Source organism: Mesoplodon bidens (assembly GCF_964165515.1).
Source record: "Mesoplodon bidens genome assembly, chromosome: 9".
Taxonomy (NCBI): Eukaryota; Metazoa; Chordata; class Mammalia; order Artiodactyla; family Ziphiidae; genus Mesoplodon; species Mesoplodon bidens.
The window spans coordinates 88413148-88485236 of NC_138166.1; the positions used below are offsets into that span (position 1 = coordinate 88413148).

At 41.4% G+C, this 72089-nt stretch overlaps 1 protein-coding gene across 1 annotated transcript; it reads right to left on the reverse strand.

Annotated features, from left to right (window-relative positions):
- Positions 1-5003: 5003 nt before the first annotated feature.
- Positions 5004-42623, reverse strand: SLC35B4 (solute carrier family 35 member B4). The gene is made up of 10 exons (XM_081243796.1): positions 42251-42623; positions 20870-20983; positions 17199-17301; positions 15966-16015; positions 13282-13363; positions 13007-13067; positions 11382-11491; positions 9951-10026; positions 6806-6881; positions 5004-5970 (listed from the first exon to the last, which is right to left on the reverse strand). Exons 1-10 carry the CDS (start codon positions 42325-42327, stop codon positions 5724-5726), a joined length of 996 nt encoding a protein of 331 aa, XP_081099922.1. The 5' UTR covers positions 42328-42623; the 3' UTR covers positions 5004-5723.
- Between the last annotated feature and the right edge of the window lie 29466 nt (positions 42624-72089).

Here is a 72089-nt window from a genome sequence, read left to right on the forward strand (position 1 = left end):
GTAATAACCATAAATGGAGTATTATCTATAAAACTTTTGAGTTCACTATGTTGTACACCCGAAACTTATTATTGTAAATCAACTATACAGCAAAAAAAAAAAAAAAAAAAAAGATTGGGTGTGGTAAACTGCTTTGAAAGTTGCTTTTGCATTAAGATTCATTTAGAAACTAACACACCATTGTAAAGCAATTATACTCCAATAAAGATGTTTTAAAAAAAAAAAGATTCATTTAAAGGCACCAGATGGAAGAGAGCCGGCCATTGTGACATTACAAAAATACGTTTCTATTAAGGCAAAGAGGATTTGAGAGATTTGCTACAGAAACTTACTGCCATGAACCTCTAAAATCTCCCAAAGTAAGCCAATCCTCTTTAAATTTCTTAAATAGAAACTGACCTGTAGCCTGAGAAGTGGTTTGTGATTGATCCAGCTGCCAGGCATTAGAAGACACGTTGCTTACCATCGTTTGTAGTAAAATGTCCCACCACTATACAAGGCAAAAATTGTAGAGCTTTTGAAACTGCACACAAGCACTTGAAAGGTAATGGTGACTGGAAACACCTGCAAGAAATTTATCACTTTTATTAAAAAGCAATGATTGTACAATTCCAGATAAAAAACCAGGTGTCTGATGAGTTGTTTCTGAAGGTAGAAAATAGCCCTTTATAAGAAATCATGGTAAAAAGACTCATTCAATTTGTTTGGCAAAACATTTTATTCACAAAATGTCCCTTTCCTCCTTAACTCTGCTCAAATAACTCGTAAGACTGGAAGCCGACATCTGATATTTACACAGCTCAAAATCTGAATACTCACTAATGTCTTAGCTGTTCTACATACTCTGCTGCTGTCTAGTCCCCTCCTCCCCCGATCTCTGTTCTTAAATCACAATATGAATGAAGAGCTCGGAGGCTGGATAAATCAAATCCCCATCATCCCTCCCCAGCCCCACAACACATAATCTGTTACGAAATCCTACTTAAAAATCATCCCCTTTTTCTTTGGAGGATGATGCCATTTTCTGGAATGAAAGCAACTTAACACAGAAATGATTTGTGATTGCAAGTGATACACAAAGACATTTTTATCACGTTGGGGAGTAACTACTGCTTCTCTCCGTTCACGGGAATCTTCTTTACATCTTAAAAACTATAAATAATCCAATGTGCCAAAGAACTATTACAACTTTTCCCTTAAAAAATATGGGTCTTATTTCTTCTAAATGTAGACCAAGCTCTTCCTTCCCCTCACCTATCTCTGGTACCCTCACAGCTTGCCTTACTTGATTGAAATTGAGGACATTTTGCAACATCTTAGTGATTTAAGTAGGTAAAGCTCAGAGGAATGTCTCAGTATGATACTGAGGAGACAAAAAGACAATGAGCTCTAGGCATCAGCTGATGCAAACCAACTATACCAGCTTTGGAGATGTAAGGGTCACCCCAGGCAGCCTACTACAAAAACTTTTAAGCATCTTTAATGGTACCCTGAGGGCAGCTGCTGGCACTGAGCATCAAATAGATGGAAGGTGCTAAATTTGTAATGCTCTGCCCTCCTCCCACCAGGCAACTGGAGGACAAAAAGCCGAATACCCACAACTCCCTCCTTCCCTCTCTGGCTTAGAATCTTAGGAATGTTTCGTCTAATTTGTTTTCTTGCTAATCAACTGATGAAGAGTGGGAATGGGTATCAGGAACCATTAGAAGGTTTCTCAGGAACTTGAGGGAATAAGAGATCTTGGTAAGGGTTTATTTATTCATGGGACAAAAGTCATACCCTGGTCCCTCCCTTCTCTGCAATGTCCACTGTGAGGAAGCTGCTAGAAAGAGAGAGCACACTACAGAGTCTCCCACCCCAGCCTGGCACACACTGAACATATTCCAATGCTTATGACTAGTTATTTTACTGACACTGTTTATACTCGTTTTCAAAGGTCACACATCTGTAATAAAAATGGATTTTATCTATATTGACAGTTCTTTCAACCCAAGACTGAACTGCCACAGGTAAATTCCATGCACATTTTTCAGAATAAAGCTATTGAGACCAAAATGCTCATAATTCTATTTACTCCTAGCCAAAGAGAAACAAACTACAACAAATTGTAGGATCTTGATTTCAGATCTCTACGTTGGGGTCCTCTCAAGTGTGCATCTGTGGAGATGCTCAGGTCTTTGCTACATTGTCTCATATGCCAGCTGTCCACCAATGAGCATGTCCACCAGCCCAGAGCTAATTCACTGGTTTACAATTACTCCTGACCTAATGCTTTCCACCTCCCCTCACCACAGGCATTTGGCACTGAGAGAGAAGTCAGCTAGAGGCAGGGTACAAATGAGCAAAATACAGATACTGCTGCTTTCCAAATACAGACAGGAACGTGGTAAGGATTCTCAGCCCCACTTTGAGCTACAACAGAACATATAAATATTTTCACATTACATTACATCCCGTTCATATTCATCTACACACACATTCACATACTCTGCCAGATATTCGCATCCTTATGGACACACACCCCTAGTATCAATGCTTGTAACAATGTATAACAAGATACATGCTACACAGATATGTATACCCTGTAAAAAACCCACAGAGAAACACCCAGAGGCCCCCAAAGAATAGAGGCATAAACAGATACAAGATTATAGGTGTTGCTCAGTAGAAAACTACGCGAGTGACCAGAGGTTGCTGAAGAAACTGGAAGTAGGGGATCAGAAGTGAAAAAAATATGCAGAAGGGAGGAAACGTGCTCAGGGAATGACCGCGAGATATTTATTAGAATCCTTAAAAATTATCAGGTGACCTTCCCAGAAGAATGGAAGGGGTTTGGTAGGGGTGGCACAGATCAGCTCAGCTTTCGTGGTTTTTCTTCACTTGACACAATGACCCAATTAAAGTACCATATTCATTTTGCATAACTGGACACGAAGAAGGAAAAAACTATTTGGATTGTGTCTAAATACTTTAGAACTAGATAGAAACGTATCAAATGCATTAATGGTTTTAGCTGGATGAAAAAGAAAAGAAAGGATCAAAAATAAATTCCTAATAAAAAATGAAAAAGCATTTATCATATGACAATAGAACTGTGGTAAAGGTTCTGTACACATTAAATAAAATAATTCAAGTATCCCCCATATTCTCCTGGTACCTCACGACTCTGGTCAAGCTGTGAAGTGAGTATACAGGTGTGTACACACACACACACACACACACACACACACTGTATTTTCTGGCTAGTCATTTGCTATTTGATCTTTGTTCTAAGGGTAGAGTTTTGGATGCCTTAAACACCAATCTCTCTTGTAAACAAACTAAACCCTCTATCTCTGGGGCACAAAATTACATGGTCTTGACCCAGAGAAAGATGAAAGGCATTTAATAGACATTTCTCCTCCAATTAGGGATGAGTCTGACCCTCTATAAAATGGTCTATTTGCTCTTTTAACAGGGATTGAAATCAGTTTCAACTTGGATTGAAAAATAAGTTAACCAAGGGGAATAAATTGTTTAAAAAGTATTAACTAGTGTCTATTAGATTTATTTCCTTATAACCAAATACTACAGAAAAAAACCAATTCCCAGGGCATTTCAGACATTCTGTTCTTACATGCGCTTATTTCACTGTATGAGTGCTTTAATCTGTCCATACATATCCTCCTGTTAATAAGACCAGCAGAGGTGTTCAGACTGAGGAACACACACACTCTAAAGCCAGAATCTAAAACCTCGTGGACCCAGTTATATGCTGTCTGTGTACATCAACACTGTTTCAGTAACTAAAAATTGTAATATTTCCCATCAACATAAAAAGAGTGATACTACGTCATGTAAGGCTCTATCCTGTTAGGAGTTATCCTGTCAAGACTCCAGATATGCAGCAATCAAATAGCCCCTGGGGACAGGTTCTTCTATTAAACAATAAGAAAAGTAGCTTTTGTTGTTCTTGTTTTTAAGAGGATATCTAACACATGGTATTTATAGCACCATCAGTCTGAGGAAATCTACAGTACCTTTTGAGTCCATGAACAAGTTCACACCTAATTCCACACCTTTTAGTATAGACCTTCACTGGCACCGGACAGCTGTCAATGTCCAGAACGACAAATTGATCTGAAAACCCTGTGACTTCGGTGGAGAAACAGCATCCACATTTTATGTGACAAAAAACCCGAGCAGCCTAAGTGACTTCCCCAAAGCAACCCGGTGGTTCTAGGACACTAATCGCAGACCCATCAGAGAATAGCTCCAGATAGTAGAATAAACACACCACATCCTGGGTGAGCTCAAGAGGCCCTGAGAGCCAAATCTCGACATAAGAACACAACCTGAACCCAGCGCAGAAGGAGAGGCCTCTGTCTGTGTGCAAAAAGATGGGCTGGTAAGTCTGACGGCCTCCAGAGCACGTACCTGGGTGAGACAATGAAGGTCCGAACTGAGTGAAGGAGAAGGAACTAAAAACACTGTCACGCTTTCCTCTTCTCCCAAGTGATCACAAACCACACGAGAGCACACACACACCTACATGTGCCATCCGGACACTGTTCTTCTTTCTCAGTGTTATCCCACGGGAGGAAAACCAGACCTTTGAAATGATTAGCAAAAGGGGGGCATGTTTCTATTAATACATATGATAAAACACGCACACTCCCATACCCATCAAGAACATTAAGATGACATCCCCCCCCCAAAAAAATTTCCATTTTAGTTGTGATTTGGCCTGATACACCACACCCACTGAATATATTGGTTCACTCATTAGCCTGGCTGGTCATAACTATCAGAGTTGCCTAGCGGAGCTGACCCTCTCTGGTTGAGAAGCATTTCAAAGGCTTAACCTCCCCCACGTGGAGCCCACCCTCAGTGCCTGTCTGTGCTCTCTGGGTGCCCCTGCCCCCGCAGCCAGCTTCTCCTGGGCCATCCTGGCGTCACCGTCTCAGCTCGAGGCTAATGAACCAGAAAACTGAGAGAAGACAGAAAAAGTCTCTCTTTCCCAATTCATACACAACCTTTCTTTCTTATTAACACTGTGCCATACAGAGATGCTGCAGGTTTGTTCTAAGTACAGAAAGCAAAAGGTGTGAAAGCATATGACTTTTCCATAGAAACAAAAAAAGGAATAATGTGGGCAAGGATTCCCACCAGTCCTGCCCCAGGGTCACCAGGGTGCACAGGGACACCTGCTTCTTTCCCAACACACGGGAGAAATCCCAGCCCCAGCATACCAGTGCCTCGGTTCACCCGGCCACTCGGTTGTTCCTGGTTGGTGGGGGGGGGTGGTGGTGCCTGGAGCATCTGCCTGAAAAGTGCTGCTGTGGGTGGCAGGGTGATGGAATAAGGGGAAAGGCCACAGGAGGATAAAGACTGTTACAGCAGAGAATCATCAGGACAGGGATAATCTTGTCCAAGACCGTGGATGTAAAACTAGTAGCTCTGGGGACTCAGATTTCAATAAGCAAGTACAGTGCTGAAATTTTGGTAGAAACAACAAATGGAAAGGCTGTTCAACAGTGGAGAACTGTTCTTTTTTCCTATTTCAGGGTTGGGGGCTCCTATTCAGGGTCCACAAATGTTGGTCTGTATAGGCATGAGAAATCTGAGAAGTCCATCCCTCTGAGGATTCTCTGGCACACGGCGGGTGATTCAGCATTAACCAAGGTGAAATGGTGGCCAGCCCCTGGCTCACTAGCCTCTGGTCTCTCTACTCCAGGAAGGCCTCAGTTCTTCTTGGCCTCCTTGTGAGGCTGGCCTTTGGTTGTTCCCAGGGTGTTCCACACCTCTGTGTACATTAGGGTCCCAATGAAGACAAACAAGGTGCCCAGCCAATGCCACCGAGTGAAAGGGTTCTGGAAGTACAAGATGGAAAAGATGAGGCTCACAAACTTGCGTAGAGTCACAACGAGGGTAACGGTGAGGGAGGCGCATTCTGTGGTCAGGATGAAGACGCCCCGGATGCACACGTACCTGGAGGGGCAGGGTTAAGGCGGTTTTCTGTAGACAACCCAGAGATCAGTGGGAGAACCTTCTGGCATGGTTCTTGGCTTCAACATTCATGTTCTAGGACCCAAAAAACATGGGGCTTGGCTACAGCTGCCCTGAGACTCTTCCTTGATAGAATATCCTGCAGAATTCCTGGCCTGCCATTCCATTTGTGGATCCTAACTTGAAACTGCCTGAAAGCCTCCTATTATTCTCATCCTGGATTCTTGCCAGAGTTTACAGAGAAGTCACCTCCCCAGTAATGACAGAAGGTAACACTCTCCATAAAGGTGGTCACACCTCCTCCCAAAAAGAACTCTGTAGGGCAAACGAATGAGGTGACTTCAGAGGAATGAGGTCAATCTCAATCTGTTTCATTGTTTCAAAGACTCAATGATTTTTATAATGGACTTAACAGTGGTTTCCAAAGAGCCATTTTAAAAATTAGGTTTTAGTTAATTTGAAATTTCTTGCAGGATTTTGTGGCAGCTTGTGAAATATCCTAGGACACTGGAAAACTCCATGTAGAAATCACAGCACATTTCTGTCATATACTAATCCTTAATTACCCATTGATTTCTACACCTCCAACCAGAGCTTTTCCTTCCTGGTGCCCTGGGGCCTACTGACCCTCCACACCACCAGCATCTCTTCCCCCACCTCTTCCCGCAACAAAGGAGCTCACTGGATGGGCCTGTCTGTCTCCTGCTTACCGCAGAAGAGATCAAGGCAAAAACAGAACTCATGGCACTGCACCACTAGAAGAAAAGAATAAACATTCCTATGCCAAAATACCACAGCAAAGGGGTGCAAAGGATACTGGGTGATGACATTCATGAGGAGGTAGAACCACATGACGGGCACTATCACACCAACGACTGGAACCTGATATAATTCTGCAAAGACGAAGAGAAGAGAGAGTTGTATCACTTCGGACAGCTTATGTTTTCATCTTTTTGAACAAAGTAACGCAGATGAACATAATAGAAATAGAAGCGTTATTTCTCTTGCAAATACATTTGGATCATACACCACTTACTTGCCTTGATTCAAGGCTACACCAGCCTCAAGAGTCATTACATTGGTATAATGTAATGATAGTATAAATTGGTGTTTTTTTGTTTTGGTTTGTTTTGTTATAAATTTATTTATTTATTTTTGGCTGTGTTGGGTCTTCGTTGCTGTGCGTGGGCTTTTCTCTCTAGCTGTGGCGAGCGGGGGCTACTCTTCGTTGCAGTGTGCAGGCTTCTCATTGCGGTGGCTTCTCTTGTTGCGGAGCACAGGCTCTAGGCGCACAGGCTTCAGTAGTTGTGGCGCACGGGCTTAGTTGTTCCGCAGCATGTGGGATCTTCCTGGACCAGGGTTCGAACCCGTGTCCCCTGCATTGGCAGGTGGACTCTTAACCACTGCACCACCATGGAAGCCCTGGTGTTGTTTTAAAAATCAATTTCACAATATGTATTAAGGAGCCATAAAAGTATTGCTTCTGGGCTTCCCTGGTGGTGCAGTGGTTGAGAGTCTGCCTGCCGACGCAGGGGACACAAGTTCGTGCACAGGTCTGGGAGGCTCCCACATGCCGCGGAGCGGCTAGGCCCGTGAGCCATGGCCACTGAGCCTGCACATCCAGAGCCTGTGCTCTGCAATGGGAGAGGCCACAACAGTGAGAGGCCCACGTACTGCAAAAAAAAAAAAAAAAAAAAAAAAGTATTGCTTCTTATTCTTAGGAATCAATCCTAGTTAATTCAAAAGAAAAAAGTTTTATATATTTTGCAGTCATATTTATAATAAGGAAAAACTCTGAATCCATCTAAAGGTCCAATGATAGAGCAAGGACTATGTAACCTAAGGTAAGCAAACTAGATGAGGCATTATATACTTGACAAAAAAAAATCGTAAAGATTATATATAGTCATATAAAAAACACAGAATGAAAGTGAAAAAGCAAGTATAAAGTTATATCTACACAAGGATTACGACTATGTAAGAATGTATGCGAATAGAGTCAGGAAGGAAACTGGTAAAATGAAATTAGCTCACGTGTAGGGTGATGAACTGTAACTTTCCTTCCTTTAAACACATTCTTATGTTAGTTTTATATCCTGAGACTTGCACACTAAATATGTGGGAGGAAATAAAATATCCCAAATCAGAGAATAAGGACATAGTAATCCTCAAAGGGTCAGTTTTTTTTATATTGCTAAATTGTTTGTGGGGCTTGAATTATACAGCATAACTGAGGAAAGTGTAACAAAGTGATGTTGAGATCTGGTCAGTAAATGAACATTAATTTTCTTTTGCAAAAAATAAAAATTCATATATATAAATAATTTATTAAAATTATATGTCTGGATTAGTGGGAAATCCCCATAATTTGGTATTCTATTGTCTTTGAAACACTTAGCAAGTATTGAACTGAAAAGAAAGTTAACAAATGTTATTACTGTTTAATAACCTCAGAGATTCACTGTATCAATTTGCTGAGGAAAGACAATCAGTATGACATAAAGTATTTAGACAGATGTACAGTTCCCTTAGAATATTCAAGGATAACACGTTCATCTGAGACACTTAAGCAAGAGAAAAAAATGTAGACTTCACTTAGGAATGATTCTAAAGATTCAATTTTTTGAAAGCAGACCTTAAAAAAATTTTTATAAAAATACCCATCCCTGTGACTTTTAGAAGGAGCATTCTAGTAACTAAATCAACATCAATCCTAAGGAATTTGATAATGTGTTTATTTCCATAGCCCTTTGCTATGTGGGGACTCTAAGAGACCTTAAAAACCACTGCATCAAAAATCAGCTATATGTCAATTATACCTCAATAAAAAAAAGTCAGAAATTACTGAGTAATTCAGAGCCTTAAAAACTTTCTTACACGCTGCCGCCATCACACACTTTTTTGCAGGCAAACGGGACAGGCAATTCTGCAAACTCAAACAGAGAACAGTCACAACTTCACAACTTGTGACCAGATAGCAAACAAATGTTTACTCAGCACCTACTGTCATTCTACAAAATACACTTACCATTTTAGGTCTGAGCAACATGAAGACTTAATTTTAAAAATGTGTATTTGTTCCTTGTGTATTCATTTGTCTGTAATAACAAGCTATGTCTTTTAGTAGATAATAGGATTATATCAGTAATTTATTTCAAGTTAACTGGCAATTATTAGCTAATTTATTAAATACTTTAAAAAGTAATAGCTAGGGGCTTCCCTGGTGGCGCAGTGGTTGAGAGTCCGCCTGCCGATGCAGGGGACACGGGTTCGTGCCCTGGTCCGGGAAGATCCCACATGCCGCGGAGCGGCTGGGCCCGTGAGCCATGGCCACTAAGTCTGCACGTCCGGAGCCTGTGCTCCGCAATGGGAGAGGCCACAGCAGTGAGAGGCCTGCGTACCGCAAAATAAAAAAAAAGTAATAGCTAACTTACACTGTAGACATTTGAACTAATTTTGTTCACTCCTGCTGCCTATCTGCCCTGTAACTAGGAAAAAGCCCTGTCATCATTTTTGTTCCTCCTTGCTCAGAGGCAGCTCGGCCTGGATCTGTGAGCAGACTGCCTTTCCCAGCAGAGACGGATGAACAGGAGTAAAAAAGCTGGACTGCTGCCCAACTTCTCACGGCTCCAGTCACTGCAGTATTATTACTGTTTGTTTGCATTCTCAGAACATCATACATTCCACATTCAAATGCAAACACAAATTCCACAGCAAAACAGAAAATTTGAAGATACTGTCTTGCTTCATTTGCAAATAACTGAGAAGTGCCTATAAAGGCTTTTGCTGCTGCAACCACTGATTAATGGCACTATATTCCAGGAAGGTGGAAAGGGGGCTGTTTCCGGGGTGACAGATGATTTGGATAAGATCATGAAAAAAGCAGTGGTCAAGTCGAGAGTAAAATGAAGACGCTGCCTCTGAAACTGTTAGGTAATTCTACTAGATAACCCCAAACTCACCAGAATTATTGAAGAGAACTGCATGGTCATAAATGTCAGAAGCCAGGAAGATGAAACCAGGAAGTGGAAGGGCATGCTAGGGGAAGAAACATTTCATGTAAATTTAAATGCAAAAACATTATAGAAGAATTAGAGTATCTTTACAATGACTGAAAGTTTTACAAGTTGTTTAACAAGCAATATCAAGAAAAGCAAGTCAGACTTATTTATTAAGTTAAAAGTATCCAGTGCTACTGACCACTTACATTGTAGGGCATGATATCAACCCCCAAATTACAGTTCTTGCCCTTTGAAGTCTGATGGTCATTACACACAAAACAAAAAAATAAGAGCCAGCATCCTTTCCTCAACAAAAGGGAATGGAAAATTGAAACACACAGTCATTCTGCCCGAAGGATCTGCTACATTTTTACTATTTTTGAGAACGGTTCAACAAATAAAACGGATTTAAAAATTATATGGAATGTGCAGGCAGATTTTAGGGAGTTCAGGAAACTAGTGGGAAAAGAGATTGGAGGACAATATGAAGTCAGGGATAAAGAAATGAAGACAAGAATAAAAAGAGATTGAAGAGGAAGGGGAAACAATAGGTAAGCAAAGATAAGGTGCTTGACAACAATCCACCACTACTACCACCGCAATAAGAAGGAATCACAGTAAACATTTACCAAGCAGTTAACTATACACCAGGTACCATGCTAAAAGAAACATGGAAACCAAACGGAATGTCCCTTTATTTTTTAAGTTCTCAGCCGCATACTCTAGTTCTAAGTAAATATCTCAAATCGCTTGTCTGCCACTTCAGTACAAACGGTTGGCAGGGAAGGAATCCCTGAGATTACTGAATCTGGAGGCAATGATACCACCATGACCTTGAGGAGCCCGGCATTATTTCAACAGAAAAGACGAACGAGAAAGAGGAAAGTTAGAGGAGGTGGCTCTAGATCAGCAGTTTCAAACAAGAAGCGAAAGCATATATAATTAACTAATTAAAAATCTCTCCATCAAAGGACTAAAGCCCATCTGAGGGACTTACTCCTCAAATCCCATCTTCCCCAACTCTCCCAAACGCCTGCCCGCACATATTCTCCTTGGCATGGGGTTTCTGAAACTTCTATTCCCTTTCTAGGTTTCCATATTGGTTTTAACTTGATTTCATCTATAGGAACATTGGGTTCCTTGCCCCTTGGGGTTGTTCCTGGTTGGCAGACATGTTCTGTCCACACTGACTGAGGATGAGCCCCTCGTGTAGAGAACTGTGACAGCCTATTAAAAGTGCCAAAGTCCGTGCGCCCCCAAACAGTTTATTGGATAATAAATTGATCCTTCAACTACATGAGAAGGATGACATATCACATTTGAAACAACATATTACAGTAACAATAACAACTCAATAATTTTCATCTTTCCTGGGTTCAAGAAATTGCTTACATTATAAAACAAAGCCTCCTTGGAGTGTTTCCCAAATTGTTTGTACAGAGTCTCTTGGAAAATACCCATCCTTGCTGACATCAGAAGAGCGAAAGTCAGTGCCCCGATACCTAAAAAGCAAACATCAAGTTACAAGATGCCTGCATTTGCTAACTTCCAGATCTTTTCTTAAAGAACATTAAGTTCTACAAACATTACACACTAAATGTGGAACATGTACAAAATTTAAAAAGAAATAAAAATCAACCACAATATTACCATCCAGTCCTAAATAGTTTGCTATCTCTCTCTGTATATATACTTAGGTAGATATTTTATGCTGAGACAGGATCATAATGAATATATAATTTTATATCTTGCTTTCTTCACGACCTTTTTCCTGGATTTTCCTTCAGGTCATTCATTAAAATTTTTTCAAAAGTATGGCTGCATATTATTCTATCATGTGGATGTACCATACTTAAATGTCTTATAATAGGAGAATGGTTAGATTACTTCCAATTATTTCATCATTAAAATCAATGTACATCCTAGTACATAAATCTTTACACAAAATGTTGATTATTTCCTTAGGATAAACTCTCATAAGGGGGATTACTGAGTCAAAGGTTGTAGACCTTTTAAAAACTCAATACATACACATACTTTTTTTCCCAGAAAGGCTGTGTCAATTTACCATAAACAGTTTATATGGAAATGGTTGCCTTACTGCATCCTCGGCAGCCATGAGAATAATCATTTATTATCTTGCCAACATAAGAGACCAAAATTAAAAGGTACTGCATTTTGGATTCAATTTGCATTTCTTTGATTACTAGACTAGCAAGGCTGAACATAAGTTTACTGAACATTAATTGTGTCCCCATGAATTGTGTGTTCATATCTTGTGCAAGTTCTTATTGGATAAGGTATCTTTCTAATAGCTGATAAAGAGCTTTCTATGTTAAGAACAACAACCTAAAGAGATAAAGTTTCAAAGTCAAGAGGCGAGGAGAATACAGTTCTTTCATTGCTACTTTTCTTCCATTTGGTCAGTCTCAATATCTTATTGCCATCACTAACTTTCCCCTCTCTATCATACGCAGCAAGGGCAAAGCTCTATAGGAGTTGTTTAATTAATTCAACAAAGAGATATCTGTATTTTTGAAAACTTCCCAGGAGATTGTGATGATCCGTCAGGTTTGGGAACATTATTGCCATGTGGAACAGCTTATGAGGAAAATAAATCTAAGATTTAGAGATGGGTCCCTTGGAAATTTAGAGAGTCAACTGCTGTAATGTGCCCTCCTTTTGCAGAAGCTTCTGCTCAGCAGACAGATCATAAAGAAATGGATGATGCTCCACTCCCAGAGAGTGTGACGGGCAACTAGACACAGACTTTTCTTTCTACACCAGTGGCAACCAAGAAAGCATCCATGCTGTAGAACACGGTACCATGAATACAGACTTTTTTTTTTTCGTTTCTTGAACACTAAGGTTCAGAGATACATAATCCCAGATGCCTCTCTCTTCTATGGCATAATTTGTTTAGCCGAAGCTTCTTGCCAAGAAACATGTCCCTTAGGAGAAACCTCTGAAAACAGAACTGCAGAGGCAATTAGCTTTATTGTAATTACTGTACTTGCCTAGCAACCACCATGCAAATGCCTGGAATCCATCATTCTCACTCGAGCTCGACTGGGAAGTCTAGGAAATAAGAAAAAATATGAGGTACAGAGACCAGAACTACATTCAAGGGGCCTCGATACAAGGGAAATATTTATGTTACCCATTTCCCTCTTCTCTTTCAGAGATTTAAATTCTTGGATTACATGAGCATTTACATTTATTATATCATTAATAAGTACCTGGGCCCCCAAGGCAAGTAGTGAATAGAAATCATTTGTGAACAGATTCTTACCACCTGCTTTGCTGACATGAAAGTGCAAATAAATATCCCCACGGACACCAGGGCAATGGAGGTATATTTGAATACACTGTATCTGCAAAAATAAGAAAAAGAGCACCTCAGGAAAGCACAGATACAAATTTCCACATGATGCTGACAGTCAGATGGTTCCTGAGAGTACAAATCACCAAAACACAATCAAGGGGATCACTTCCCAGCAGAGTCCACGTAAGTCTCTGCGTGAAAGAATCAGGATGCTGACTAGTTTCTAAACAACGCCCTTTCCGGTGGTGTTTAAGACGGTTTGTTTCCCATAGTTTGTGCACCAATAGATTGTTTCATCAGAAAACAAAGACAGGCCAGACCTGACAGCCCATCCTGCTCTCGAGTCCAGATGAAAGCCTGATAGATCTTAAGGGATGCCTGTTGCTTTTCCTGGCTTCTGGGGCCCAGACCTGAGTGTGAAGAGACACAGCACGCAGAGGAAGGACGGAAGGAATACCAGGGACAAGCAGCAGGACTCCACATGCAGAAAAGAATTCAACTGTCCCTTTTCAGGGGAGGGTACTGTCTTTATGTCTCTTAAATATTGTTTTTAAATGTTGGCATAGTTGGATAAAGCAAGTAATATTAACCTAATAGGACTATTAGCATTAATAACAGTGGCATTTCACATTAACTAAAATAGTATCAATTAACATCCCTCTCAGGCTCTTGGTGATAAAGCAAAAGGCCTCAGGCAGGAATGAAAAGAAGTTAAAACCTTACATCTGAAGTTTTCTACTCAAATACTTTGTATAGTTCTGGTCACAGCGCCTCAGAAAAAGGCCAGCGGAACTGGCTGAGGGGCCGAGCAAGGGGCCAAGAGCACCACGCTAGAGAAGAGGGGCGGCCGAGGACACAGGCACTGCTGCAGGCAGGTAGAAACGTAAGGGAACTCTTCAGGCTGCAAAGGTCAGAGAGAGAGGTCTAAAATTCAGGCCTAAACAACAATGAAGGGCATGGTTAAGGTGAATACAGATTTGGTCTTCAAATCCTGGAAAAGGGAACACACTATAAACGTGACGGGTGCTACTCAAGATAAACAAAAGGAGATAATTACTAATCCATGATATTAGACAGTCAGCTTAGGGAAATTCCTGTTCTCTGGGTGATATAGACTGGAGAGAGTCAAAAAAGACTTAGAGAGATTCAAGATGACAGACTAAAAACAAGCTCTTGGGCTTCCCTGGTGGCGCAGTGGTTGAGAGTCCGCCTGCCGATGCCGGGGACACGGGTTCGTGCCCCATTCTGGGAAGATCCCACATGCCGCGGAGCGGCTGGGCCCGTGAGCCATGGCCGCTGAGCCTGCGCGTCCGGAGCCTGTGCTCCACAAGCAACCGGAGAGGCCACAACAGTGAGAGGCCCCATACAGCAAAAAAACCCAAAAAACAAAAAAACAAGCTCTTAAGGAAAACTGCAATGTTTAAGGCCCCCGACATTTGGGGTATGTCAGGAGAATACATTCCTTTTATAATAAGTTCTTTTGTATCCCTGCTATGCGCCAAAATCAAAGGTTGGAAAGACCACGGGTCTGTCCCAATGTGAACTTTGCATTACCAAGAAGCACAGGGGGCACTTCAGAGATAATGAACCTGACCATTACCTCCGTGTGCTTGAATAGAGAGTACCTAGAAATCAACTACAATGGTGCTTATCTGGGGAATACATAAGCCTCAGGAGACGAAGAACTCATGATAAGGAGCCTTTTCATGACACAGCCCTTATTACTTAAAAACTCTAGCTTCCCACACTGACTTGACAGCTACTTTCCAAGCTGGTACAGAGAGTTTTAATACTTCGGGCTGGGTACTGAATACATTGAAAAGCAGGCACCAACTTGCACGATTTTGGTCTGAACAGTGAGGATGAACTTCCCCGAGAAGTGTTCCAGACTGCGTGGGCTGTCTCTGCCCCACACCTCTCCTCCCTGGGAGTGAGGCTCCGAATGAAGGTGAGAGACAAATGCTTGGAAACAGCATCCCAGATACTTCTGATATTTCCCAATGGTACCCAGAGAGAGCCACTGGTGACAGCTACAAAGAACAGTCCTGAAACTTTTCACTGCATCTTGTTTGGCCACTTGGGCCTCTGTTAGGAATTTTCTTTATAATATGTATGACTATTTCTTAGCTCATTATGTTGTACACTTCCTAGGACAGCACTGTCCCACAGAACTTCAGTGAAGCTGGCAATGTTCCACATCTGGGCTCTCCAAGACGGTCACCACTAGCCACATGTGGCTACTGAGCACTTAAAATGTGACTAGTGAGATGGAGAAACTATATATTTAATTTTATTTACTTTTTAATATTTAAATTTAAATGTAAATAGTCACATGTGCCAGTGGTGACCACGTGGGACAGTGAAGCTCTAGATCAGTTGGCTTCGTAGATTAGTATGGTACTAAAGATTCAACAATGACAAGAGTTTATTAATTCTACACAGAGAATATGCTGCTCCAGAGCCACAGGTAGGGCCTCTTACCTGGTCCACTGCCTCAGGAATGAGCACCACTGTCACAGACAGAAGTAAGAAACAAGGCAGATGGCCAAGCACAAACTTATCATCACTATGAGAAAAGGAATTCAGATGAGCTTATGGCTGGGGCTCAGCTTATCCTTCCTATACACAAAATATAAAAGAGTATTGTTTACCTTTTCTTCAAAATGATAATTCCTAGAATCATGTTGGCGATTAGAGAACCCTGTGAAAAGAGACAACAGAGTTTTAGTGCACTAGGGAAAGAAGATAACACAATTCAAGATAAGTATGAACAGGGGCAAGGTGGGGGAAATAGCTGGAAAGGAGAAGGTTGGGATGAATGATCAGTGAGGTACACCATGTTGCTAGGATGGCAGAAGTTACAAACCATAACAATCTACATGTAAAATAATACAACATTTTCAAGTTGACAATGAGAATAAAAATGATCAATTCTCAATAAGGGGTCAAAGCTGAAGCTGGGCTAGCAGGGATGAAGTATGTTACAAGCTTATTTTTGTCAAATTTCCCATCTAATTTATAGGAGCCTTTAATAAGCTTCTCCTCACCCACAGTCTGACTGAATGAAGTTGTGCAGGGATCTGTCTCTTGTCTGGAAAGTTGTCAATCAATCAGCAAGTGTCTACTGAAAGTCTATTCTGGGATCAATGCTCTGAAGGTCATCTTAGTCATTATAATCAGCTCTGGAAAGTGGCTTTAGGGACAGCACATTCCATCTCACAAAAATCTCAGGCCACACAGAAAAGTTGTAATTCCAATTTTTACCCATTTTGCATTCTTCTGCAATCCTAACTATATTCCCTCTTGAGTTTCTTTCCTGTTCTTCAGGGAACACTCTGTTCTTATTTATATACAAACTAGCTCTCCCACCATGCAGGAGGCAAAGATGAAAACCTCTGCTGCTTTGGGAGAAACCCTACCTTCATCAAGAATTTCCTTTTATGTAATTATCTGAACTCTCTATTTTCAAAAAAAATCAGAAAAGAGAAGTATCTATATCATGTACTAGAAGTAAATGTAATTTCATGGAAGAAACAAAAAGTGATGAGAAATAAGTTAAATAACATTCATAGCAAGAACGAATATAAAACCAACCAGATGAAGAAAATTACAGGTAAAATCTGTTATCCAGGGAAATTTTAACTTTCCTTTTATTAATCACCTGTAAGACCTCTGATAAGTAAAAGTAAACCATTCACTTTCATATTTCTCTCTTTGCCCTACTTCTCAGCTGAAAGCCAGCCTCTGCTTGTTCATCCATGAGACCTATTCTTACACCCTAGACTTTACTCCTTATAGGCCCTTTCTACTTTTGTCATGTGTTTAATGGACCCACTATGCTGCATCTTCCAGAGGAACATGACACAGGGAGCTGGCAGACTTACAGATCGAAATATCATGTGCAGGGGCATGGCGATGTTGAGATTCAGGGCGTAGTTGTTCACCACGCTGACGGTGAAGAACATGGTCACCATTACAGCGTAGTACCTGAGAGGCAGAGACAACAGCTCATCACACAGCAGCCACGATTTCAAGAAAATCAAGTAGAGAAGGAAATATATATTTTTGGTTAAAAAACTATTGTGCTTATTTCCTCTGGATTGAAAGATCGTGTCACTATTATAATGTGAAGTCAAGCACCAAGTACATATGAAAATACTTCACAAAGCCAGAATAACATGGAAAAAGTTTGAACTATAGAATGTGTTCCAAGAAACACTATTTTAATATTTTTCTAGTACGTACAGCAACTATAAATGAGGCTTCGAAAAGAGTTACCTGATAGACAGCAATAGGTTTTTTATCCACAATGGATAATTTTTATTATTGTATCAGTTCTTTGTATATAATTTTCATGTAGCTCTAAAGAGCTTAAAAATTGTTCAACTCTCTCAAATATTTCCTCTATACACTTGTTTATACTATTAATTTTCACTGTTTCTAAAGAAAAGATGTGCTAAGTCAAGGGTTACTTTCACCCTAGCAACTGTTAAAATTATCCCACCTTTTGAACCAGTGGCCTCCAAATTAATGAGGGCATCATTTGACTTGCATAGATTTGTATTTAAAATTAGGGCCCCTGTTTTTTGAGAATGTATAGGTCTTTAAATAATAATAAAAAGCAAAAACTAAAAGAAATCCAGGAACTCTAATCATTTAGAAAGATAAAGGGATAAACACAAATAACAAGTTATAAATAAATAAATTAATTTTTAAGATGCCTTTCATACATATCAGCTTAAACCATTTAAAATGCCATTTTTTGGTAGGTCAAAAGGGGTTGAACATCAGCAATTTCATATGATTCAACCTAATACATTCAAAAAGGGAAAAATAATATTTGAATTACATGGCTAAAGAATGCAGGGCAGGGGCTTCCCTGGTGGCGCAGTGGTTGAGAGTCCGCCTGCCGATGCAGGGGACACGGGTTCGTGCCCCGGTCCGGGAAGATCCCACATGCCGTGGAGCGGCTGGGCCCGTGAGCCATGGTCGCTGAGCCTGCGCGTCCGGAGCCTGTGCTCCGCAACGGGAGAGGCCACAGCAGTGAGAGGCCCGCGTACCACACACACACAAAAAAAAGAATGCAGGGCAAAGGTGAATAAGTGGTTCCATATTCTTTAGGAAATGTCGGAAGTCTTTGAGCACAGATCCCCATCCTTTCCACCTCTGCACATCTGGAGAAGGTGACAGCACTGAGTCTCAAGTTATCTTCCCTGACAAGAACCAATTCTGCGTTCCGGGTGAGGTAGGGGGCTATCTGCCCTCACAGGCAGCCACACCAGGGCTAAATGAACGCAGTCTGCAAAGTCTGAAGAGCTTTACAATGAACGCAGAACACAGTAATACACACATGCAAAGTTACTGGTGAGAGCTACTTCACAGCTTATAAATAATATACTACTGGTGATTTCATAAGCTTTCTTGCCCAATTTTCCTAGTTCCACCTTGAAAAGATGCCATCTGGAGATAGAGGTCATCAAGTTCTTTCAGGATAATTAATTCCAACTATTCCACATCACTGCCTACATAGTATTGCCTAGAAATCGCTCGTGGGGATGAATGACACGAGCAAGATTTTGATTAGGGCTTCCCAGATAGAAAATAAAATAGCCGGCATGAATTGCACACATGGGAGCATGGTTGTTAGGGAAGGTTCATGGGGAGCCTCCAAGGGCAGGTTAGGGAGTTTGGGCTTCACTTTGAATCTAATGGTGACCTGAGTGCATGTGGAGTGGGTGTCATGATACAATGGTAGGAAGCTGAAATGGAGGGATGAAGAGGTGAGAGGCAGGAGGTCAGCCGACCAGGCTATTACTATAGAAGTCATGGCAAGAGTGAATACGTTCCTGAACTACGCTAGTGGCAGCCAAAGAAGAAAGAAATAGTGGAAGGAGGAGGGAAAGGGCCAGAGGAATCAAAAAATGCTGGGGTTCCTACTCTGATATCAATGCTGGTCTTGGGAGCAGAAAGTTTTATGCAGATACTAAAGCCAATGGGGGAAGGGGAAGTATTCAGGATATCTAGCATCACCTTGGGATATGTAAGAATACAATATTAGTAACAAAATTCAGCCAGATTTTCTATAGCGGGCTACTCAGGAAGGCTGCAAAATAACACCAATGGGGCTTCCCTGGTGGCGCAGTGGTTGAGAGTCCACCTGCCGATGCAGGGGACACAGGTTCGTGCCCCGGTCCGGGAAGATCCCACGTGCCGCGGAGCGGCTGGGCCCGTGAGCCATGGCCGCTGAGCCTGCGCGTCCAGAGCCTGTGCTCCGCAGCGGGAGAGGCCACAACAGTGAGAGGCCCGCGTACCGCAAAAAAAATAAAAAAATAACACCAATGAATCTTAGCCAGTCCTTGGATGCATTCACACCAGACGTCCCTCTCAAAGGGATTAAGTGACACTATCCTACTAAATACAACTGGATGGATTACACTCTGTGTGTGTGTGGTTCTTTCTTTTTCTTTTAATTTAATTAAACAACAAGGACCTATTGTACAGCACAGGGAACTCTACTCAGTATTCTGTAATAACCTATACAGGAAAAGAATCTGAAAAAGAATGGATATATGTATAACTGAATCACTTTGCTGTACACCTAAAACTAATACATTGCAAATCAACTATACCCCAATATAAAATAAAAATAAAATTAAATTTAAAAAATACACTTTGAGGGCTTCCCTGGTGGTGCAGTGGTTGAGAGTCCGCCTGCCAATGCAGGGAACGCGGGTTCGTGCCCCGGTCCGGGAGGATCCCACATGCCACGGAGCGGCTGGGCCCGTGAGCCATGGCCGCTGAGCCTGTGCATCCGGAGCCTGTGCTCAGCAACGGGAGAGGCCACAACAGTGAGAGGCCCGCGTACCACAAAAAAAAAAAAAAAATACACTTTGATTTCTAGTCTCTCACAGCAAGAATGCTGTTTTCAATACACTGTTCGTTATAAGATCTGCCCTGTTTTCTATTTGGCCCCATGAGTATAGTTAATGCAAATTTGGACTAATGGATGCAGGTCTGGAAGCAACAATTTTACCTTAGTTTGCCGTTCATTTTCTTTTGATTGAGATGAAAGTCACATAACATAAAATCCACCACTTTAAAGTGAACAATTCGGTGGTATTTAGTACATTTACAGTGTTGTGTAACTACTACCTCTATCTCCAAAAGCCATTAGTCTTTTAAAAGTAACAACGATCACTCTTAACATATGTGATAACTTTACCAACAAGAGGAAAATATGCATAACTGGTTAAAAATTGGTTGTCACACCAGGCCTTTGACCATATACCAGACAGATACAGACAGACACACACACACATATATATAGTTGCTTCCATGAGAGTTATTTTAAGTGTCGTGGCAGGAATTTTATTCTAAGAATAGGCTCCCTGCAGTGTCACAATGTATTAAATTCAGAAAATGAATTATTCTACTGATATAGTTGATACCAATCTTATAAACGATGCCTCATATTCCTTTTGTATAGGTACCAGAAAAGCTCTTAACTTAAAAAAAAAAAAAAAAAAGGCTAAAATGAGACTTCAATGTGCCATACCTTATTGGGATAGTTGGATGCTTCCTTCCCAAATCAGCTTCAAAGAGGAAGCCTTCCACAGCGATAAATAAAAATTGTGCAAATGTCACGATGTTCCCGCATCCTGGATGCTTCCTGTGTAGTGAATAATAAAAAGAAAAAAAAAAGACACAGAAAACTGAGATAAAGAGCACTAAGAATTGTTTTATTCATAGTTCAGAATAACAGGGAAGATGGATTTCTGTTACCCATTGTCCTTCTTTATCTCCGTTTTCATATCCCACGGATCACACACACTTAGCAACAGACCCACAGAGAAGAACGTCAGCTTTCTCCCTTTACTCTTCCACAGGTAGAGCAGGCCATGAGTAAGAATGATAACGCTCATTCCTAGAACTATGATACAATTTTCCCAGTAAACTGTAGGAAGTTGGTCATAGGTTCTCGTTGAGATCCTCACTTAACCAAGAGGGCTTTAGTCCAGATCCTTGTCAGCTTGGGCCCAAGGCCCAAGGAGAGAAACATGCTCAGATCTCCTGTAATGTTTACATATCCTCCCAACCAGGATATCTCCGAGACTGCTGTCAATCAAAGACTCCTACCCAGTGGTAATGACAGGGATGTTACCTTAGACAGAATCCCCATGGGGGCAACAATGGTGGGGGGCTGGGGGCGGAATCCTACTATTTTTCTAAGTATAAAGCAAGGGTTATATGTACAGGACATAAGTCCATATACAGTGTACCTGCAGAGGGATGATTAGGAAAAAATGTCTACAAAGGGTCTTTGGTGGGGGCCGGGGGAGGGGCAATAATGAAGACAAGACTGAGGAGCACCGCTGCTGTCTTACTAGTCTCCACCACCCTTAACACAAACGCATCAGGGACTCAACAAACGTTCGTGGAATTCAATGGCACCTCTTCAGTGGTCTACTTAAGGGTTGGGGAATCTTCCACAGTGACTGTTACGAGCAAATCTACAAGGTAGAAAAGTTCCTCTGATATCAATCCCTCTTGAGGCACTCTGAAAGTTGGTTACTTCAAATGTTGTGGTTTTCTTGAGCTTGTCCTCCATGAGGCACTGCCCAATCACTGGAAGAAGGACAAAGTGAGCAGTTGTCTTTGTTCTCCTGAGGCCTCCAGAGTTCCCACATTACCAATGATCCCATATTACAAAATATAGCGCCCTGTTCTGCATTTTCATCTTAACCAAAGACATTTACCCAAACCTAGTGATTAGAGGGATTTAATTGTATTATTATATATTACTATAATGCTATTTATTAAAAACAACTCCATTCTCTATTGGTGGTATTAATATTAAACAGCAATGCCAAGGATCACATTCTTAAATACTCCCATCAGGTATAAAAATAAACAATGCTAAGCCTAAGCCATTCCCGTACAGAGCTGTGCTTACCATCAGAAGCAGAACAAGAGTTCTGCTTTAGGCTCTACTACCTATGAAGGTTTCCTTGAAAACTACTGCTCTATATCCAATTCAACGTTTTCTTTTAGCACTCCTTATGTGTGAGGGACAGGGCTAAACGTTGCAGGAATCCATAAACAACCATGTAAGACATTTCTCTCATTCTAGGAGCTAATCAAAACCATTAGCCTAAGTATGAGTGACAGGAGAGGGAATCTTAGTTCCAGATAGTTCCTAGCACAGTGCTTTTCAACCCTGGCTAGGCTGCTCTGTAATAACCATAAGCCTGAGAAGCCTCACCCTCCCAGGTGGGGTGGGGCTCTGGATTTGAAAGCTTCCCAGTAGATCCTAATGTGCATCCAGAGTTGAAAACCACTAGTGTAGGTCTGGGGAAAGGGCTGTGTGTGTGTGTGTGTGTGTGTGCACACGCGTGCGTGTTTAAGATGCACAGGTAATTCTTACCTGCTGTCACAGGGTTGAGAGCCAGTCCACAGTGCTTAAAAGCACACAATGACATGCAGGATATCCAGCTATGCTGCTAACCTTATGACAGTAGAAGTTTATTACCCTAAGTTTAGTTTTCTTATCTTTAAAATGGGAACAGTATTAGAGCCTATCTCATTGGTTTATTGTAGAGTAAATAAGCCAGTCCCTGAAATGCACTTAACAGAGGGAAAAAGGCAAAAACTAAAACACTAGGATACCTTCAATCTAAGTATAGGAACCCTTTTAAAGACATTTATGTTGAGCAATTTTTCTCACCTGTAAAATAGAAGTGATGTGTTTTTAACGTCATAGTGAGGATTCAATGAGAAAATATACATAAATCGCCAAGCACAAGACTTAGTCCAAAAAGAGCTCATTATACTTCTTGTTTTCCCTTCCATTTTCTCTTTCCTGAAAGCTTAGGACAATTCAATTAAAGAGTAATTATCAAGAACCTATTGTGTGTGCAGGTAGGTGCTGGCTGAGAGGGAGCTGCCAATTGAATGAGACCTGATCCCTGCCAAACGCGGAATATGCGACAGTAGGAACCCAGTGCCCTGTGGGGATGGTTAGAGGACCGTCCAATTCATCTTCACACCAACAACCTCTGGGCACCGAGTCTGGCTTTCACCCAAGCAACTGAATGAATGTGGGAGGCCTCACTTTAAGCAAACATGATCTAGAATATGAGGACTGTATGAAAGTTAAAAATAAACTATTTCAAAAAATGATTCGCTTTCAAGGTGCATTCTTCATAGGATGTTGTAAAAGGCATCATAATAGGATCGTATCAAGGTGGCAGAGGAGTAGGACACGGAGCTCACCTTCTCCCACAAATGCATCAAAAATACCTCTACACGTGGAACAATTCTCACAGAATATCTACTGAACGCTGGCAGAAGACCTCAGACTCCCAAAAGGGCAAGAAAATCTCCACATAACTGAGTAGGGCAAAAGAAAAAAGAAAAAGAGAGAAAGGAATCCGGATGGGATCTGCACCCCTTTTGGGGAGCTGTGAAGGAGGAAAGGTTCCTGCACCCGGGGAAGTCCCCTCACGGGCGGCAAAATCAGCTGGGACAGAGGGGGAGCTTCAGAGCCGCGGAGGAGAGTGCAGCACCCTGTTTGCGGAGAGAGACCTGCATAGAAGGTCAGTGCTGCCAGCACTCCCCAGCTTGGGTCGCTTGTCCACTGGGGAGAGTCAGGGTTGGGTGCTGAGGCTCAGGCTTCAGAGGTCAGACCCCGGGGAGAGGACTGGGGTTGGCTGTGTGGAGAAAGCCAGCACACGCTGAGGAAAGAGACAGCAAATACCCAAACCAAAAACTGCCCTCACGCCAAAAAAAAATTAAACCCACACAAGCTACGCAGGGACACTCCCACATATAAATAGCCCTCCAAGACTACAGTAGATAATTGTTTCTCCTAAACTCACACAGTAAGAGAAATACAAGCAAAATGAAGAAGCAGAGGAACTACTCCCAGTTAAAAGACCAAGAGAGGGCTTCCCTGGTGGCACAGTGTTTGAGAGTCCACCTGCCGATGCAGGGGACACGGGTTAGTGCCCCAGTCCAGGAGGATCCCGCGTGCCACGGAGTGGCTGGGCCCGTGAGCCACGGCCGCTGAGCCTGCGCATCTGGAGCCTGTGCTCCGCAACAGGAGAGGCCACAACAGTGAGAGGCCCGCGTACCGCAAAAAAAAAAAAAAAAAAAAAAAAGACCAAGAGAATCCCCCTGAAGGAACAAACAATGAAACAGACCTCATCAGTCTAATAGACACCAAGTTCAAAAAACAGGTAATGAAAATACTGAAAGAATTAAGAAAGGCTATTGACAGAAATGCAAATTACTGTAAAAAGGAACTAGAAACTATAAGGAGGAGCCAAGAAAAATTTTAAAATTCGTTTGCCAAGACAAAAGCTGAGGTAAAGGCAATGAATAGAATGAATAATACAGAAAAAAGAATAAGTGATCTGGAAGATAGAATAATGGAAATTACCCAATCAAAACAGCAGACAGAAAGCCAAATGAAAAAAAGAAAAAATGAAAGCAATAAAAGAGACCTGTGGGATAATATAAAGCATGCCAATCTACATATAACAGGGATTCCAGAAGGAGAATAAAGAGAAAAGGGGGTTAAAAATGTATTTGAAGAAATTACGGCTAAAAGCTTCCCAAACCTAAAGAAGGAAACAGATATCCAGATACAGGAAGCACAGAGGGTCCCAAACAAGATAAATCCAAACAGACCTTCACCAAGACATATAATAAAAATGGCAAAAGTTAAAGAGAGGATTCTAAAGACAGCAAGAGAAAAATAAAGAGTTAATTACAAGGGAACCACCATAAGGCTATCAGCTGATTTCTCTACAGAAACACTGAGGGCCAGAAGGGAGTAGCAAAATATATTCAAAGTCTTGAAAGGGAAAGATCTGCAGCCCAGAATATTCTACCCAGCAAGATAATCATTTAGAATAGGAGGAGAAATAAAGAATTTCTCAGACAAGCAAAAACTAAAAGAATACAGCAATTCTAAAGCTATCCTAAAAGACATATTGAAAGGTCTGTTCTAAATAGAAAAGAAGCAAGAAGATACAGGAAGGAGGAAATCACAACTGGAAAGCAAATCACTTAAATACAGATCAAAAAGAAAAAACAAAACCTACTTGTGAAAGTGATGATAAACACAAGGAACAGCAAAAGGATAAACATGAAGATGTAAAAAAGACGTCAAAATCATAAAATGTGGGGAAGGAGGGTAAGAAAATGCAGATTCTTTTTTTTTTTTTTTTTTAGAATATGCTTGAGCCTATATGACTATCCATCTAAAGCAAGCAGATACAGGAAGGGGGGTTAACATACTTGAATAACAGGGGAACCACAAATCAAAAACATACAATAGATTCACAAAAACCAAAAAGAACACAAGCATAAAAGGAAAGCATCAAACCACAAAAAGAAAAACAAAGAAGATACAAAGAATCAACTGCAAAACAAAATTTTAAATGACAATAAATACATATGTATCAATAATTACCTTAAATGTCAATGAACTGAATGCTCCAATCAAAACACATAGAGTGGCAGACTGGATTAAATAAACAAGAGCCTACAATATGCTGCCTACAAGAGACCCACCTTAGGGCAAAGGACACACATGGATTGAAAGTGAGGGGATGGAAAAAGATATTTCATGCAAACAGAAATGACAAGAAAGCAGGAGCTGCAATACTCATAGACAAAATAGACTTTAAAGCAAAGGCTATAAAAAAAATAAAGAGGGACGCTATATAATGATAAAAGGATCAATACAAGAAAAGAATTTTACGCTTGTCAACATATATATACCTAATATAGGAGCACCCAAATACATAAAACAAATACTAATAAACATAAAGGGAGAAATTGATGGGAATACAATAATAGTAGGAGACTTTAACACCCTGCTCACATCAATGGACAGAGATGCTAAATGATACAACAGAACAGTTATATTTAATTGATATTTGCAGGACATTACATCCAAAAAAATCCCAGAACACACATTCTTTTCAAGTGCACATGGAACATTCTCCAGGAATGACCACATACTAGGGCACAAGACTCACCACCACAAATTTAAGAGTATAGAAATTATTTCAAGCATCTTCTCTGACCACAGCAGTATGAAACTAGAAATCAACCACAGGAAAAGAACTGAGGGAGAATTAAAAAAACGATTACGGGCTTCCCTGGTGGCGCAGTGGTTGAGAGTCCGCCTGCCGATGCAGGGGACACGGGTTCATGCCCCGGTCCGGGAAGATCCCACATGCCGTGGAGCGGCTGGGCCCGTGAGCCATGGCCGCTGGGCCTGCGCGTCCGGAGCCTGTGCTCCGCAACAGGAGAGGCCACAACAGTGAGAGGCCTGCATACCGCAAAAACAAAACAAACAAACAAAAAAAAACTATTACATGGGGACTAAGCAACATCCTACTAAAAAAACAATGGGTCAACGAGGAAATCAAAAAGGAAATTAAAAATTACCTTGATACAAATGACAATGAAAACACAACCATACAAAATCTATGGGATGCAGCAAAAGCAGTTCTTAGAGGGAAGTTCATAGCAATACAGGCCTTCCTCAAAAAATATGAAAAATTTCAAAGAAACAATCTAACCTACCACCTAAAAGAATCAGAAAAAGAAGAACAAATAAAACCTAAAGTCAGCAGAAGGAAGGAAATAATAAAGATTGGGGAGGAAATAAATAAGATAGAGAGTAAAAAGACAATAGAAAAAAATCAATAAAACCAAGAGCTAGTTCTTTGAAAGGGTAAACAAAACTGACAAATCTCTGGCCAGGCTCACCAAGAAGAAAAGAGAGAGAACCCAAAATAAACAAAATAAGAAATGAAAAAGGAGAAAGCTCAAGTGATACCACAAAAATACAAAAAAACCATAAGAGAATACTATAAACAATTATATGCAAACAAATTTGACAACCTAGAATAAATGGACAACTTTCTAGAAACATACAGCCCACCAAACTGAATCAAGAAGAAATACATAATTTGAACAGACCAATCACTAGAAGCGAAACAGAATCTGCAATTTAAAAATATGCCCACAGGGCTTCCCTGGTGGCGCAGTGGTTTAGAGTCCACCTGCTGATGCAGGGGACACGGGTTCGTGCCCCAGTCTGGGAAGATCCCACATGCCACGGAGCAGCTGGGCCCATGAGCCATGGCCGCTGAGCCTACGTGTCCGGAGCCTGTGCTCCGCAACTGGAGAGGCCACAACAGTGAGAGGCCCACGTACCACACACACAAAATAAAATAAATTAAAATAAAATAAAAATACACCCTACAGGGACTTCCTTGGTGGCCCAGTGGTTAAGACTTCACCTTCCAATGCAGAGGGTGTGGGTTCGATCCCTGCTCAGGGAGCTAAGATCCCACACACCTCATGGCCAAGAAACCAAAACATAAAACAGAAAGAAATACTGTAATGAATTCAGCAAGACTTTAAAAATGGTCCATATCAAAAAAACCTTAAAAACAAAAAAACTCCCTACAAACAAAAGTCCAGAACCAGATGTCTTCACAGGCAAATTCTACCAAACATACAAAGAATTTATACTGATCGTTCTCAAACTCTTCCAAAGGGTTGAAGAGGAGGGAACACTCCCACAGACATTTTATGAAGCCACCATCACCCTGATATCAAAACCAAAGATACCACCAAAAAAAGAAAATTACAGGCCAATGTCTTTGATGAATATAGATGCAAAAATTCTCAACAAAATATTAGCAAATTGATTCCAACAACACATCAAAAAGATCATACACCACAACCACGTGGGATTCATCCCAAGTTCACAAGGATGGTTCAACACAGGCAAATCAATCAATGTAATACACCACATTAACAAAAGAAAAGTCAAAAACCAAATAATCATCTCAACAGATGCAGAAAAAGCATTTGACAAAATTCAACATCCATTCATGATAAAAACTCTTACCAAAGTGGGTATAGAAGGAACATATCTCAACATAATAAAAGCCATTTATGACAAACCCATAGCCAATATAATACTCAATGGTGAAAAGCTGAAAGCCTTCCTGCTTAAAATCTGAGAAGGATGCCCATTCTCACCACTTCTATTCAACACAGTATTGGAAGTCTTAACCACAGCAACCAGACAAGAAAAAGAAATAAAACGTATTCAAGTTGGAAGGAAAGAGGTAAAATTATCACTATATGCAGATGACATGATACTATATATAGAAAACCTTAAGGACTCCACACAAAAACTACTAGATCTAATAAATGAATTCAACAAAGTAGCAGGATACAAGATTAACATTCAGAAATCAGTTGCATTTCTTTATGCTAACAATAAAATATCAGAAAGGGAATGTAAAAAAGCAATACCTTTCAAAAATCACACACACACACACAAACCCCAAGGAATAAAACTGACCAAGGAGGTGAAAGACTTATACATTGAGAACTATAAAACATTAATAAAGGGACTTCACTGGTGGCGCAGTGGTTGAGAATCTGCCTGCCAGTGGAGGGGACATGGGTTCAATCCCTGGACCAGGAAGATCCCACATGCACCGGAGCAACTAAGCCTGTCCACCACAACTACTGAGCCTGCGCTCTAGAGCCCTCAAGCCACAACTACTGAGCCCACGTGCCACAACTACTGAAGCCCATGTGCCTGGAGCCCATGCTCCGCTACAAGAGAAGCCACTGCAATGAGAAGCCTGCATACCACAAAAAAGAGTAGCCCCTACTCGCTGCAACTAGAGAAAGCCCGCGTGCAGCAATGAAGAACCAACACAGCCAAGAAAAAAAAAAAAGACTTAAACATAAGACATGACACCATAAAATTCTTAGAAGAGAGCATAGGCAAATCATTCTCTGTAATATATCATACCAATGTTTTCGTAGGTTAGCCTCCCAAGGCAACAGAAGTAAAAACAAAATAAACAAATGGGACCTAATCAAACTTACAAGATTTTGCATAGCAGAGGAAACCATAAAAGCAAAGCAAAACAAAACAAAACTATGAAAAGACAACCTACAGAATGGGAAAAAATATCTGCAAATTATGCAACTAACAAGGGCTTAATCTCCAAAGTATACAAACAGCTCATACAACTCAACAACAACAAAAAAACAAACAACCCAATCGAAAAATGGGCAGAAGACCTTAATAGACAATTCTCCAAAGAAGACATACACATGGCCAGTAGGCACATGAAAAGATGCTCAGCATCACTAATTATTAGAGAAATGCAAATCAAAACTACAATGAGGTACCACCTCACACTGGTCAGATGGCCATCATTAAAAAGTCTACCAATAACAAATGCTGGAGAGGGTGTAGAGAAAAGGGAACCCTCCTACACTGTTGCTGGGAATGTAAATTGGTGCAGTCACTATGGAAAACAGTATGGAGGTTCCTCAGAAAACTAAAAATAGAATTACCATATGATCCAGCCATCCCACTCCTGTGGAAATACCTGAACAAAACTATAATTCAAAATGATACATGCGTAGGACCTGTGAAGAAGGGGGAGGCAGCATGTGGAAAGGGGGGCCTCTGGAGTGTGGCGTTCCAGAGTTTTCAGAGCACACTGGACACAGCAAAAAACTAGAATATCTGCAGAGGAACTCAAGAGAGTGATCAACATTAATGTGTCAGAAGATCGGAGGAAGAACCAAGATGGCGGAGTAGAAGGACGTGCTCTCACTCCCTCTTGTGAGAACACCAGAATCATAACTAGCTGCTGGACAATCATTGACACGAAGACACTGTAACCCACCAAAGAAGATACCCCACAACCAAAGACAAAGGAGAAGCCACAATGAGACGGTAGGAGGGGCGCAATCACAGTAAAATCAAATCCCATAACTGCTGGGTGGGTGACTCACAGACTGGAGAACACTTATGCCACAGAAGTCCACCCACTGGAGTGAAGTTTCTGCGCCCCATGTCGGACTTCCCAACCTGGGGGTCCGGCAACAGGAGGAAGAATTCCTAGAGAATCAGACTTTGAAGCCTAGTGGGAATTGATTGCAGGACTCCGACAGGATTGGGGGAAACAGAGACTCCACTCTTGGAGGGCACGCACAAACTAGTGTGTGCATTGGGACCCAGGGGAAGGGGCAGTGACCCCTGGGGAGACTGAACCAGAACTACCCACTAGCGTAGGAGGGTCTCCTGCAGAGGCAGGGGGTGGCTCTGTTTCACCGTGGGGACAAGGACACTGGCAGCAGAAGTTCTGGGAAGTACTCCTTGGCATGAGCCCTCCCAGAGTATGTCATTAACCCCACCAAAGAGCCCAGGTAGGCCCCAGTGTTGGGTTGCCTCAGGCCAAACAACCAACAGGGAGGGAATCCAGCCCCACCCATCAACAGTGGATTAAAGTTTTACTGAACTCCGCCAACCAGAGCAACAGTCAGCTCTAGCCACCACCAGTCCCTCCCATCACGCTTCTTAGATAGCCTCATCCACCAGAGGGCAGAGAGCAGAACCAAGAAGAACTACAATCCTGCAGCCTGTGGAACAAAAACCACATTCACAGAAAGACAGACAAGATGAAAAGGCAGAGGGCTATGTACCAGATGAAGGAACAAGATAAAACCCCAGAAAAACAACTAAATGCAGTGGAGATAGGCAACCTTCCAGAAAAAGAATTCAGAATAATGATAGTGAAGATGATCCAGGACCTCTGAAAAAGAATGGAGGCAAAGATCCAGAAGATGCAAGAAACGTTTAACAAAGACCTAGAAGAATTAAAGAACAAACAAACAGAGATAAACAATACAATAACTGAAATGAAAACTACACTAAAAGGAATCAGTAGCAGAATAACTGAGGCAGAAGAACAGATAAGTGACCTGGAAGACAGAAGGGTGGAATTCACTGCTGCAGAACAGAATAAAGAAAAAAGAATGAAAAGAAATGAAGACAGCCTAAGAGACCTCTGGGACAACATTAAACACAACAACATTCGCATTATAGGGGTCCCAGAAGGAGAAGAGAGAAAGAAAGGACCAGAGAAAATATTTGAAGAGATTATAGTCGAAAATTTCCCTAACATGGGAAAGGAAATAGCCACCCAAGTCCAGGAAGCGCAATGAGTCCCATACAGGATAAACCCAAGGAGAAACACGCCGAGACACATAGGAATCAAATTGGCAAAAATGAAAGACAAAGAAAAATTATTGAAAGCATCAAGCAAAAAATGACAAATAACATACAAGGGAACTCCCATAAGGTTAACAGCTGATTTCTAAGCGGAAACTCTACAAGCCAGAAGGGAGTGGCATGATATACTTAAAGTGATGGAAGGGAAGAACCTACAACCAAGATTACTCAACCTGGCAGGGATCTCATTCAGACTTCATGGAGAAATCAAAACCTTTAGAGACAAGCAAAAGCTACGAGAATTCAGCACCACCAAACCAGCTCTAAAACAAATGCTAAAGGAACTTCTCTAAGTGGGAAACACAAGAGAAGAAAAGGACCTTCAAAAACAAACCCAAAACAATTAAGAAAATGGTCAAAGGAACATACATATTGATAATTACCTTAAACGTGAATGGATTAAATGCTCCAATCAAAAGACACAGGCTTGCTGAATGGATACAAAAACAAGACCCATATATATGCTGCCTACAAGAGACCCACTTCAGACCTAGGGACACATACAGACTGAAAGTGAGGGGATGGAAAAAGATATTCCATGCAAATGGAAATCAAAAGAAAGCTGGAGGAGCTATACTCATACCAGGTAAAATAGACTTTAAAATGAGGAATGTTAGAAGAGACAAGGAAGGACACTACATAATGATCAAGGGATCAATCCAAGAAGAAGATATAACAAATTATAAATATATATATGCACCCAACACAGGAGCACCTCAATACATAAGGCAACTGCTAACAGCTATAAAAGAGGAAATCAACAGTAAAACAATAATAGTGGGGGACTTTAACACCTCACTTACACCAATGGACACATCACCCAAAATGAAAATAAATAAGGAAACAGAAGCTTTAAATGACACAAGAGACCAGAGAGATTTAATTGATATTTATAGCACACTGCATCCAAAAACAGCAGATTACACTTTCTTCTCAAGTGCGCACGGAACATTTTCCAGGATAGATCACATCTTGGGTCACAAATCAAGCCTTGGTAAATTTAAGAAAATTGAAATCATATAAAGCATCTTTTCTGACCACAATGTTATGAGATTAGAAATGAATTACACGAAAAGAAACGTAAAAAAACACAATCACATGGAGGCTAAACAATACATTACTAAATAACCAAGAGATCACTGAAGAAATCAAAGAGGAAATCAAAAAAATACCTAGAGAAAAATGACAATGAAAACACGATGATCCAAAACCTATGGGATGCAGCAAAAGAAGTCCTAAGGGTGAAGTTTATAGCTATACAAGCCTACCTCAAGAAACAAGAAAAATCTCAAGTAAACAATCTAACCTTACACCTAAAGGAACTAGAGAAAGAAGAACAAACAAAACCCAAAGTTAGCAGAAGGAAAGAAATCATAAAGATCAGAGCAGAAATAAATGAAATAGCAACAAAGAAAACAATAGCAAAGATCAATAAAACTAAAACCTGGTTCTTTGAGAAGATAAATAAAATTGATAAACCATTAGCCACACTCATCAAGAAAAAGAGGGAGAGGACTCAAATCAATAAAATTAGAAATGAAAAAGGAGAAGTTACAACAGACACTGCAGAAATACAAAGCATCCTAAGAGACTACTACAAGCAACTCTAGGCCAATAAAATGGAAACCTGGAAGAAATGGACAAATTCTTAGAAAGGTAGACCCTTCCAAGACTGAACCAGGAAGAAACAGAAAATATGAACAGACCAATCACAAGTAATGAAATTGAAACTGTGATTAAAAATCTTCCAAGAAACAAGTCCAGGACCACATGGCTTCACAGGTGAATTCTATCAAACATTTAGAGAAGAGCTAGCTTGCATCCTTCTCAAACTCTTCCAAAAAATTGCAGAGGAAGGAACACTCCCAAACTCATTCTATGAGGCCACCATGACCCTGAAACCAAAACCAGACAAAGATACTACAAAAAAAGAAAATTACAGACCAATATCACTGATGAATATAGATGCAAAAATCCTCAACAAAATACCAGCAAACAGAATCCAACAACACATTAAAAGGATCATACACCATGTTCAAGTGGGATTTATCCCAGGGATGCAAGGATTCTTCAATATATGCAAATCAATCAATGTGATACACCATTTTAACAAATTGAAGAATAAAAATCATATGATCATCTCAATACATTCAGAAAAAGCTTTGACATAATTCGACACCCATTTATGATAAAAACTCTCCAGAAAGTGGGCATAGAGGGAACCTACTTCAACATAATAAAGGCCATATATGACAAACCCACAGCAAACATCATTCTCAATGGTGAAAAACTGAAAGCATTTCCTCTAAGATAAGGAACAAGACAAGGATGTCCACTCTCACCACGATTATTCAACATAGTTTTGGAAGTCCTAGCCACGGAAATCAGAGAAGAAAAAGAAATAAAAGGAATACAAATTAGAAAAGAAGTAGTAAAACTGTCACTGTTTGCAGATGACATGATACTATACATAGAAAATGCTAAAAATGCCACCAGAAAACTACTAGAGCTAATCAATGAATTTGGTAACATTGCAGGATACAAAATTAATGCACAGTAATCTCTTGCATTCCTATACACTAATGATGAAAAATCTGAAAGAGAAATTATGGCAACACTCCCATTTATCATTGCAACAAAAAGAATAAAATACCTAGGAATAAACCTACCTAGGGAGACAAAAGACCTGTATGCAGAAAACTATAAGACACTGATGAAAGAAATTAAAGATGATACCAACAGATGGAGAGATATACCATGTTCCTGGACTGGAAGAATCAATATTGTGAAAATGACTATACTACCCAAAGCAATCTACAGATTCAACGCAATCCCTATCAAATTACCAATGATGTTTTTTACGGAAATAGGACAAATCGTCTTAAAATTTGTATGGAGACACAAAAGACCCCGAATAGTCAAAGCAGTCTTGAGGGAAAAAAACGGAGCTGGAGGAATCAGACTCCCTGACTTCAGACTATATACTACAAAGCTACAGTAATCAAGACAATATGGTACCGGCACAAAAACAGAAACATAGATATCAATGGAACAAGATAGCCCAGAGATAAACCCACGCACCTATGGTCAACTAATCTATGACAAAGGAGGCAAACATATACAATGGAGAAAAGACAGTCTCTTCAATAAGTGGTGCTGGGAAAACTGGACAGCTACATGTAAAAGAATGAAATTAGAACACTCCTTAACACCATACTAAAAATAAACTCAAAATGGATTAGAGACCTAAATGTGTGACCAGACACTATAAAACTCTTAGAGGAAAACATAGGAAGAACACTCTTTGATGAAAATCACAGCAAGATCTTTTTTGATCCACCTCCTAGAGTAATGGAAATAAAAACAAAAATAAACAAATGGGACCTAATGAAACTTCAAAGCTTTTGCACAGCAAAGGAAACCATAAACAAGACGAAAAGACAACCCTCAGAATGGGAGAAAATATTTGCAAACGAATCAACGGACAAAGGATTAATCTCCAAAATATATAAACAGCTCATGCACCTCAATATTAAAAAAACAAACAATCCAATCCACAAATTTGCAGAAGACCTAAATAGACATTTCTCCAAAGAAGACATACTGATGGCCAAGAAGCACATGAAAAACTGCTCAACATCACTAATTATTAGAGAAATGCAAATCAAAACTACAATGAGGTATCACCTCACACCAGTTAGAATGGGCATCATCAGAAAATCTACAAACAACAAATGCTGGAGAGGGTGTGGAGGAAAGGGAACCCTCTTACACTGTTGGTGGGAATGTAAATTGATACAGCCACTATGGAGGACAGTATGGAGTTTCCTTAAAAAACTAAAAATAGAATTACCATATGACCCAGCAATCCCACACTGGGCATATACCCAGAGAAAAGCATAATTCAAAAAGACACATGCACCCCAATGTTCATTGCAGCACTATTTACAATAGCCAGGTCATGGAAGCAACCTAAATGCCCACTGACAGAGGAATGGATAAAGAAGTTGTGGTACATATATACAATGGAATATTACTCAGCCATAAAAAGGAACAAAATTGAGTCATTTGTTGAGACGTGGATGGATCTAGAGACTATCATACAGAGTGAAGTAAGTCAGAAAGAGAAAAACAAATATCGTATATTAATGCATGTATGTGGAACCTAGAAAAATGGTACAGATGAACCAGTTTGCAGGGCAGAAGTTGAGACACAGATGTAGAGAACGTATGGACACCAAGGGGGGAAAACCACGGTGGGGTGGGGATGGTGGTGTGCTGAATTGGGCGATTGGGATTGACATGTATACACTGATGTGTATAAAATTGATGACTAATAAGAACCTGCAGTATAAACAAACAAACAAACAAAGCAACTAATACTAAACTTTCTTTGCATTATTTGTATGGAAATATGTTAATATGTTTCAGACGTTACATGAAATTTCTAAAAATCTTATATGTTCTGGTATAATGTTATAAGTCATAATTCTAGTTATTACTTTAAAATGTATATCTCAGAAATAACTAAATTTCCTTGTCAACTGCATTATTATGAACTTTCATCAAATCTTTAACCGTGGTCATTTTTAAGTCTTTTGTCATTTACAGACAGTTCTGGGTGTACTCTGATGGTTTTGCAAAAATGTTCCTATAAAAGGGTTTCATCTTCAAGGAATTCACGGAAAAGACTCTGACAAGTACAGGTTTCTGGTAACTGACTATACTGCTGAACTGAATGAATAAGCATTTTCAGAACTCTAATGGAAAACTGATGAATTCATAAAAGTGCTAAGAAAAGATCAAGATAAAAAAAATTAATTACATGGGACTGAGTGAACTGATGAGGATGATTATAATTTTTGTGACTTTCTGTTTGGAAAAAAAAAATCCCACAAGGACTCAGAGGCAAAAAATATACAAATCAATTTTCACTGCAAAGTAAAGGAGCTGTTACAGTGGAGGAATAGTGGACTGAATGTCAATATTATGACATAGTATAAGTGTGTTTCGTGTTTGGTAATTGCAATCATTGCTGCTTTTGTTGTGGTCATCCATTTACAATGCTTGGTGTCAGTTTATCTCTTGTAAAAATAGAATACAGTGTGTGTGTGTGTGTGTGTGTGTGTGTGTGTGAAAAAAAAAGATACATGCACCCCTATGTTCATAGCAGCACTATTCACAATAACCAAAACATGGAAATAACCTAAGTGTCCATCAATGGATGAATGGATAAAGAAGATGTGATATATACAATGGAATACTACTCAGCCATAACAAAGAATGAAATAATGCCATTTGCAGCAACATGGATGCAACTAAAGATTATCATACTAAGTGAAGTAAGTCAGAAAGAGAAAGACAAATGCCATATGATACCACCTACATATGGAATCTAAAATATGGCATAAATGAAACTATCTATGAAACAGAAACAGACTCACAGACATAGAGATCAGACTTGTGGTTGCCAAGGTGGGTAGGGAGGGATAAGGATGGACTGGGAGTTTGGGGTTGGTAGATGCAAGCTATTACATTTAGGATGGACAAACAACAAGGTCCTACTGTATAGCACAGGGAACTATATTCAATCTCTTGGGATAAACCATAATGGAAAAGAATATGAAAAAGAATGTCTATATGTGTACAACTGAGTCACTTTGCTGTACAGCAGAGATTGGCACAGCATTGTAAATCAACTATACTTCAATTTTTAAAAAAGTGTTAAAAATAAATAATTGAAATCAGGATCTTGAAGTGATAGCTACGTCCCCATATTCATTGCAGCACTATTTGCAATACCTAGTGAAGATAGAGAAACCACTGAAATGGCCATGGACAGAAGAATGTATACAGAAAATGCAGTATAAACATACAATAAATATTATTCAGCCTTAAAAAAGAGGGAAATGACACCATTTGCAACAACATGGAAGGCATGCTAAATGAAGTCAGTCAGTCACAAAAGGACAAAAGGACTGCATGATTCCTCTTACATGAAGCATCTAAAACAGTCAAACTTACAGAAGCAGACAATAGAATGGGGATTGCCAGGGTCAGTGGGGGAAGGGAAAATGGGGACTTGCTCAATGGGTAAAAGTTTTCAGTTATACAAGGTGAATAAGTTCAAAAGATCTCTGAAAATCGTAGTGCATATGGTTAACAATTCAGTAATGCACACTTAAGAATTTGTTAAGAGGGTACATTTCATGCTCAGTGTTCTTACCATAAAAAAAAGGGAGCACAAGGAAATTTTGGAGGTGATGGATATGTTTATTACCTTGATTATGATGATGGTTTCATAAGTGTATGCATACTCATCAATTTGTATACATTAAATGTGTCCAACCTTTGTTTATGAATATACTTCAACAAAGGTATAAAAAAGTTAAAGCTACTGAAAACATTAAAAAAATTAAAATAGGGCTTCTCTGGTGGCGCAGTGGTTGAGAGTCCACCTGCCGATGCGGGGGACACGGGTTCGTGCCCCGGTCCGGGAAGATCCCAGATGCCGCGGAGCGGCTGGGCCCGTGAGCCATGGCCGCTGGGCCTGCGCGTGCGGAGCCTGTTCTCCACAACGGGAGAGGCCACAACAGTGAGAGGCCCGCGTATAGCAAAAAAAAAAAAAAAAATTAAAATAAAAAATAAAAGGCATCATAATAATTTTTAATTTTATCTTTATTTATGGAGGTAGCTATTATTATGCCCATTTCACTGCTAAGACACTGGGGGCCAAATGGCACAGAATTAGGTAAGTCTCCCAGGGCCACCTGGCAAATAAATGGTGTTTGCAGACCTCCTTATTATTATCATTCTTCTTATTATTTTTTTTTACAATTCAGTGGTTTTTAGTATTATATTTAAGAGTTGTACAGTCATTACCATCATTTAATTTTAGGACACTTCCAAAAGTAATCCCATACCGATTAGGAATCACTCCCCATTTCCCCCTCCCCTTGACAATTCTAATCTACTTTGTCTCTATTTCCATAGGATTTTTATATCTCCCTAATGTACTCACATAATTTTTTAAAAAATCAACTTACAGAGCTTTTAAAGAACACAATGCTGTATAGCTACCAATAGAACTATTTATTTTAACTTGAATAAGTCACTTTAAAACTTCAGAGTACAAACCTAGATCCTTTTCCCCTGAATTGCTTGTTTTCTTTCTTTCTTTTTTTGGTACGCAGGCCTCTCACTGTTGTGGCCTCTCCCGTTGCGGAGCACAGGCTCCGGACGCGCAGGCTCAGCGGCCATGGCTCACGGCCCAGCCGCTCCACGGCATGCGGGATCCTCCCAGACCGGGGCACGAACCCATGTCCCCTGCATCGGCAGGCGGACTCTCAACCACTGCGCCACCAGGGAAGACCCTTTTTTTTTTTAAATAATAATTCTTTTTTTTAAATAAATTTATTTATTTATTTTTGGCTGTGTTGGGTCTTCGTTTCTGTGCGAGGGCTTTCTCTAGTGTGGCGAGCAGGGGCCACTCTTCATCACGGTGCGCGGGCCTCTCACTATCTCAGCCTCTCTTGTTGCGGACCACAGGCTCCAGACGCGCAGGCTAAGTAGCTGTGTTTTCTTGAACTTTATTCCTCAGGTATTATAATCACTAACTGCAAACAGCTTCTCTTTGAATTCTCTTTGGCAAGAATCCAACTTTTTACTTTTTTAAAAAAGAAGCAACTCTGAAGAGAAAGAATTAGGCAGATAGTTTATGGCTTCTGTATTTCTTATTCTAGATTTAGAAAACTTCCTTATTTGATTCAACATTAGGCACTTGATGAAAAAATAAAATGCGAAAAAGAAAATGTTTCAGATTGTTTTCCTGACATAAGACACCTCGCCTAGTTAGTGAGCTGATGTGTATCTTGTTTCCAAGGTAGAATGTAAACTCTCTCAGAAGGGAGATCAAGGCACTCATTCATTACTTCACATCTGCCCTGTACACTGCATGGGCGCTTTATATTTTATTATAGGTCCCAATTATAAGTATGAAATCAGAAAGAAAAACCTAAATTTGTTCTCCAACTTGGGGGGAAATGGTTAAAAATGCTCACTTCTCCCTACAAGTCAGTTTAGCATTTCAATTCATACTTAGTGTTCCAAGGAAGCTATATAAGAAGCACAGTTCCTGCTCTATAAAAATTTATTAGTGTTCCACTGTGATGTCCCAAGATAAAGTCACAAATTATGAGAAAGCCAAATCTACAAAAAACCTTAGAAGACCATCTGGTCCAGCCAGCTCTTATTTTCTTTATCTGAAATATGATAAGTTGGAGTTGCCCAAGCAAATCAGGACAAAGCTGCTATTCAGTTTGGGGTACCACTCATTAAACTAACAAATGTACCCCTTACCACATTATGAAAACCCATTGTTGTATGCAAACATTCAGATGTACAAGAAAGATAAGGAGGGCTTCCCTGGTGGTGCAGTGGTTGAGAGTCCGCCTGCCAATGCAGGGGACACGGGTTCGTGCCCCGTTCTGGGAAGATCCCACATGCCGTGGAGCGGCTGGGCCCGTGAGCCATGGCCGCTGAGCCTGCGCGTCCGGAGCCTGTGCTCCGCAACGGGAGAGGCCACAACAGTGAGAGGCCTGCGTACCGCAAAAAAAAAAAAAAAGAAAGAAACAAAGATAAGGAATGATGGTCTTTTGGGGTTTTTTTTAAACAAATTATTCGAAGTATTCTAAATAGAAGATCCAATAATGCAGAAGAACATCCTGTAAAGTTAGATTTACCCACAACTTTTCAGGAACAGCTCATAAAACAGGGTATATGTATATTGAAACAAAAGTTGTTAGAAGGGGAACCTATTACGAGCTTCAGGCTTTGCACCTGCATCTCATTTAATCCTTCAAAACCCTGTGAAGCTGGCAAAGCAATCACTGCCCTTTCACAGCTAAGAAAACAGACTCAGGGAGACCAAGTAATTTAGCTAAGGGCTCACAACTGGTTAAAAAAGAAATTTAAAAAGGCCCTAAGTTACTAACATAACATATTCTGATGTCATACAGCCTTTGGCAAGGTTTAATTCAATGGCATATTCAACACAAGCATTACACTATTATTCTCTGACCTTCATTTCCATGGCTGGCCTGATTTTATCACATTTTTATATTTTTAAACCAATTTCCAAAGTGACCTTTCTTTGAAGTGTACCAGCTGACAGCTGGTACAGCTGTGAATGTACTGTAAATGACAGGATACATCTTTTTTTCATTTTCACATCCCTCACTGCCTACTCCAGAGAATGACAAATGAAAGATTTTAATCAACACTTTTTGCACATTAACATTTCAAGCTCTGTAATCGCAAAAATTAATCCCACAGAGTTTACCTTAAGCAAACTGGTTGCTTCAGAGGGACTTACTTAATCAATGTTATCATGAAAATAAAATACATTTCTAGCAGGCACCACAGGAGGAATTGGGTGACCAAAGCCTCAGGGCTGGGCTTCCCTGGTGGCGCAGTGGTTGGGAGTCCGCCTGCCGATGCGGGGGACGCGGGTTCGTGCCCCGGTCCGGGAGGATCCCACGTGCCGCGGAGCGGCTGGGCCCGTGAGCCATGGCCGCTGAGCCTGCGCGTCCGGAGCCTGTGCTCCGCAACGGGAGAGGCCACAGCAGTGAGGGGCCGGCGTACCGCAAAAAAAAAAAAAAAAGCCTCAGGGCTCTCAAGCTCAAAAATAACAGGAAAGTTGAAAAAGGTATTGAACTAGGAGTTTAGATTCCTGGATTCCACTTCTGGTTCTGCCACTTACAAGTAGTAAGAGACGACCTAACTTCCTGGGACATGTTTCACTTTCAGTAAAACAGAATATAATTCTTGACCTATCTTGTACACAAGATTGTTCTGATGGTCAATGGAGATAATGTGCAGATTTAAAAACATGGTGCTAAACAGCACCATAGATATTATTTTATAGATGGAAAAAGGAAGCCCAGAGAGGCTAAATAACTTGAAAACGTCACACAGCCAGGGGATGACAGAGCCGAAGACGGAAACCCCTGAGATTTTCAGTCCTGAGCTTTTAGAGTCCACCTGTTGTCTTTTCTCTAACAGCTTCTACTCAATGAACTTTGCACATTATTACTCAACATTATTTGCGCGCCACCTCAATAAAACTACCCTGGTGTCCCTTTAGGAAAGTGTCATAACCATTCTTGATTTATAAAGCTACACCTCAAAATGCAAGCTTCCTGATGTAATATCTTAATGCTGGAAAGGCTATCCCCGGTGAATTCGACCGACCTTCAGCATAAGAATTCGTTCTACTACGTCCGCGAGAGGTATATTGGGCAAAGTACTCACAACCATCTCTAAGGCCAATAAAAGAACTTCTTTGCAGGCTACTTAAAACAACTGAAACTTTCTTTGCAGCGTGTACCAAATCAGACTGCTTTTTAAGTCCAAGCTTTGCTCACGTCATATATATGGCATTAGCAGGATCGAGAAAAGAGCTGGAGGAACCTTGGGTTCCGCCACAGCTCCCTGCCGACCTTGGGAAAAAAACTCTCCAGGCTTCAATCCCCCCAGAGTGTGAAAAGAGGGTGACGACAGCAAACACCCCCAGTGTTCCCCTCGAGGGATGCTGAGAAACTATTGGGCGGGAGAGCGGACGGTGCGCAGGATGACGGTGCAGCCGACTCAACGGGGTCCCAAGCAGCCCAGGGCAGACACTGGGCGCAGGCGGTCCCACCCTGGGCCCCGCCCGGCTCGGGGTTGGGGGGTACTGCGCGTGGGGGCGCCCCTCCTCCGGTTTCTTTAGTGCGACAGGCGGGGTTCACTCACCGGGCCAGGAGCTCTAGGAAGATCACGTTACTGCAGCAGCCTGCGAAAACCAGGCCCACCGCGAAGGCAGGGCGCATGGCCGGGGCAGGGTAAGGGGAGCGAGCGCGCAGAGGAAGCGCCCGCCTAGACTGCTACCCCAGGAAACCCGGCTGCCGCCTCGCCGCAGCACTGAACATCACCACCGTCCCGGAGTGCTGCTGTCCCGGGGCCGTCGCTGTCTCCCTTTTCCCGGCGGCCGCCACCAACGCTGCCGGTGAGGAGCTGTAGTTAGCCGTCAGCCGGGGCCCCATTCATCCGAAGGGATGTCCGAGTCCGGGCCAGACTACACTTCCCAGAATGCTGCGCGCCCGTACGTCCGGCTGCGTCGTAACTCGCCTCTGCCCGGCAGCTCCACCGGAGAGGAGAGACAGGCGAGGCGCCCGTCATGCCTCGCGCGGTAGCAAGCCGCGGGGCTTGCTGGGAAGTGAAGTTCCAACGCTGTTAATGTTGTTTCTTAAGAGGCCGCCAAGGGGCTCTGAAAGGGATTCGTCCAGCACTTTCACGGTAAACTCACAGCTGACGGCACTAGAGGTACACACCTGTGACTGCTTGATCGTTGGAAGTATTCTAGTATCTGAAAATTCTCCTGAATTGGGAGAAAGTAGAAATTCTCTGAACTTCCTTCTCTACCTTTTGAAAAGAACATTGGACTCGGGAAGTTCTGGGATTGAATCTTGGCTTAGCCACTAATCAGCTCAGCTATCTCAGGCAACTGCTTTCTCATCATAGGTAAAGATGGGAACAGTTATGCCCATCTACCTGGCTGTTGTGAGGATTAAAAGCTATGATCACCTGGGGATCTTGTTAAAATGCCGGTTCTGATTCACTAGACCTGCTGTGGGGCCTGAGGTTCTGCACTTCCAACAAGTTACCAGGTGTCAGTGATGCTACAGATTTGTCAACCACACTTTGAAGAGCACATGCCTATAAACCAGCTGACTCTGGAGACCTTTCCATCCCAGCCGTCTCATTGGCTCAGGGACTCTGGGCCAGCCAACCAGCCACCCAGGCTCCTCTTTCCCTGTAGCCTACAGTCAGGCTCAAACAAACTAACTTGTCCTCCTTCACTTTAATACTGAATATCTTTCGAGAGTAATCTATATTCACGGTCTCTGCTTTTTACTCTCAGCAAAGCCAGGTTATTGAAAGTAGTCTCATTTAGAGCCCTAATGACCTCTCAATGGTCCAAACCAAATACCACAGGCTCGCCTTACTTGATCTTGCCACGGCTTTCGACAATGAAAGCTCCATCCTCTTGGCATTCTCTTGTCCCTCTGCTCATAAGACACGAGCGTCCTGTTTCTCTTTCTACTTCTCTGACTTATCTTTTTCAGTTTTCTTTTTGGGCTTTTCCTCCTCTGCCCACTGAGTTCTTCCTAACAGAGCTCCATCATTTGTCCCTCCTCTTGTTTCCCTGAACACTTTCTATTGGTGATCTCATCTCCATACCTTCAACCATCACCATATGTAACTGAGATCTTACGTGTATGTACAGCCCCAATCTCCTGTGTGCCTTAAATCAAAGTTTCCAACTGCTTATTTGACATTTTCACCAATAAATCCTTGTAAACCCCTCAACAACAGCATATACACAGTTCATTATCTACCCTCCCACATAGGGCCCTTATTTCTACTAAGGACATTATCCACCATCTGTTCTCTGTGGGCAAAAACCTAAAAGATATTCACAGTCTTCCTTGCCTTCCCATCACACATTTATTTTATCTCTACATTCTGTCAGTTCTGCCTCACGAGTATCTCTAGATTCCAGCCTCTCCTTTCAGTTTACATCGATGTCTACGTATCCTCCTAACATATCTTGGTGCCTTCAGCCTCTTCCCTCTTCAACTCATCCTCCATGCTGTCGCCACACTGTTTCCAAAAACAAACTCAAACTCTTTATGTCACACTGCTATTCCAAGACGTCTGTTCCAATTACTAGTACGGTGTAACAAACCACCCCAAAATGTGGTGATTCAAAATATAGTATAGGGCTTCGCTGGTGGCACAGTGGTTGAGAGTCCGCCTGCCAATTCAGGGGACGTGGGTTCGTGCCCCGGTCCGGGAAGATCCCACATGCCGCAGAGCGGCTGGGCCCGTAAGCCACAACTACTGAGCCTGCGTGTCTGGAGCCTGTGCTCCACAACGGGAGAGGCCACAACAGTGAGAGACCCGCGCACCGCAAAAAAAAAATGTAGTATAGAACAAAAAGATGTTCTCTCTCTCACACAGTTCTGTATGTTGACAACGTTCGACATATACCTAGTCCGTTCTCCGTTGGAGTTTCGGATGCCATTGTGGTCAGATGCCAGCTAAGGCTGGAGCCTTCCGAAGGTGTGACTGGGCTGATGAATGGCTCTCTCCTCATGGCCTCTCTTAGGCTGTGTTTCCTCACAATATTGTGGACTCAGGTTAGCCAGACTTCTTACAAGATGACTAGCTCCCCCTAGAACAAGCATTCCAAAAGATCAAGTCAAAAGCTGTAGTGGCCTCAGTGTGTGACACTGCCACACAGTGTCACTTGCACCAAATTCTATTGGCTCCATTGGCCAACCCAGATTCATTGTGGGAGGGGACTAGCAAAGGCATCATCTGTGTGTGGGGGAAGGGCATCTTTGGAGACTAGCTATACAATGTTTCTTGGCTCCTTGTTTGAAATTCACACTCTGTAGAAGGCATGCAAACATGTCACCATCAAGCCTCAGTTTACCTTTGTAATTTCCTCTCCTGCCATTCTTTCCAGTGCTACCTGGACTCCTGCCACATTAAATGCTCTGTTCTCTGACTTTATAGTGACTTTCAAAATTCGCATCTGTGCACATGCTGTTCTGCTTGCTCTGAAAACCCTTTTCTTTTTGGCCATCTCCTACTCATCCTTTTATGGCAATGGGGGACACAGGAGTGAGTAGATACTTCTACACTGTACAGGGGGAAGGTCCCTGCTCAGACATCACCTTTCTGTGTGTAGTTTTTCAAAGCACCATTCACAGTTCCCTCCTCTATATCTCTAGCACCCCATCCATACATAAACCAGTCCATGAATCATGTTGTATTGCAGTTATACATGTTCATGTTGGTCTCCCCCTTTAGACCATGCCCCTTTGTGGACAGAAACCAAGAATAACTAATTCATCTCTAGATCCTTAGCATTATATACATGACTGGTATATCATATGTACATACGTTTTTTGTTGAATGAATGAATGAGTGAGCTTGACTTCATTATTTGAGTCAAATAATTCACACCTCATAAATTCAATAAATGTATTTTTCAGCTTGACTCATTTCTAAAATGTACACATCAAGAATATACTGCTCAATAATTTGCATAAACAATGATATATAATCAATACCCTGGCCAGGAAACAGAACATTACCAGCACCCCTAAAGATCCCTGTGCCCCCTTCAAATCACTAATCCCCTCCAGGAATAACCCCGTTTTTTACTTTCTAGCAACAAAGATTAGTTTTGCCTGGTTTTCGACTTGACATAAATGGAATCATACAAAATATTTTCTTTTGTTTCTGCTTCTTTCACTCAACGACATGTTTGTCAGTTCATGTGTGTTGTTGCATGTGCTTGTAGTTCATTTATTCTCATTGCTGGATAACATTCCCTTGTATGAATGTACCACAATTTATCTCTTCTCCTGGTGATGGACATTTTGGGCATTGTGAAGAGTGCAACTATGAAATTTCTTGTACGTAACTTGTGGTGAACATCAACACACATTTCTGTTGGATATCAGTGGATTAATCAAGGTCCTTAGTCAAGAAACAGAAATCATACAGTAACGAACAAGGAAAGTTTAATATAAAGAATTGTTAACAGTAACAGAGGATTAGTTAACATAATGGGTTAAGGAACTCCCAAGATTATAGGAATAGTAACTACAACCTAGGAATGAAGCAGACTACTCAAGGAAGGAACAAATTTGGAAGAGGGCCTTCTCTCTTGCAAATTGAGACTCAGGCTTTACCGAAGAGGGCATGGCTATAGCCCACTAACTAGCAGAGAAGTTCCGTAAGATGCTGATAAAACTAGCCATGAACCACCCTCTGGGGTCCGGCTGGGGCACTGGCCAAGTCATCGGGTGTTGTACTTTCCAGGAAGCTGGCTGGGGCTCTGGAGAACTTCCTGGTAACCTCCTGGAAGGGTACCACTGAATCCACTGAGGCGAGTGCCATGGGATGTCCTATATGCTGCAGGAACAAGAAGAAAGGAAAAAGCACCAGAGCCAGGAAGACAAGGCCCTCCTCCCGCTGTGTTCCTGCAGTGCCGTCATGACGAAGGTCCACACTGTGCCACCCGGCAGAGGGGAAATGTCCAGAGGATCCAGCTCCAGCATCACAAGCAGGGCTGTGAGGGGTGGATTTTGAGCTGGGAGGCTGTAAATCGACAACTGAGACTCCCATGGGGTGGGGGTGGGGGGTGTTAGGGTCATTTCAACGTCCATATTTTAATTGTTTCATCGTAAAACCAAAGTTACAAAGTGCAGGAAAGGCTTCATCTCCCAGGCTTTTTTTCTGCTTTCCCCTCTGAGTTCAAACTTCTAGCGTCTTTGAATGAATAGCAACATCTTAGACAGCAGCTGGGCTCAACGTGTTTAAACCTTTGCACAATCCGCTTCCCTTGTGTGGAAGGACCTATTGCTTTGGGAATGTTCATCATCTTTGCTCCTGTGTTGTCAGCAGGAATAAGCTGTCAAGGTTGTCTTAAAAGCCATTTTTGCTTCTAGCTCCAGCCACTCAGACATATTTTGAATCATTTATTAAATCCACTTAACCAAGGTGTTGACAAAAAATTAAGCAAGATGACTCCTGTGGGATACTGCTTGACAAGTGTCCTCAAGTTGACACTCCTACAGAGATCTGTCAATTGATTAAAAAAAAAAAGTTTTCATATCTATTATGTGAGGATGATTTTCTCCTCTATCACATAAATCTTGAGATGCTTGGAGCTGCGCATGGGGAAGGCACACTATAAATATACGTGAGGTATTATTTATAAAGTCAAATATTTTTGTTACTTGTTTCATAGGTCAGATTCAAGCAATGCCCCAGTGTGTTGATAGATTTATGTAATCTAGCTTCTTCAGGGATGTTATTCAAAGACAGATGACCTTTTTCAGAGTACTGTAGTTAAGGCACATGGAGCTTTGGCCAGGAAGGAAACTTTCTTGACCAGAATGTTAGTGGTAATGAGGCCAAGGACTTTGTCTTATTAGCCACGGTACCCTCTATATCTCTATGGCGTTTGGCTCATAGCAGATGCTCACTGAGTTTGGATGGAAGGAAGAAAGGAATGGAGGGATGGAGGGATGGAGGGATGGAGGGACACAGTGAGGGAGAGAGAGAGAGGGAGGGAGCGAGGGAGAATGAAGGACCTTTAGGAAAACCAGCTCCTATTTAAGAAACTCATATGCAAAACCGGTGAGGGGTTGAAAATGGTACCTGCTATGGTAGAAACTACTAAGCAGGTTAAACACCTGAAGAAATAATCCTGAGTGCTCAGGGCTATGGGCGAGCTCCTGATGGTAAGAACTATGTCTACTTGAACTGTGTGCCTCCCAGTTTTCCCCTTCATTGTTGCTGACTTGATGTTTGTTAAATTGTATTATTGAATTGAGGTGGCAAATCTCACTATGAGGAAAAGATACTGTTAAACCACTTTTAGGAAAAAAATGATGTCAGAGAATCAAGTGTTGGCATCAGGTATGACGTGTCTCTAAGTTACTTACTATGCTTCCACCTTCCCCAATCCTAGGAAAACTGATAATATTTTAAGAGAATAAAACAAACCCATGGGGTCATTTCATTTTGATTTTCCTACCCTGGTTCCATCACCTTTTCCCCATCTCAGGCATTAAGCTATGTTACTAACCCACCTGCTGAAACACGCTTTGATCTGCTATTCCCCAGGGGTGAACACAGCACATCGCAGTGACTGTTTCAGTTTCTAAATGCTTCTGCACAGAGCCCATCTACCCCTCCATCAATTATGTGAGGTAGATGGGGATTATTATTCCTACGAGAAAATCTGAGGGTCAAAATGTTTAAATATATTTGCTAAGGCTCACAAATTTGAATGCATGTGGGACTAGGCAGGTGAGGTCAACATGAAACTGATTTTCGAGGTAAATGGTGAAACTGTGCAGAACATATTGAGTTTTTTGGGGAATCGGAAGGTGTAATCCATGTCTGGGTACATTCAAATTCAAATTTTTTAAATTTAATTTTTAATTGTGGTAACGGATATTACAAACAGTTTACCATCTTAACTGTTTTTAAGTGCACAGTTCCCTGGTATTAAATACATTTACATTGTTGTGCAACTATCACCACCATCATCCCCAGAACTTTTTGCATCTTGCAAAACTGAAACTCTGTAGCTATTAAACAATCATTCAACCTTACTTTCTCCCCCCCAGCCCCTGGCAACCACCATTCTAGTTTCTGTTTCTATGAATTTGACTACTCTAGGTACTTCAGGGAAATAGAATCACACAGTATTTATCTTTTTATGACAGGTGTATTTCACTTAGCATAAGGTCCTCAAGGTTCATCCATGTTGTAGCAGGTGTCAGAATTTCCTTCTCTTTTAAGGGTGAATAATATTCCACTGTCGGTATACATCACAATTTGTTTATCCATGTATTAATTGATGGACACTTGAGTTGCTTCCATCTTTTGGCTGTTGTCAGTAATGCTGCTATGAACATGGGTGTACAAACTTTTCTTTGAGACCCTGCTTTCAGCTCTTTTGGGAGTATACTCAGAAGTGGAATTGCTGGGTCGGATGGTAATTCTATCCTTAATTTTTTAAGAAACCATCATACTATTTTCCACAGCAGCCACACCATTTTCTATTGCTACCAACAGCACATAAAGATTCCCTGTATTCTGTCTCCTCGCCAGCACTTATTTTCTGGTTTCTTTTCTTTTTTTTTTTTTTTTCTTTAAAAATAGTAGCCATCCTAGTGGGTGGTGAGGTGGTATCTCATGGTGGTTTTGATTTGCAAGTCTCTAATGCTTAGTGACACTGAGCATCTTTTCGTGTGCTCACGAGCCATTTGTATATCTGCTTTGGAGAAAGGTGCATTCAAGACCTTCGAATTCACATTTTTAAAGCATGGAATTTTGAGCCAGGTTCTTTCTGCGGGCTGATGGCTTCTGACCCCGGATCACGCCCTAAGCAACAGAGCCAGGACTAGAAGGAGGCAGTCCTTGCCCAGCCTGCATCTGGCACCTGCACAGTCTGCTCCACCATCTCACCCAAACAGGTTCCCTTTGCGATTGATGACACTTCTTTTTCTTCATTAAAAAAATTTTTTTGTAGATTTATTTTTGAATTTGTAACACATGCACATAGTACAAAATTCAAAAGGCACAAAGGATCCCAGTGTAAAACAACTTCCTTCCCTTTCCTGAACCTCCATCACCCAGCACCCCTACTTTGAGGCTACCATTGTCACTAATGTTTTGTGCATTCTTCCATTTACTACAAAATATGTAGGTTTTTTTCTCACTCAGACACCATTTTTTTTTCTTTAATAATACATCTTGGAGAACGTTCCATTTTAGTGTTGTGTTGTTCTTTTTAATGACTGCGTAATATTCTATTTATGGATGTGCTGTCTTTTATTTCACCAGTTCCCTGTTGTTGGATCTTTAGGTTGTTTCCAATATTTTGCTCTAACAAACAGCACTTCACTGAATATCAATGGCATGTATTATTGAGTAAACTGAAGAAGTGGACAATTGGTCATGACTTAGCTATGAAACATAGTCCAGTTAACTGACTGACTCATGTCATGTTTCAGATTCATGTTTTAGATTGGTAGGATTAATAGTACCAAGCTTTTTCAATGCAGCATTATTTACAACAGTCAAGATATGGAAATAACCTAAATTCCCATCAATGGATGAAAGAAGATGTTATATGTATATATATATACACACACACACAGTGGAACACTACTCAGCCATAAAAGAGAATGAGTTCTTGCCATTTTCAACAACATAGATGGACCTTGAGGGTATTATGCTAAGTGAAATAAGTCAGAGAAAGGCAAATACTACATGATTTCACTTACATGTATAATCTAAAAAAACAAAGCGAAGAAACATACAAAACCAAACCAAACCCAGACTCATAGGTACAGAGAACAGATTGGTGGTTTCTAGAGGGGAGGGAAGTTGGGAGGGTGGTGCAAAATGGGTGAAGGGGATCAAAAAGCACAAGCTTCCGGTTATAAAATAAACATCATGGGGATGTACAGTACAGCATGGGGAATATAGTCAGTAATATTGTAATAACTTTGTATGATGACATGTGGCAACTAGACTTATTATGGTGATCATTTCTCAGTGTATACAAAGGAATCACTATGTTGCACACCTGAAACTAATATAACATTTTATGTCAATTGTACCTCAATAAAAACAAAACAAAACACCAGGATCCAACCCTCAATTTACACATTCACCTCACCCACCTGCCTCTATTTAAAACAGTTATTTTATTCATTGTGGATTTTTCTGCATTGATTTTGATTTTTTGAAATATTGCATTAAAATATTATTTTTTACCACAAGAAAAAAACTGAAAGAGAAAAATAGCGCCAAGCTTTCACAGGACTCCCATACCAAAGGATACTTCTTCCTAAACCCTTTCCCATAACTAGATAGTGAAAAAAACAAAAACAAAGTAGATATTTTATCTAATATTTATGTACAAGACAAAATATTATATAGTATGCTTCATACACATTGTCTTTAAAATTATGGCCTAACAATAGTTCCTCATAGGTATAATATCACTAGGAAATAAATGTTAGTGCCACAAGGGCAAGATTCCAGCTAAGCAAATTTCCAGATAATGCATCAATTTTAGAACTGAAAATTGTACTGAAATAATTTTTAATGGAAATCTTCATGTTATTCCCTGCTTTATCACATTTAATACAGGGAGCATTGACTGTCCTTATCTTGTGCAGTGAACATTGTGGTTTCGAGCATCCATTATTGCAGTGTGGTGATTCTTACTGAGTCACTGGGTGAACCACGGCCTCTGAGCGCCCTGATACTAAATGGCCTCCGATTTTCTCCAGGAAACGAACTCTGCACGATGAAGGCTGATCGATGCTCCTCCGGCGCCCTCTAGTGGCCTGTGCTCGCCCTTGTCTATCACTTAACACTATTGAAATTGTTTCCTTGCCTATCTTCCCGCGCCGCAAGCTCTGTGAGGCAAGTAGGAGGTTCTTGTCGCTTTTGTGCACCCACCTCTCAACAATAGTGCCTCGCCAACAATAGCCACCCATAAATATTTGTTGAGTGAATGAATTATTGAATAAACGAATGAAGGAGTGAATAGATTCCTGTATTCCTTTTTTTGAGTTCTCCTCCCTGCTTTTTATGGTTTTAATTTGATCTTTTGCACTGTTGCTCTGTATACATTAAGCTACATTAAGCATGTTGGCCTTTGGCCACTGTCCCTTCCAACTCTCTCTAACCTAAGAAACCCGACTGACTGGCCACGTGATTGGGTTTAAAAACAAGTTAGAAATAGAGAGCTCTGCGTGATTCAAGTTTATAGCTTTAGCACATAATCTTTCTAACAGGTGTTTTGGGAATTTAACGACATATTTTGTTTTCCTTCTGGTTCTTGGGTTCCGAATAGAGTTGTCAGTCAGCTGGTTGCTGGGTTAGAAAGCTACTGCTGTTTTGTAAGTCTACAAAAATTCAGTAGGCGTTGGGTTATGTGGTCAACACAATGCTAGGAATTATGGGATTATACATCACAAGGCTTGCCCATGATAAGAGCTTCATACAGATCTGTTGATGGATAAAGGACAAGTGCAGAGAATGGGTCTGCTGCCCTCAATAATAATAGCTAACATATGGAGCACTTACTGAATGCCGGGCACCTTTCCCAAATTATCTCATTTAATCTTCATAAAAATCCAATGAGATAGGCGTAGGCACTATTATGATCTCCACTTTCTAGGGGAAGCAATTGAGGCTTAGAGAGATTAAGAGATATTTCCAAGGTGATATAAAGTTGTGCACTTGGTTAACACCCAGACCTGTCTGATACTAGAGACCAGAGTCATAACTTCTCTGCTCCAGTGACCCACGAGGTTTTCAGTTTCATCAGAGAGACAAGATAAACACACATGAAACCACCAAGGCGTCTCAGAACACTCCAGATATATCCCAACCCCTGGTACCTCTCCTCTGCTCATCTACCACTCTTCCCGGTGTATCTGTTCTCCAGCCACTCTGGGCTCCTTGATTTTTTTGCAGGATGCTGAGCACATTCCTGCCCCAGGGCCTTTGCACTTGCTATTCCTTCTGCCTGGAACACTCTTCCCCCAGATACATCCATGGCTTTCTTCCTCATTTCATTCAGTTTTGTGCTTCAGTGGTACTTCCTCAGACATTCTGACATTCTATCTGGCCCTGCCCTGCTCTATTTTCTTTATTTTACCATTACCTAACATGATGGTAATTACCTCTTTATAGATTTATTTTTTATTTTCGGTGTCTTCCACTAGATAGCAGACTCCAGGAAGCCAGGGACTTTGTGTACACCTCCAGCAATGAGAACAGGGCCTGGTACATAGTAGCACTTCATATACCTGTCAAATGAATGAAGACCATTAATATAATTATCCTTTAAGATAATTGGCAAGTATTAAACAGCAGTTCTGTGCCAGGTATATGATATTTGTTTTTCTCTTTCTAACTTACTTCACTCTGTATGACAGACTCCATCCACCTCACTACAGAGTTCAATTTCATTTCTTTTTATGGCTGAGTAATATTCCACTGTATATGTGCCACATCTGCTTTATCCATTCATCTGTCAATGGACACTTAGGTTGCTTCCATATCCTGGCTATTGTAAATAGAGCTGCAATGAACACTGTGGTACATGACTCTTTTTGAATTATGGTTTTCTCAGGGTATATGCCCAGTAGTGGGATTGCTGGGTCATATGGTAGTTCTATTTTTAGTTTTTTAAGGAACCTCTGTGCTGTTCTCCATAGTGGCTGTATCAATTTACATGCCCACCAACAGTGCAAGAGGGTTCCCTTTTCTCCACACCCTCTCCAACATTTCTTGTTTGTAGATGTTTTGATGATGGCCATGTTTGAAAGAATTCGCCTGTGAAGCCATCTGGTCCTGGGCTTTTGTTTGTTGGAAGATTTTTAATCACAGTTTCAATTTCAGTGCTTGTGATTGGTCTGTTTATATTATCTATTTCTTCCTGGTTCAGTCTCGGAAGGTTGTGCTCTTCTAAGAATTTGTCCATTTCTTCCAGGTTTTCCATTTTATTGGCATATAGTTGCTTGTAGTAATCTCTCATGATTCTTTGTATTTCTGCAGGGTCAGTTGTTACTTCTCCTTTTTCATTTCTAATTCTGTTGTTTTGTGTCTTTTCCCTTTTTTTCTTGATGAGTCTGGCTAATGGTTTATCAATTTCATTTATCTTCTCAAGGAATCAGCTTTTAGTTTTATTGATCTTTGTTATCATTTCCTTCATTTCTTTTTCATTTATATCTGATCTGAAATTTATGATTTCCTTCCTTCTGCTAACTTTGGGGTTTTTTTGTTCTTCTTTCTCTAATTAATTTAGGTGTAAGGTTAGGTTGTTTATTTGAGATGTTTCTTGTTTCTTGAGGTAGGATTGTATTGCTATAAAATTCCCTCTTAGAACTGCTTTTGTTGCATCCCATAGGTTTTGGGTCATCGTGTTTTCGTTGTCATTTGTTTCTAGGTATTTTTTAATTTCCTCTTTGATTTCTTCAGTGATCTCTTGGTTATTTAGTAGCTTATTGTTTAGCTTCCATGTTTTTTTTCCACGGCTCATGGGCCCAGCCGCTCCACAGCATGTGGGATCCTCCCGGACCGAGGCACAAACCCGCGTCCCCTGCATTGGCAGGCGGACTCTTAACCACTGCACCACCAGGAAAGCCCCATGTGTTTGTATTTTTTACAGTTTTTTCCTGTAATTGATATCTAGTCTCATAGCGTTGTGGTTGGAAATGATACTTGATACAATTTCAGTTTTCTTAAATTTACCAAGGCTTGATTTGTGACCCAAGATATGGTCTATCCTGGGGAACGTTCCATGAGCACTTGAGAAGAAGGTGTATTCTGTTGTTTTTGGATGGAATGTCCTAGAAATATCAATTAAGTCCATCTTGTTTAATGTATCATTTAAAGCTTGTGACTCCTTATTTATTTTCATTTTGGATGATCTGTCCATTGGTGAAAGTAGGGTGTTAAAGTCCCCTACTATTATGGTGTTACTGTCGATTTCCTCTTTTATAGCTGTTAGCATTTGCCTTATGTATTGAGGTGCTCCTATGTTGGGTGCATACATTTTTACAACAGTTGTATCTTCTTCTTGGAGTGATCTCTTGATCATTATGTAGTGTCCTTCTTTGTCTCTTGTCTTTACTTTAAAGTCTATTTTGTGTGATATGAGAATTGCTACTCTGGCTTTCTTTTGATTTCCATTTGCATGGAATATCTTTTTCCATCCCCTCACTTTCAGTCTGTATGTGTCCCTAGGTCTGAAGTTGGTCTCTTGTAGACAGCATATGTACAGGTCTTGTTTTTGTGTCTATTCAGCTAGTCTATGTCTTTTGGTTGGAGCATTTAATCCATTTACATTTCAGGAAATTATCGATATGTATGTCCCTATTACCATTTTCTTAAGTGTTTTGGGTTTGTTTTTGTAGGTCTTTTTCTTCTCTTGTGTTTCCTGCCTAGAGAAGTTCCTTTAGCATTTGTTGTAGAGCTGGTTTGGTGGTGCTGAATTCTCTTAGCTTTTGCTTGTCTGTAAAGGTTTTAATTTCTCTGTCGAATCTGAATGAGATCCTTGCTGGGTAGATTAATCTTGGTTTTAGGTTCTTCCCTTTCATCACTTTAAATATGTCCTGCCATTCCCTTCTGGCTTGCAGAGTTTCTGCTGAAAGATCAGCTGTTAACCTTATGGGGATTACCTTGTATATTATTTGTTGCATTTCCCTTGCTGTTTTTAATTTTTTTTGCGTGTATTTAATTTTTGATAGTTTGATTAATATGTGTCTTGGCGTGTTTCTCCTTGGATTTATCCTGTATGGGACTCTCTGCACTTCCTGGACTTGATTGACTATTTCCTTTCCCAGGTTAGGGAAGTTCTCGACTATAATCTCTTCAAATATTTTCTCAGTCCCTTTCTTTTTCTCTTCTTCTTCTGGGACCCCTATAATTTGAATGTTGGTGCATTTAATGTTGTCCCAGAGGTCTCTGAGACTGTCCTCAGTTCTTTTCATTCTTTTTTCTTTATTGTGCTCTGCAGTAGTTATTTCCACTATTTTATCTTCCAGGTCACTTATCCTCTCTTCTGCCTCAGTTATTCTGCTATTGATTCCTTTTAGAGAATTTTAAATTTATTGTGTTGTTCATCATTGTTTGCTCTTTAGTTCTTCTAGGTCCTTGTTAAACGTTTCTTGTATTTTCTCCATTCTATTTCCAAGATTTTTGATCATCTTTACTATCATTACTCTGAATTCTTTTTCAGGTAGACTGCCTATTTCCTCTTCATTTGTTTGGTCTGGTGGGTTTTTACCTTGCTCCTTCATCTGCTGTGTGTTTCTCTGTCTTCTCATTTTGTTTAACTTACTGTGTTTGGGGTCTCCTTTTCACAGACTGAAGGTCCGTAGTTCCCGTTATTTTTGGTGTCTGTCCCCAGTGGGTAAGTTTGGTTCAGTGAGTTTGTGTAGGCTTCCTGGTGGAGGGGACTGGCGCCTGTGTTCTGGAGGGTGAGGCTGGATCTTGTCTTTCTGGTGGGCAGGGCCACATCTGGTGGTGTTTTCTGGGGTGTCTGTGTACTTAGTATGATTTTAGGTAGCCTGTCTGCTAATGAGTGGGGTTGTGTTCCTGTCTTGCTAGTTGTTTGGTATGGGGCGTCCAGCTCTGGAGTTTGCTGGCCGTTGGGTGGAGCTGGGTCTTAGCATTGAGACGGAGATCTCTGGGAGAGCTCTTGCCAACTGATATTACATGGAGCCAGGAGGTCTCTGGTTGTCCGATGTCCTGAACTCGGCTCTCCCACCTCAGAGGCACAGGCCGGACACCAGGCCAGAGCACCAAGACCCTGTCAGCCACACGGCTTCAAAAGAGAGTGGTGTCTATGGTGAGTCTGGCCGCCAGTCGCTGGGCCTGATGCTGACGTTCCCATTCCTGCTCCCATCTCAGAGCGTCTGCTGACCCCACCTGTTCTCACTTTATAGGTACAGACAAGGAAACCGAAATTTAGAGAGGTTGAATAACCTGCACCAGGGCAGTTACTGGCTGAGCTGGCATGTGAACATGCTCTTTCCCACTATGAATCATGTCCTGAGAGTTCATTCTCCCCAGGCTTATTTTTCCAGCAGAGCTACAGTCTATATCTCTTAAACTTTAGCAGAAAGAAGTTTTCTCTTCCATTTTGCACTGATTTCAACAAGTTCTAACAGTACAGAGAAGGTAACTGGAAGATGAGCTTTAAGCCTAACGTCAGCCTAAAGTCAACGGCACAGCCTCACCAGGGTCAGCACATGGGACAGCTGCTTGTCCAGGACCGATTTCCTCCAGGATGCTTTAGATTGCTCTACTTTTTATTTCAGCCATGACAGATGGCTTATCAAGAACAAATAACTCTGTGAGCACTAACGAGGAGAGGAGAGTGGCCAGAGGACCTCCAAGGCAGAGGAGGGTTTTTGTTCCTACCCACCTCTTTAATACAATGAAAGCTTGTTCCTACGCAGAATATTTTCCAAAGTTTTCGATGATGTGTCAACGGGTGTTTTTTCCAAGTGTGGGTTTTGCATCCTGCTTTCCTCGCACTGCTCTGATTGCTGAAAGTTGCATCATGCCCTTGGAAAGTGGAGCATTGGTCCCTGATCTCCTGCTGGAGAATAATTATTCTCTGAATGTGGACCTGGGAGATTCCGTCTTTAACAAACCTACCCCACTTGCTTTAGCTTGGTCTTAAGGGGAAGGGTGAGGGAAGGCAGTTCTTTCATGCAAAATCAAAACAACCCAGAATTAATATCAACTCTGTTTACCCCGAGGCACCAATGTGGTAGTCTGGGTTTTCGTTAAAAATAAAAGTTTCGGCATTTCGTTATTAACAAACCCTGTAACAATACAGATGCTCTTTTTGTCATTGTTATAGAGTCAGCATTGGTTTCCTCCCCCAGACCCCCAACACCCACAGTTTCATGCAACAGGGTGGAGGGTGGCACGGGGGGTGGGTGGATTTGAAAAGAGGAAGTTCTAGTCTGCTCAGCATCAGGCCTGTGGGGGCAACAGCTGAGAAAGGAGGCTGCAGCTCATCCCGAGATGCCTCGTGTTGACAAGGCAGCTGGGGGATTCTAGGAAACTAGCGTCTATGTGAAACTACTTGGCTGCAGGCAGTCCTTACACAGACAGACCCTTGAGGTGGATCTCATTATCCGTAGTTTTGCAATCCCCAGTGACATAGAAGCTCAGAGAGGTTGATAGTTAACCCAAGGTTACTTACCTAAGATTCATTTCTCTATTTAAAAGCCTTCATTGATCTCCTATATCTTTACAGAAAACAAAACCAAACTTCCTTCCAGGGCCCTTCTCACCCTATCTTCCCAGCCTCATTTCATACTCTCCATCCCATGCACTGGGGCCTGGGTTACGAGAAGCACTTGGGCCCCCCACCAGCATGCGCTGTCCACCTTTGTCCAGCCTTGCTGCTTTGCATCTGTTATTTCTGTCTCCGAAGCCCTCGCTTTAGAACCACCTGGCAAATGTCTGCTCATTTCTTCAATTCTGCTCAGGTGCGACCTCATCTTCCAGGCAGTTCCCCCGACCTCATCCTGAGTTGGGACTCTAGCTTAAAAGCCCCTGTGGCACCCCGTGCTTTGTGTGCATTGTGTCCTGCACGATGCTGCGCAAATCTGACCACTAGTCCTTTCAAGACTAACACTCCTCAGTGGCTTCCCATCACCCACAGAATAATGTCCAAAGCATAGCATCAGATCTGTGGCCCTCTTGCTGTGAACGCTTCCCCTCACTTTTTCTTCTAGAACTGCATTGACCAATTTGGTAGCTACTAGCCCTGTGTGGCTATGTAAATTTAAAGACTTTAAAAATAAATAAAATGGAAAACTCACTTCTTAGTAACATTAGCCACATTGCAAGTACTCAGTAGAAATGTGTGGCTTGTGGTTACCATGTTGGAGAGACTTAGAGAACATTTTCCTTGTCAGAATATTAGAACAGAACAGAAAGTTCTATTGGACAGCACTGTTCTAGAACCATCTACCCCCACTTCCTGTACCACCTCTGTGTCTTTACTTGTGCTGGTCCCTCCCCAGTCCTTTTTAAACCCCCAAGCCTGCCCCTTCTAGTCCCAGCTGGGCAAACTGCAGAACCTCATGCTTGAGGAATGGCCTTCACTACTGCCACTGTCCTGTTTTTATCTTATCAGGTGGTAGAGCGTCCCTGCTGGATTAAAGGTGATTTGGGCTCTATTTGGAGGTTATCATTTCAAGGCCACCAAATTCCATTGGTTTGATTGGAAAGACACAGCTACTGTAGAATGTTTTTTACCTTCTATTGACCTGGGACCCCGTGATTCATCTGCAGCAACAGCTTCCACACCACAGTATCATCAAAAAGATCTTGGCGTCCTTACTGGCATTCTATAGAAGGCTTAGTGACAATTCTGAGCTGATGGAAGGGTCTTAAGCATCATGAATATGAATATCATTATTCAAATGCCTCTGGTAGATGTCAAAGATAAAAGGAAATGTTTTATTTTGTGTTCATTAAGCACTAGAAGGTATGTTTCCCCTGGATGAGACTCATTAAGCCTGTAATGGTTAATGGGAGTTAAATTCCAACATCACATCAAGGAGGAGAAATGATCCCTGAAGTATTTGGAAACTCCTTCCTCCAAATTGCAGATCAAAGCTAGGTTATGAACTTCTGTGTCTTGCTAATGGATTAGACTAACTGCATTCTTTGAATTTTTTTTCCTTTCCAAACACTAACTTTCCCTAAAGTAGAGATGATTACAGAAATTTTGTAAGCGTGAGGAATTGTGAGGTCTACAAGATCCAGCCACTGTTATCGGGTTTCCCTCCAGGGAAGAGAAGCTAAAATTGTATAAATGGCAGTTATATATCAGGGGCTTTACTTATGTCCTCTCACATCTCGTAGAATCCCAGTGAGATGCTTGCTTCTGTCTTATCCATGAGGAAACTGAGGCCTGGATGGTGAAGTAACCTACTTCAAATCACATGGCTGATAGGAGGATGAGGCAACAAGCCCAGTGCTGTCTGGTTTAAAAACACATTCTAGGGCTTCCCCGGTGGCGCAGTGGTTGAGAGTCTGCCTGCCAGTGCGGGGGACATGGGTTTGTGCCCCGGTCCGGGAAGATCCCACATGCCGCGGAGCAGCTGGGTCCGTACTGCAAAAAAAAAAAAAAAAAAAACACATTCTAATCCACTGTTTTGGGCCATCTCCCAAGTGTCTGTCAGATACCTCCTCTGTGATAAATTTTACACACGGGGCTGTGGTAGGCACCCAAGAAGAGGAAAAACAGAGCTAAAAAAATTGCCAGAGAGGTGTGATTGATTCATACGAACTCATCCAGGCTATCTGCTGATGTGGTTTTCTCTCCTGCTGATGAAAAAATGAATGAATCCCAGATCATGGTGAGCAAGTAGCTAGGAAAGTGCCCTTGAGGTGCCTTGGGAGAGGAAGGAGGAGGTCAGGGGTGTGGACAACGCTGAGTGGTGTCCTCAGCGTGCTTGTGGGATGGGACCTTCCTCCCTGCATCTCACCTCACTGTAGGGGAGGCTTCTGGTAACTTCTGGAAGGAGAGACCTCAGAAAGCTCAGCCCCATTCAGAGTTTAATGACATTTAAGACAAAATGTCTCTGCTGCTGAAGATGGAGGAGAAAATGGATCCCTGCTCTCCTTATACCATCTTCCTGTGACTGCTTCCGGGCTCTAAGTAGAACTCAGCCCAGCTTTGTCATCTTCCCTCCCTGGACCCATTCAGTGGGTCTGGATAATATTTGTGCTTTTCTCCTTTGTGCTCTCTTTGGCTTATCCTGTCTGGAGTGAAATGTGAGGCTCGGGGAAAAAAAGAAATGGATTTGCAAAGCAATACTTGGAGTAACAGACGACCCTGCTGAGACCCCACCTGGAAGACTGTGCTCAGCTCTGAGCATCTAATTACCAGCCGGGTACCAATAAATGGGGTGAGTGTTGGGAGGAAAGATACAAGAGTGATGGAGGACTTATAAAACTGGATTTATGAAGAAAGATTAAAAGAGCTGAATGGTGGAGACCCGTAAATGATGATCTGGGGGAACTCGGGGACCATCTACTCATATCTGACGGTCGCCAACTGTCAGCAGAGTAAGAATTATTTTGGTTAGACCTAAGAAATACAACAACGAGTAATGAAAAGAAATATATAATAATAATAGACTGTAATTTTATACCTATTCCCATCCCAAGAAACCTCAACACATTTTATAGCTCACATTTATATACCCTACAGTGGGGTGTATCGAGGCTATAAAGCGGCTTGTAATTTAGCTAAAGCTTTTGCAAAAAAATAATATTTAGTGAGAGGGTAATGGGCACTTTGTGTATGAAGTGCAGAGCCCTGGTTATGTTTTGCCTGCTGCCTACTCACGGGCAGAGTGGGGGTGGACGAGAGGATTCCTTTGTATAAGTAAGACCACTTACCAAGTTTTCCGCTGTCATTTTCAGAGACACACACAATTCAACCCTGTTTTACAGACAAAAGAAAACCTTCCTAGTCCGAAAAATACAGGTCTCAGAAAACCACAGAGGCTGCTACAGCTCAGCTCTGAACACAGGCTCAGGTTGTCAGCTACCTGCCTGAGCGGCAGGGACCAGGGACCACAGCCAGACCTCTGGGTCTCTACCCTGCTCCCCTCCAGACCCTGGAACCTTAGGAATTGGGCAGGGTCCCTTGCCTCTCTCTCTGGACCTCAGCTTTCTCAGCCTTCACTGGAGGAGGCAAATCTCTGTTCCTTTTCTGAAGGTGATGCTGAGCAGTGCTGAGACTTGCCTTTTGCTGTTCCCTCTGCCTAGAATATTCCTTCCTCCAATATCCACATGACTTACTTCCTCATTGCATTCAGCTTTCTGCTTAAATGCCAAATTGTAGACAGACTGCATCTGGCGACCCTTCTACAAGAGCAGTACCCTCGCCACTTCGTTACCCTCCAGCCCCTTACCTTCATTATTTTTAAGGCGTATTTATCAACACTTGAAATATATCATATATCATATCATATCATATCATATATCACATATTTTATGTCTCTTTTGACTAGAACGTAAGTTCCTTTGGGCAAGGGGCTTACCTGTTCCATCCACTGTGGCATCACCAGCAGCAGTAATGTCACTGGATGTTACACTTAACCTTCCCAAAATGATTTGACCTTTCCAAATGACATCGGGATCTATAAGGAGAGAGGGGGAGGGAGGGTCTCAAAGAGAAGGAATAATTGCAAATTGAGGGAAGTCATAGGCTCCAGAAACTTTGTTCTTTTATCACTTCTTCTGCCCCTTGTAAATGGGACCAAGAGGTCTGCCCTTACTTGCTGAGCTGTTGTGCAGAGAAAAGCCTTCTGCAAAAACGAAGCTGAGCATCACCTCTCTGACTATCTGAGGCAGTGCTCAGGAGACAGGGAGAAAAAGCCAAGGCCAAATGGCCTTTCTGTCACACGGCCTCACAGCGTGTCCCTGGAGGTTTTGTGTCTCTGGCTGCTCCACCCTTGATTAAATGAAGTGGTTTCAGAGGCTTCCCACATGACGAGTAGCATATGGTGGCCTCATCTCCCAAGACAACAAGTCACTTGCTTGTTCTGCTTCTCAAATCTCCTATGCAGCTCTTGCGAGGCCCCCACCAAGGATGGTGTCCGCCTCCTCCAGGTTCCCATATCGCTACCTGGCATACTGTTGACTCTGCATTAAGGACAATAAATGAAAAGGATGCTGACACCTGCCAATAAAGGAACCAGAGGGGAGAAACCTCTGAATCCTCTTGAGGCTTCAGCAACTTACAGGTTGAGGACAATCATTGAAAACTTAGGTTGGAAAACACATTACCAGCCATTAAGATTCTTAACCAGGTGGAAGGCAGAAAAAGCACAGCAGCAAAGCACCTCTTCCACTCTCCTGGCTACTTGGAACAGCGAGACATACAGCCAGTCGAAGTATACATTGTGCAAACAGCCTGTGCCAGAGACTTCAGGTGGCTGTGATCATCAGCAGAGGGGAGTTGGCCTGGATTTACAGATTTCCCTAGGATGAGATCGTTACTTTATACATGTATCCAATTCTGCATGAAAAGTTTCTTTATAATCCCTTTACAACTTTCTACAAGTTTATGTAAAGTAGAAGGCAAGGAGCTTATAGACATAAAACTTGGACTCCGGTAGGAGATGACCATGGGTCCCAAGATAGTTCTAAAATTTCAGGAGCTCTAGCTTTAAATCTGGTTCCTGCAATGCGAAGTTTCCTCGAGTTGTAATCTTGTGCCTCAGTGTTCCTATCTGTAAATTGGAGAGAAGTGCACTAGTGTATCCCATAGGACTATTGTAAGGGTAAGAATTTTAAGAGATTAAAAACATGCTGCAGACATAAACTACATGTGCAATGTATAAGGTTCCCTTATTCTGAGACACCAAAGAGATACATCAAGTAAGCTCACTTTGCTAATATTTACTGAGCATATGCTGTGGGTGGCCAGGAAGTGATAGGGGAGGGGGGTGGAACAGTCTCAGACACAAAACCTCCAGGGACATGCTGTGAGGTTGTGTGACAGAGAGGACATTTGGGTTTGGCTTTTTCTCCCCATATCCTGAACACTGCCTTGGATATTCAGAGAGTTGATACTCTGCTTCATTTTTGCAGAAGGTTTTCTCTGTCCAACAGCTCGGCAAGCAAGGGAAGACCCCTTGGTCCCACTTACAAGGGAGAGAAGAAATGATAAAAGAACAAAGTTTCTGGAGCCCATTAACTTCCCTTGCTTTGCAAATTATTCCTTCTCTTTGAGGAAGCCCCCCCACCGCCGCCCCCCGCCATCTTCTTACAGACCCAGATGTTATTGGAGAAATACAAGACCAAAAAAGCCAGGTGCCAGTTAAGAAGTACCTTTTCTGAAAGAAAGCATTAATGGAGCCACCTCAGATGCTTTGTGCAGACTTTCCACACTAGGTGGGTAATGATGAAGGGAGCCCTCTTCTTTCTTTTTAATCAAAGATCTCCTTTTTCCTTTTTGGTTCTTCACCTGGCAGTGCGGAGAGTTCATTAACCGGGTGGCCAAAGGGAGCCCATTGGGCAATGTGCTTTAAAAGGGAAGCAATTAGGTCTATTTGCTGTTTGAGGCTACATTTTATGGGAAAAAATTACACAGATAGATTTATTTTGGCTCCCGAAATGGTGAATGACAGAGTTGAAAGTTCAGTGTGATTTGGGCATTGTGGCTGCCTAGGTGAGCCTGTGCTGAGGTGAAACCTGGACCATAAAGTTCTCTAAAAGAGAATGTCCTGCTCCATTTGTGGAGAAATTCTATCTGACTCATATGTCAGATGTCACAGTCAGATGTCATGCTGAACATGCACAGAGGTAAATAAATCCAGAGATGAAAGTGGCAGGATGTGGGCAGCATTCTGAGCATTGGGTGGAGGGGTAATTTTAATTGAGTTCAGTATGTGTAATTTTTTTGTGTGTGCAAATGATTTTTTTGAGGCTATCAAGCTCTATCTATGAAAGCTCTACCAAGCTTTAATTTAGGAACGTAGAGTTGGTCTATAAGAGTTAATGGGCTCTAATTTTAACATAAAACACTGAAGAAGGGGAAACTGTGTGGAGTTATGGGAAAAGTAACCACATATTTGGAATCAGATGCTGGCTTCAAACCCTGACTCGGCTTCTTATTAGGTGTTGTGACTTTATGCAAGTTGTTTAAAAACCTGCAGCTTCTGTTTCTTCACCAGTAAAAGGGAATCATATCATCTATTATAAGCCCGAGAATTCAGTGATATTATATACGTAATGCTCCCAGCACATGGGATGCACTCAATTAACTTTAACCTCTTTCCACCCTCTGTCCACCTTAAGATGCATCAGATGAAAGGCACAGCCAAGGTTAATGGAGAAGCCTCTGTTTCCTGCGTGAGACAGCTGTTGCTGATTGTGCCTCCAGGCACCGGGTCTCATGGTGGCCAGATCAAACCCACAGCCTCAGGAGGCTTCGGGGCCCCCAGGGGGCTCTGGGCAGCTGCTCACTGCACACCAGCTCCGTTTAGAATCCAGATCCTTTAATGCTTCATTCCTCTTTGGAGGTGTGATATGACCTTGGGGAAGTCAGCCTCACCTGGGCATGGGGAGCCTGGATGATCAGTGAAGCGACCAAACACGCCTCTCTTCCATGCTTGCTGCCTGGTCAGGCACGTGCACTTCCACCTTGGCTCCCAGAGAAGAGAGAGGTGTGGGGTGCTCAATGGCATTCTCAGAACTCCTGCAGGAAGCCTTGCTCTCATGGTGCTGCTGGGGAGTAACCACAGGCTCTGCGGAGGACTGGAATACAAGCCACTCCTATCCCCCTGTGACCTGTGACACTTCTTTCCTCCTGAGTGAATGTACTGAGCAGTTATGCCCTCCCTGCCTTGGCAGGACAGGTATCATTCTGTCTTGCGAAGCAGGGGAGAACTTTGCCTTCCACTTTCTCCTGCTTTCTCCTCCATCCTTTCGGATTCTCCTAGAGATTTTTCTGCTTACAATCAAGTCTTGTTCAATACAAATGGGAAAAATCACTTCCCTTAAGCTAATGGCCTCCACAGTCCTTAGAAATGCTGATACGTGTCTAGCATGGCTTAAAACCAACTCAGGACGCCCCTGTAGGAGATTTCCTAGTTGCAGGAAAGTGGCCTGGGGTGAGCTGGAGGTGGTTTGGAAGTAAAGAGGAAAGCATGAGAGCCAGGGGGGCTGGGGTGTGTGAGGAGGATTTATGAGAGGTAGAGAGGTGCGGTCTTTGAATAAAAAGTGGGATTCAGGGGAGGGAGGGATGTAACCAGACTGGCTGGGGAGCCCGGCTCTCTCTTAATTATACTGGGTTGGCCAAAAAGTTCATTTGGGTTTTTCCATAACATCGTTCTGTAAGAAAAAAGAGCAATTCTCACACAGGAGGAAACAAGGTGGCGGAGTAGAAGGACATGCTCTCACTTCCTCCTGCGAGAACACCAGAATCATAACTAGCTGCTGGACAATCATTGACACGAAGACACTGGAACCCACCAAAAAAGATACCCCACATCCAAAGACAAAGGAGAAGCCACAATGAGATGGTAGGAGGGGTGCAATCACAGTAAAATCAAATCCCTTAACTGCTGGGTGGGTGACTCACAGACTGGAGAACACTTATACCACAGAAGTCCACCCACTGGAGTGAAGGTTCTGAGCCGCACGTCGGGCTTCCCAACCTGGCGGTCCGGCAACGGGAGGAGGAATTCCTAGAGAATCAGACTTTGAAGCCTAGTGGGAATTGATTGCAGGACTCCGACAGGATTGGGGGAAACAGAAACTCCACTTTTGGAGGGCACACACAAAGTAGTGTGTGCATCGGGACCCAGGGGAAGGGGCAGTGACCCCAGGGAAAACTGAACCAGACCTACATGCTAGTGTTGGAGGGTCTCCTGCAGAGGTGGGGGGTGGCTGTGGCTCACTGTGGGGACAAGGGCACTGGCAGCAGAAGTTCTGGGAAGTAATCCTTGGTGTGAGCCCTCCCAGAGTCTGTCATTAGCCCCACCAAAGAGCCCAGGTAGGCTCCAGTGTTGGGTTGCTTCAGGCCAAACAACCAACAGGGAGGGAACCCAGCCCCACCCATCAACAGTCAAGTGGATTAAAGTTTTACTGAACTCTGCCCACCAGAACTACAGTCAGCTCTACTAACCACCAGTCCCTCCCATTAGGAAACATACACAAGCTTCTTAGATAGCCTCATCCACCAGAGGGCAGAGAGCAGAACCAAGAAGAACTACAATCCTGCAGCCTGTGGAACAAAAACCACATTCACAGAAAGATAGACAAGATGAAAAGACAGAGGGCTATATACCAGATGAAGGAACAAGATAAAACCCCAGGAAAACAACTAAATGAAGTGGAGATAGGCAACCTTTCAGAAAAAGAATTCAGAATAATGATAGTGAAGATGATCCAGGTCCTCGGAAAAAGAATGGAGGCAAAGATCGAGAAGATGCAAGAAATGTTTAACAAAGACCTAGAAGAATTAAAGAACAAACAAACAGAGATAAACAATACAATAACTGAAATGAAAAATACACTAGAAGGAATCAATAGCAGAATAAATGAGGCAGAAGAACGGATAAATGACCTGGAAGACAGAATGGTGGAATTCACTGCTGCAGAACAGAATAAAGAAAAAAGAATGAAAAGGAATGAAGACAGCCTAAGAGACCTCTAGGACAACATTAAACACAACAACATTCGCATTATAGGGGTCTCAGAAGGAGAACAGAGAGAGAAAGGACCAGAGAAAATATTTGAAGAGATTATAGTCGAAAATTTCCCTAACATGGGAAAGGAAATAGCCACCCAAGTGCAGGAAGCACAGTGAGTCCCATACAGGATAAACCCAAGGAGAAACACGCGGAGATACGTAGGAATGAAATTGGCAAAAATTAAAGATAAAGAAAATTATTGAAAGCAGCAAGGGAAAAATGACAAATAACATACAACGGAACTCCCATAAGGTTAACAGCTGATTTCTCAGCAGAAACTCTACAAGCCAGAAGGGAGGGGCATGATATACTTAAAGTGATAGAAGGGAGGAACCCACAACCAAGATTACTCTACCCAGCAAGGATCTCTTTCAGATTGGATGGAGAAATCAAAAGCTTTACAGACAAGCAAAAGCTAAGAGAATTCGGCACCACCAAACCAGCTCTACAACAAATGCTAAAGGAACTTCTCTAACTGGGAAACACAAGAGAAGAAAAGGACCTACAAAAATAAACCAAAAAAAATTAAGAAAATGGTCAAAGGAACATACATATTGATAATTACCTTAAATGTGAATGGATTAAATGCTCCAATCAAAAGACACACGCTTGCTGAATGGATACAAAAACAAGACCCATATATATGCTGCCTACAAGAGACCCACTTCAGACCTAGGGACACATAAAGACTGAAAGTGAGGGGATGGAAAAAGATATTCCATGCAAATGGAAATCAAAAGAAAGCTGGAGGAGCTATACTCGTACCAGGTAAAATAGACTTTAAAATGAAGAATGTTAGAAGAGACAAGGAAGCACACTACATAATGATCAAGGGATCAATCCAAGAAGAAGATATAACAATTATAAATATATATGCACTCAACATAGGAGCACATCAATACATAAGGAAACTGCTAACAGCTATAAAAGAGAAAATCGACAGTAACACAATAATAGTGGGGGACTTTAACACCTCACTTACACCAATGGACACATCACCCAAAATGAAAATAAATAAGGAAACAGAAGCTTTAAATGACACAATAGACCAGATAGATTTAATTGATATTTATAGCACATTGCATCCAAAAACAGCAGATTACACTTTCTTCTCAAGTGCGCACGGAACATTTTCCAGGATAGATCACATCTTGGGTCACAAATCAAGCCTTGGTAGATTTAAGAAAATTGAAATCATATCAAGCATCTTTTATGACCACAATGCTATGAGATTAGAAATGAATTACACGCAAAAAAACGTAAAAAAACACAATCACATGGAGGCTAAACAATACATTACTAAATAACCAAGAGATCACTGAAGAAATCAAAGAGGAAATCAAAAAATACCTAGAGAAAAATGACAATGAAAACACGACAATCCAAAACCTATGGGATGCAGCACAAGCAGTTCTAAGAGGGGAATTTATAACAATACAATCCTACTTCAGGAAACAAGAAAAATCTCAAGTAAACAATCTAACCTTACACCTAAAGGAACTAGAGAAAGAAAAACAAATAAAACCCAAAGTTAGCAGAAGGAAAGAAATCATACAGATCAGAGCAGAAATAAATGAAATAGAAACAAAGAAAATAGCAAAGATCAATAAAACTAAAACCTGGTTCTTTGAGAAGATAAACAAAATTGATAAACCCTTAGCCAGACTCATCAAGAAAATGAGGGAGAGGACTCAAATCAATAAAATTAGAAGTGAAAAAGGAGAAGTTACAACAGATACCACAGAAATACAAAGCATCCTAAGAGACTACTACAAGCAACTCTATGCCAATAAAATGGACAACCTGGAAGAAATGGACAAATTCTTAGAAAGGTATAACCTTCCAAGACTGAACCAGGAAGAAATAGAAGATATGAACAGACAAATCACAAGTAATGAAATTGAAACTGTGATCAAAAGTCTTCCAACAAACAAAAGTCCAGGACCAGATGGCTTCACAGGTGAATTCTATTAAACATTTAGAGAAGAGCTAACATGCATCCTTCTCAAACTCTTCCAAAAAATTTCAGAGGAAGGAACACTCCCAAAGTCATTCTATGAGGCCACCACCACCCTGATACCAAAACCAGACAAAGATACTACAAAAAAAGAAAATTACAGACCAATATCACTGATGAATATAGATGAAAAAGTCCTCAACAAAATACCAGCAAACAGAATCCAACAACACATTAAAGGATCATACACCATGATCAAGTGGGATTTACCCCAGGGATGCAAGGATTCTTCAACATATGCAAATCATTTAATATGATACACCATTTTAACAAATTGGAAAAAAAGACAACAACAAATTGAAGAATAAAAACCATATGATCATCACAATAGATGCAGAAAAAGCTTTTGACAAAATTCAACACCCATTCATGATAAAAACTCTCCAGAAAGTGGGCATAGAGGGAACCTACCTCAACATAATAAAGGCCATATACGAGAAACCCAGAGCAAACATCATTCTCAAAGGTGAAAAACTGAAAGCATTTCCTCTAAGATCAGGAACAAGACCAGGATATCCACTCTCACCACTATTACTCAACATAGTCTTGGAAGTCCTTGCCATGGCAATCAGAGAAGAAAAAGAAATAAAAGGAATACAAATTGGAAAAGAAGAAGTAAAACTTTCACTGGTTGCAGATGACATGATACTACACATAGAGAATCCTAAAAATGCCACCAGAAAACTACTAGAGCTAATCAATGAATTTGGTAATGTTGCAGGATACAAAATTAATGCACAGAAACGTCTTGCATTCCCACACACTAATGATGAAAAATCTGAAGGAAAAATTGAGGAAACACTCCCATTTACCATTGCAACAAAAAGAATAAAATACCTAGGAATAAACCTACCTAGGGAGACAAAAGACCTGTATGCCAAAAACTATAAGGCACTGATGAAAGAAATTAAAGATGATACCAACAGATGGAGAGATATACCATGTTCTTGGATTGGAAGAATCAATATTGTGAAAATGACTCTACTACCCAAAGCAATCTACAGATTCAGTGCAATCCCTATCAAATTACCAATGGCACTTTTTACAGAAATAGGACAAATCACCTCAAAATTTGTATGGAGACACAAACGACCCCTAATAGCCAAAGCAGTCTTGAGGGGAAAAAAACGGAGCTGGAGGAATCAGACTCCCTGACTTCAGACTAAACTACAAACTACAATAATCAAGACAATATGGTACTGGCACAAAAACAGAAACATAGAGCAATGGAACAGATAGAAAGCTCAGAGGTAAACCCACGCACCTATGGTCAAATAATCTATGACAAAGGAGGCAAAGATATACAATGGAGAAAAGACAGTCTCTTCAATAAGTGGTGCTGGGAAAACTGGGCAGCTACACGTAAAAGAATGAAATTAGAACACTCCCTAACACCATACACAAAAGTAAACTCAAAATGGATTCGAGACCTAAATGTAAGACCGGACACTATAAAACTCTTAGAGGAAAACATAGGAAGAACACTCTTTGACATAAATCACAGCAAGATCTTTTTTGATCCACCTCCTAGAGTAATGGAAATAAAAACAAAAATAAACCAATGGGACCTAATGAAACTTCAAAGCTTTTGCACAGCAAACGAAACCATAAACAAGATGAAAAGACAACCCTCAGAATGGGAGAAAATATTTGCAAACGAATCAACGGACAAAGGATTAATCTCCAAAATATATAAACAGCTCATGCAGCTCAATATTAAAGAAACAAACAACCCAATCCAATAATGGGCAGAAGACCTAAATAGACATTTCTCCAAAGAAGACATACAGATGGCCAAGAAGCACATGAAAAGCTGCTCAATATCACTAATTATTAGAGAAATGCAAATCAAAACTACAATGAGGTGCCACCTCACACCAGTTAGAATGGGCATCATCAGAAAATCTACAAACAACAAATGCTGGAGAGGGTGTGGAGAAACGAGAACCCTCTTGCGCTGTTGGTGGGAATGTAAATTGATACAGCCACTATGGAGAACAGTATGGAGGTTCTTTAAAAAACTAAAAATAGAATTACCATATGACCCAGCAATCCCACTACTGGGCATATACCCAGAGAAAACCATAATTCAAAAAGAAACATGCACCCCAATGTTCATTGCAGCTCTATTTACAATAGCCAGGTCATCGAAGCAACTTAAATGCCCACCAACAGATGAATGGATAAAGAGGTGTGGTACATATATACAATGGAATATTACTCAGCCATAAAAAGGAACAAAATTGAGTCATTTGTTGAGACGTGGATGGATCTAGAGACTGTCATACAGAGTGAAGTAAGTCAGAAAGAGAAAAACAAATATCGTATATTAACGCATGTATGTGGAACCTAGAAAAATGGTACAGATGAACTGATTTGCAAGGCAGAAGTTTAGACACAGATGTAGAGAACAAGCGTATGGACACCAAGGGGGTGAAACTGCTGGGGTGGGGATGGTGGTGTGCTGAATTGGGCGATTGGGATTGACATGTATACACTGATGTGTATAAAATTGATGACTAATAAGAACCTGTTGTATAAAAAAATTTAAAAAAATAAAAAAATAAAAGCAATTCTCTGTCTGCTTCCTTAAGACACTTTCAGGAAAGGCATATATTACCTTCCACAGCTTTCTGTGACGGAATTGGTATTTCTTTTGAATGCAGCCCTGCACTGAGACATGCCTTTAACAAAACAACCCAGCTAAATTCAGGGTCCAGGAGTAATCATGACATGTTTAATGTGCCCTGGACACTGGTGACAGTGGTTGAACACTTCATGTTCATTTGCTCACCTAACCCTTACAGCAATCTTACATTTATCCCCATTTCACAGAGGAAGAAACCAAGGCTTAGCAGGGTTTAAATTTTTTAAAAAATTAAACAACAAACATTTATTTCTCACCGTTATGGAGGCTGGGAAATCCAAGATGAAGGCACCGGCAAATTCAGTAAAGTCACACAGATGTGAAGTGGTGAAGGAAGGTAGAAGCGGTAGAAACGCAGGAGTATCTGGATCCAGAGTCCATGTGTTCTCCCTCTCCCCGCACTCTGTTCTTCCTCTGTTATAGAAGATGCTATGTCTTGGGAAGGCAGCTGTGCTCACCACTGCACCACCAACACTGGGCTATGTCTCTGGACATCGCACATGTGAATTGCTGGAGTAGCACAAACCCAGTTAATCCACACAA

What these genes read in the sequence shown, in the direction of transcription:
- SLC35B4 (XM_081243796.1), bottom strand. Translation starts at nt 42,327, where the DNA reads ATGCGCCCTGCCTTCGCGGTGGGCCTGGTTTTCGCAGGCTGCTGCAGT. An exon ending in TCATGTCAGCAAAGCAGGTG is followed by an intron (nt 13,068 to 13,281) that starts GTAAGAATCTGT and finishes CTTATTTCCTAG; the next exon opens with ACTTCCCAGTCGAGCTCGAG. An exon ending in AGTTCTCTTCAATAATTCTG is followed by an intron (nt 6,882 to 9,950) that starts GTGAGTTTGGGG and finishes TCGTCTTTGCAG; the next exon opens with AATTATATCAGGTTCCAGTC.